At 43.2% G+C, this 72,089-nt stretch overlaps 1 protein-coding gene and 1 long non-coding RNA gene across 2 annotated transcripts in view; both read right to left on the reverse strand.

Moving 5' to 3' along the window:
- Positions 1-32,319: 32,319 nt before the first annotated feature.
- LOC125534663 lies at positions 32,320-47,892 on the reverse strand. Its single transcript, XR_007294533.1, has 2 exons — positions 47,832-47,892; positions 32,320-32,589 (listed from the first exon to the last, which is right to left on the reverse strand). It is a non-coding gene; the product is annotated as an uncharacterized LOC125534663 (long non-coding RNA).
- Positions 47,893-61,066: 13,174 nt separating this feature from the next.
- The window catches only part of LOC125538620 (cytochrome P450 87A3-like), a 25,709-nt gene continuing 14,686 nt past the window's right edge, over positions 61,067-72,089 (reverse strand). Inside the window, exons 2-5 of the mRNA XM_048701879.1 lie at positions 62,231-62,320; positions 62,006-62,084; positions 61,712-61,818; positions 61,067-61,147 (exon numbers count right to left, since the gene is read on the reverse strand). Coding sequence (XP_048557836.1) covers positions 61,067-61,147; positions 61,712-61,818; positions 62,006-62,084; positions 62,231-62,320 — 357 coding nt within the window. The remainder of the gene's footprint in view (positions 61,148-61,711; positions 61,819-62,005; positions 62,085-62,230; positions 62,321-72,089) is intronic.

Consider the following 72,089-nt stretch of genomic DNA (forward strand, 5'->3'; position numbering starts at 1 on the left):
ACTCCGAACAACTTTCGGTTAACCGCATACTAATATCTCTACATCTCTAGCATCACCGAACCTTAAGTGTGTAGACCCTACGGGTTTGGGAGACACGTAGACATGAACGAGACAACTCTTCGGTCAATAACCAACAGCGGGATCTGGATACCCATGTTGGCTCCCACATGCTCCACGATAATCTCATCGGATGAACCACGATGTCGAGGATTCAATCAATCCCATATACAATTCCCTTTGTCCATCGGTACGATACTTGCCCAAGATTCGATCGTCGGTATACCGATACCTTGTTCAATCTCGTTACGGCAAGTCTCTTTACTCATTCCCGTAACACATCATCCCGTGAACAACTCCTTGATCACATTGAGCTCATTATGATGATGTCCTACCGAGTGGGCCCAGAGATACCTCTCCGTCATACGGAGTGGCAAATCCCAGTCTCGATTCGTGCCAACCCAACAGATACTTTCGGGGATACCCGTAGTGTACCTTTATAGCCACCCAGTTACGTTGTGACTTTTGGCACACCCAAAGTACCCTTACGGTATCCAGGAGTTGCACAATCTCATGGTCTAAGGAAAGGATACTTGACATTAGAAAAGCTTTAGCAGACGAACTACACGATCTTGTGCTATGCTTAGGATTGGGTCTTGTCCATCACATCATTATCCTAACGATGTGATCCCATTATCAATGACATCGTATGTCCATGGTTAGGAAACCGTAACCATCTATTGATCAACGAGCTAGTCAACTAGAGGCTCACTAGGGACATGTTGTGGTCTATGTATTCACACATGTATTACGATTTCCGGATAACACAATTATAGCATGAAAATAGACAATTATCATGAACAAGGAAATATAATAATAACCATTTTATTATTGCCTCTAGGGCATATTTCCAACATGTTGGACGGTGATGGGTTGGATGGGATCTATCATGTAACTGAGATAGTTTTGTTAGGGTTTGATCCCTAGTATCCACTATGTTCTGAGATTGATGTTGCTATGACTTTGCTATGCTTAATGCTTGTCACTAGGGCCCGAGTGCCATGATTTCAGATCTGAACCTATTATGTTTTCATAAATATATGAGTGTTCTTGATCCTATCTTGCAATTCTATATTCACCTATTATGTGTTATGATCTGTTAACCCCGAAGTGACAATAATCAGGATACTTACCGGTGATGACCGTAGTTTGAGGAGTTCATGTATTCACTGTGTGTTAATGCTTTGTTCCGGTACTCTATTAAAAGGAGGCCTTAATATCCCTTAGTTTCCATAAGGACCCCGCTACCACGGGAGGGTAGGACAAAAGATGTCATGCAAGTTCTTTTCCATAAGCACGTATGACTATATTCGGAATACATGCCTACATTACATTGATGAACTGGAGCTAGTTCTGTGTCACCCTAGGTTATGACTGTTACATGATGAACCGCATCCGGCATAATTCTCCATCACTGATCCATTGCCTACGAGCTTTCCATATATTGTTCTTCGCTTATTTACTTTCCCGTTGCTATTGCTATCATCACTACAAAATACGAAAACATCACTTTTACTACTGTTACCTTTTGCTACCGCTACCACTACTATCATATTACTTTGCTACTAAATACTTTGCTGCAGATATTAAGTTTCCAGGTGTGGTTGAATTGACAACTCAGCTGCTAATACTTGAGAGTATTCTTTGGCTCCCCTTGTGTCGAATCAATAAATTTGTGTTGAATACTTTACCCTCGAAAACTGTTGCGATCCCCCATACTTGTGGGTTATTGAGGGAGTCCTGGATTAGGGGTTGTTCGGGTAGCTGGACTATACCTTCAGCCGGACTCCTGGACTATGAAGATACAAGATTGAAGACTTCGTCCCGTGTCTGGATGGGACTTTCCTTGGCGTGGAAGGCAAGCTTGGTGATGCGGGTATTCAAGATCTCCTACCATTGTAACCGACTCTATGTAACCCTAACCCTATCCAGTGTCTATATAAACCGGAGGGTTGTAGTCCATAGGCAATCAACTCCATATACAACAATCATACCATAGGCTAGCTTCTAGGGTTTAGCCTCCTTGATCTCGTGGTAGATCTACTCTTGTACTACCCATATCATCAATATTAATCAAGCAGGACGTAGGGTTTTACCTCCATCAAGAGGGCCCGAACCTGGGTAAAACATCGTGTTCCCTACCTCCTGTTACCATCCGGCCTAGACGCACAGTTCGGGACCTACTACCCGAGATCCGCCGGTTTTGACACCGACATTGGTGCTTTCATTGAGAGTTCCTCTTTGTCGTCGCCTTTAGGCCCGATGGCTCCTTTGATCATCAATAATGATACGGTCCAGGGTGAGACTTTTCTCCCCGGATAGATCTTCGTCTTCAGCGGCTTCGCTTTGCGGGCCAATTCGCTCGGCCACCTGGAGCTGATCGAAAGCTACGCCCCTGGCCATCAAGTCAGGTTTGGAAGCTTAAACTACACGGCTGACATCTGCGGAGACTTGATCTCGACGGGCTCGAGCCACGGCCAAGCGCGCCGCACTATCTCGAGTAGCATGATCTAGCTCTGCCCCCGGACAGTGTCCTGGAGGCCGCACGCGCATTGGTTCCGACCCCTAACTCGGAGCCTATTGCGCCAATCGAGGATGAGCGGTTGGACGTCACCTCGGGGGCTGCGATCCCGAAAGAGATCGAGCCGAACGCTAGCCCCGCGCTCTGCACGACCCGTGACTCCGAGGATCCGGACTCCTCCCCGGACTCTGAACCCCCCGCGCCCCTGCCAATCGAATCCGATTGGGCGCCGATAATGGAGTTCACCGCCGCAGACATCTTTCAGCATTCGCCTTTTGGCGACATCCTGAGTTCTCTTAAGTCTCTCTCTTTATCAGGAGAGCCCTGGCCGGACTACGGTCAGCGAGGGTGGGATACGGACGATGAGGAAATTCAAAGCCCACCCACCACCCACTTTGTAGCCACTATCGACGATCTAACCGACATGCTTGACTTCAGCTACGAAGACATCGACGGCATGGACGATGATGTAGCAGACGAACAGGAACCAGCACCTGTAGGGCGCTGGAAGGCCACCTCGTCATAAGACATATATATGGTGGATACTCCAAAAGATGGAGATGGCGATGGAACAGTGGGGGATGACGCCCCCAAGAAACAGCCAAAGCGTCGGCGTCAGCGGCGCCGCTCTAAATCCCGCCAAAGCAAAAACGGTGATTTCGGCACGGGAGATAATACTACCCCGGATAGCGCCGAAGAACACCCACCTCAGCAAGATTCGGCACAGGAAGATGGAGAAGCCAGCCCTCATGAGAGAGTGACAGACCGAGAGGTCGAGGATGAGAACTATACGCCTCCCTCCGAAGACGAGGCAAGCCTCGATGACGACGAATTCGTCATACCATCAGACCCCGCTGAACAAGAGCGTTTTAAACGCAGGCTTTTAGCCACGGCAAGCAGCCTCAAGAAAAAGCAGCAATAGCTTAGAGCTGCCCAAGATTTGCTAGCTGACAGATGGACTGAAGTCCTTGCGGCCGAAGAGTATGAACTCGAACGCCCCTCCAAGAGTTACCCGAAGCGTAGGCCGCTACCCCGATCAGAGGAGGAAGCACCTACATCACCAGCGCATGACATGGCAGACCGGCCACCTCGCTGCCGCGACAGAGAGGCCTCTCGGCCCTCCACCCAAGCCATGCCCCGACGCCGCTCAACTAAGGCATGGGAAAATGCGCCCAACCTGCGAGACATACTGGAGGATAAGGCAAGACAAACAAGATCGATCTACGGATCACGGAGGCGCCCTACGGCATGTGACAATGATCTTCACTCCGGATACAACAAATCCGGCCGGGCCGAACACAACAGACATAGCTCTTCCGAGCTGCGTCGTGATATAGCCCAGTACAGAGGCGCCGCACACCCGCTATGCTTCACGAATGAAGTAATGGATCATAAAATCCCAGAGGGTTTCAAACCCGTCAACATCGAATCATACGATGGCACAACAGATCCGGCGGTATGGATCGAGGATTATCTCCTTCACATCCACATGGCATGCAGCGATGATCTACACGACTTCAAATACCTCCCGCTCAAACTTAAAGGACCGGCCCGGCATTGGCTTAACAGCTTGCCAGCAGACTCAATCGGTTCTTGGGAGGACCTGGAAGCCGCATTCCTCGACAACTTCCAGGGCACTTACTTGCGACCACCGGATGCCGACGACTTAAGCCACATAATTCAGCAGCCAGAGGAATCGGCCAGACAATTCTGGACACAGTTCCTAACAAAGAAAAACTAGATAGTCGACTGTCTGGACGCAGAGGCCCTAGCAGCCTTCAAGCATAACATCCGCGACGAGTGGCTTGCCCGGCACCTGGGACAGGAAAAGCCGAAATCCATGGCAGCCCTCACGACACTCATGACCCGCTTTTGCGCGGGAGAAGACAGCTGGCTAGCTCGCAGTAACAACTTATTAAAGAACCCTGGTAATTCGGATACCAAGGACAAAAGTGGCAGGACACGTCGGAATAAGCAAAAACGCCGCGTTAGCAACGACAGCAATGAAGACACGGCAGTTAATGCTGGATTCAAAGGCTATAAATCCGGTCAGCGGAAAAAGCCATTCAAAAAGAATACTCAAGGCCCGTCCAGTTTGGACCGAATACTCGATCGCTTGTGCCAGATACATGGCACCCCCGAAAGGCCAGCCAATCACACTAACAGGGATTGTTGGGTGTTCAAGCAGGCAGGCAAGTTAAGGGCCGAAAACATAGACAAGGGGCTGCACAGCGACAACGAGGAGCCCAAGCCGCCGAACAACAATGGACAGAAGGGCTTTCCCCCACAAGTGCGGACGGTGTACATGATATACGCAACCCACATTCCCAAGCGGGAGCGGAAGCGTGCACTACGGGACGTATACGCGATGGAGCCAGTTGCCCCAAAGTTCAACCCATGGTCCTCCTGCCCGATCACTTTTGATCGAAGGGACCATCCCACTAGCATCCGTCATGGCGGCTTCGCCGCATTGGTTCTCGACCCAATCATCGACGGATTTCATCTCACAAGAGTCCTCATGGACGGCGGCAGTAACCTGAACCTGCTTTATCAGGATACAGTGCGGAAAATGGGCATAGATCCCCCAAGGATTAAGCCCACAAGAACGACCTTTAAAGGCGTTATACCAGGTGTAGAAGCCAACTGTACAGGCTCAGTAACACTTGACGTGGTCTTCGGATCCCCAGACAATTTCTGAAGCGAAGAGTTAATCTTCGATATAGTCCCATTTCGCAGTGGCTATCACGCCCTGCTCGGTCAAACCGCATTCGCAAAGTTCAATGTGGTGCCGCACTACGCATATCTCAAGCTCAAGATGCCAAGCCCTCGAGGAGTAATTACGGTCAACGGAAACACCGAACGCTCCCTCCGTACGGAGGAGCATACGGCGGCTCTCGCAGCGGAGGTACAAAGTAGCCTTCTTAGGCAATTCTCCAGTCCGGTCATTCAAAAGCCAGACACTGCCAAGCGCGCCCGGAGTAACCCACAGCAGGACCGCCTGGCACACTCTGAGCAAGCGTAGTAATGCGGCCCCAACCCCAGCTTTCGCGACATAGCGAAACCAGTACCTCGCGTACATAACTACGCCCTTGAAATACCATGGGCACAGGGGAAGGGGCACAATAACGGCACGCCCAAAATACGGCTTAAAACGTACTAGGGGCTGCCGGATTCTTTTTTTAATTTTTTCTTACTTTCAGGACTCCATACTTCGGATGACCTGTTCGGCAATTCGACTGCCGCACAAAATGATGCAAGATCCAAGGAGGCAGACAAGCCATTCCGCATTATGGAACTCCCAGGTGGTCTCTGTTACGAGCGGTATACCTGTTTTAAATACAATTCCGCGGCCTGCCCCTGGTCAGGACATACTGAATAGTCCAATATCTTTTGCTTACCGCACTATTTGTATCGTTCGGCTTTGATAAATAGCCTCTCTATAAACAATAGCTTCTTGTCTATTTTTTGCATTATCTTCTTTTCACATTTATGTTTATTAAATGACATGATTGCACCCGTACACCATGGTACGGCAAACACGCCAGGGGCTTCAGTACCCCTCATAATGGTGTGAGAAGTCCGTACACTTTCACAAGTGCGGCACCCCGAACTTATAGCACTATATGCATCGGCTCCGAATCATGATTTGGGTCAATAGTTGGGTTTGCCCGGCTCCTATGTTTTGGTGCATTACGTTCCACTCTATCGGCTAAGGTAGCACTAGGAGAACCACTGCGATTGTGCCCCGGTTCAGCTGGGTTAAGCACCTCAGTGGAGAAAGCTAAAACTGACTGTCATGATGTGGCGAGAGACCGGTCGCTGTTCGAGAGGTTTTTCGAGTCCCTAAAGGCTTACGCTGCTTCGAGCGAGGAGCTGGCTTTGTCCGGCCAAGGCGTGGATAGCGCCCCAAACTCGGTCTTCCGAACTAGGGGCTTCGCCGAAATTTAAAATTATAGAGTTCTATGGCTAAGTGAGAGTGTTCAAGAATTATAGTCCGATTGCCTGGTTCATTGTGCTGAGCGCCTCCCTCGAAGGACCCAACTATGAGAAAAAGAGCGCTCAGGTTTATCCCGAACACCCCAGCACTAGTGGCACGGGGGCAGAAGCCGACGACTGATCATCTCTCAATTTTTGATAAACGGTCGCACAGAAAGTAATATTTTAAATTCAATAAGCATTGCTTAGCGCATATGAACAATTTTTTAGCGCACAGGATAAACACGAGCGAGTTCATTCAAATATCACATCCTTGGTACATTCATCCGCCACAAGGCGGGCACCTGCAAGAACATCCTTGTAGTAGTTCTCGGGCTTGCGATGCTCCTTCCCCGGCGGCGGCCCGTCCTTCAGAAGCTTCTCACCGTCCAGCTTACCCCAGTGCACCTTTGCACGGGCAAGGGCCCGACGGGCACCTTCGATGCAGATGGAGCGCTTGATGACCTCAAGCCTCGGACAGGCCTCCACCAGCCGCCGCACCAGCCCAAAATAGCTCCCAGGCAGGGCCTCTCCGGGCCACAGCCAAACTATGAAGCCCTTCATGGCCTGCTCGGCCGCCTTGTGGAGCTCGACCAGCTGTTTCAGCTGGTCGCTCAAGGGCACAGGGTGTCCGGCCTCAGGATACTGAGACCAGAACACCTTCTCCGTCGAGCTACCCTCTTCAACTCGGTAGAATGCGGCGGTGTCGGATACGCTGCGGGGAAGATCTGCAAATGCCCCTGGAGAGCTCCAGATTCGGGTAAGTAACAGGTAGTTCACTTTTATATTTCTGCTTTGCATAAAGAATGCCTTACCCGCTGCTATCTTCCTCATCTCCTCCAACTCTTGGAGGGCCTTTTGGGCTTCGGCCTTGGCAGACTTGGTAGCCTCTAGGGCCGTTGCAAGCTCGGATGCTTGCGCCTTCGACTCCAGCTCCAAACTCTCATGTTTTTTCACGAGAGCCTGAAGCTCTTGCTGCACCTCGCCGACCTGAGCCCCAAGTCTGTCTCGCTCGGTGCGCTCCGCAACCGTTTTCTTTTCGGCCCCAGACAGCGCCTGCTTAAGGGTCGCCACCTCAGTCGTGGCCCCTACAATAAGCAGTACAATCCTATTACTCTTTTTGCAATCAAGCCTTTTTCTAGGCACTTTTTCTGTAAGGTATTTCTTACCTTCTTCCTCCTCGAGCCGCCGCTTGGCAAGGCCGAGCTCTTGCTCGGTCCGCTCGAGGTCCTGCTTCAGGACACCCACCTCCACAGTCAGTGCAGTGGTGGATAGCAGGAAAGCCTGCATACGCATATTGACTCTTTTTTGTTAGACTCCTGCGATATTTAATAGATCCTCTATTCGGCTTTTCTTTCCGAACGCCAAACAGAGCATCAGGGGCTACTGTCTATGCGGTAATATTTTTCCATATTTTTACTTACCTCGAAGCCTGTTAGAAGGCTAGCGCAAGCTTCAGTCAGTCCGCTCTTGGCGGACTGAACCTTCTGGATCACCGTACTCATAATAGTACGGTGCCCCTCGTCGATGGAGGCATCGTCAAGCACCTCCAGCAGATTTTCCAGCACCTCCAGTTGGACGGAGCCCGCCGGCTCAGAAGGCTTGCTCCTCTTGGAAGGAGTTCGCCTACCGCGGTCCGGAACTGTGGAAGATTCCGGCGCGGTGTCCGGCACAAAGCCGGACTGAGAGCCCTGGGGAGCCTTATCCCCTTCACTCCTGGAGTCCGGGAGGTTGCCTTGCGGCTCCTCCGGGACCACCTCCTCCTGCCCCGGAGCTTGTCGCGACGCCACTTCGGTGTCATCTGCAGTGCGGGGGGAGACAGCGGGCGGAACTGAGTTCACGTCCGATGAGTGCAGGGAGCCACCCGACGATTCGTCGAATTCGGCCCGGGGCGGACTGCATAATTACATTCGACATTAGGGAAAGCTGTGCAACAAAGGAACATCATGAGTTACTCTGATATCCGAACTTACGATTTCGCCGGACGCTTGGCTCTGTTTGGCCACTCCTCTTTGCCCTCTTCAGCGTTGGGGGCGTAGTCCGGCGGAGGGGTCTTCCTTTTCCTAGACCCCTCGGCCTCCCCCGTTGGGGCGGCCTTCCTCTTCTCTCCTCCCTCCGCTGGGGGGAGAGTTTTCTTCTTCCTCCTCGTTTTCGCGGGAGGAGGGCGTCTCGGACTCGTCAGATGATGAGTCCGACAACACCACCACGTTGCGGGCACTCTTTCGAGTCCCCGTGGTCTTCTTCTTCTTGGCCTTCTTCTCCGGCACCACATAAGGCGCCGGAACCAGCAGCTTCGCCAGTAGAGCTGGGGCTGGGTCTTCGGGCAGCGGAGCCGGACAGTTAATCAGTCCGGATATCGCCCGCCAAGCCTGTCAAAGGTAAGGGAGTTTAGATCCCGCATAGAGTCAAACTATGAAAAAAGCTTAACATCCTGTAAAAGGTGTAGATGGCATACCTCGCTAGCGTGACGCTGCGAGCTGTATCCGCGATCCTCGGAAGCGGATGCGGGAGCCTCGGCGCCCTTGAATAGCATCTTCCAGGCATCTTCGTACGTCGTGTCGAAGAGCCTGCTGAGGGTTTGATGCTGCGCCGGGTCGAACTCCCACAGATTAAAATCCCGTTGTTGGCACGGGAGGATCCGGCGGATGAGCATAACCTGGATTACATTAACAAGCCGGACTGGCTTGTTCACCAGGGACTGGATGCATGTTTGCAATCCGGTCACCTCTTTTTCGTCACCCCACGACAGGCCCGTCTCTTTCCAGGACATAAGCCGCGTGGGGGGTCCGGATCGGAACTCGGGGGCTGCGGTCCATTTCGGATCGCGTGGCTCGGTGATATAAAACCACCCGGATTGTCATCCCTTTAGGGTCTCCACGAAAGAGCCCTCGAACCATAGGACGTTGGCCATCTTGCCCGCCATGGCGCCTCCGCACTCCCCTGGCTGCCACGCACCACCTTGGGCTTGACGTTGAAGGTCTTGAGCCAGAGGCGAAAATGAGGGCGGACGCGGAGAAAAGCCTCGCACACGATGATAAATGCCAAGATGTTGAGGATGAAGTTCGGAGCCAGATCGTGGAAATCCAGGCCGTAGTAGAACATGAGTCCCCGGACAAATGGGTGGAGTGGAAAACCCAGTCCGCGGAGGAAGTGGGGGAGAAATACTACCCTCTCATGGGGCCTTGGGGTGGGGAGAAGCTTCCCCTCTTCGGGAAGCCGGTGCGCGATGTCCTTGGACAGGTATCCGGCCTTCCTTAGCTTCTTGACTTTACCCTCCGTGGCGGAGGAGACCATCCACTTGCCTCCCGCTCCGGACATTGCTGGAGAAGGTTGAGGTGGGAAGTGCGGGCTTGGGCGCTGGAGCTCGGGTGCGTAGGAGATGGATAGGCAAAGGAGGAAGAAGGCGTAGGTAAAAAGGTGGATCCTAGTCCCCTTATATGGGCGGATGCGGTTGTGCGTCCCCACCTGCCTAGTAAAACTCGCTTGCCTCCCAAGCGTCGTGATAAGTGGAGCGGTTGGTTTACCCACGTCCGTATTGATGAGAATCCCGTAAAAGGGGGGTACACGATCTCTGCTTTGACAAGACATGCCAAGGAAACCTCCTCGCAAAACACGCTGAGGTGGAAAAGTGAAACGATTCGAGTGAAGGACTTGGCTGTAGTGTGATGACGCACTGCGGAATACGTCAGCAGATTTGATTTGTGTTAATATTATTCTCTCTATGGCAATATGTGGAAGCTTATTTTGCAGAGCCGGACACTACTCTTGGTGTTTACAATCTGCTATGAAGGACTTGGAGGAGGAACCCGCCTTGCAATGCCGAAGACAATTTGTGCGCCGGACTCGTCGTCATTGAAGCCTGGTTCAGGGGCTACTGAGGGAGTCCTGGATTAGGGGGTGTTCGGGTAGCCGGACTATACCTTCAGCCGGACTCCTAAACTATGAAGATACAACATTGAAGACTTCGTCCCGTGTCCGGATGGGACTTTCCTTGGCGTGGAAGGCAAGCTTGGCGATGCGGATATTCAAGATCTCCTACCATTGTAACCGACTCTATGTAACCCTAACCCTATCCGGTGTCTATATAAACCGGAGGGTTGTAGTCCGTAGGCAATCAACTCCATATACAACAATCATACCATAGGCTAGCTTCTAGGGTTTAGCCTCCTTGATCTCGTGGTAGATCTACTCTTGTACTACCCATATCATCAATATTAATCAAGCAGGACATAGGGTTTTACCTCCATCAAGAGGGCCCGAACCTGGGTAAAACATCGTGTTCCCTGCCTCCTGTTACCATCCGGCCTAGACGCACAGTTCGGGACCTACTACCCGAGATCCGCCGGTTTTGACACCGACAGTTATCAAGACTATTTTCTGGCGTCGTTGCCGGGGAGCATAGCTCTATTCCTTGAGTCACTTGGGATTTATATCTGCTTATCATTATGAAGAACTTAAAAGATCCGAGAACCAAGATTTATCCCTCAACTACAAGGGGAGGTAAGGAACTGCCATCTAGCTCCGCACTTGATTCACCTTCTGTTTTGAGTAAGCTTGCGACACCTAAACCTGCTTCTGCTATTCGTTCTAATATGTCGCATGTTATTGATGATGCCACTTCTGCTATACATGATAGAAACTACTTCTATGCTTGATACTACTGTGCCACTTGGTGAATTTCTTGATGAACAACTTGCTAGGGCTAGTGAGATTGAAAATATTGAATCTGATAATACTGATGAAATTGATGATGAAGACTTGCCTATTATTCCTGAGGGTTATGTTTTTGATAAAGAAGCTTCTTTAGCTATTTTAGCTCGCAAAGATAGATACAAACTCAAGAGGTTATTAGCTAAATGGAATAAGCAATCTCTAAATGCTAGGATGAAACCTGACCCTTCTTTTGCTACTTCACCTATCTGTGTTACTGATAAGAATTATGAATTCTCTGTTGATCCTGATATAATTACTTTGGTTGAATCTGATCCTTTTCATGGCTATGAATCTGAAACTGTTGTGGCACATCTTACTAAATTAAATGATATAGCCACCCTGTTCACTACTGATGAGGGAACTCATTACTTTTATATCCTTAAAATATTTCCGTTCTCATTAAAGGGCGATGCTAAGATATGGTTTAATTCTCTTGATCCTGGTTGTGTGCGTATTCCCCATGATATGATTTATTACTTGTCTGCTAAATATTTCCCTGCTCATAAGAAACAAGCTGCTTTAAGGGATATATATATATATAATTTTGTGCAAATTGAAGAAGAGAGTCTCCCACAAGATTGGGGGAGGCTTCTCCAATTACATAATGCTTTGCCTGATCATCATCTTAAGAAAAATGAAATACTTGATATCTTTTATAATGGACTAACCGATGCCTCCAGAGATTACCTGGATAGTTGTGCTGATTCTGTTTTCAGGGAAAGAACACCGGATGAAGCTAAAATTCTATTGAATAATATGTTGACAAATGAAAATAATTGGACACCTCCGGAGCCAATTCCTGAGCCTATTCCTAAACCAACTCCGAAGAACAGGGGTATTCTATTTCTCAGTCCTGAAGATATGCAAGAGGCAAAGAAATCTATGAAAGAAAAAGGTATTAAAGCTGAAGATGTTAAGAATTTACCTCCTATTGAAGAAATACATGGTCTTAATTTACCGTCTATTGAAGAAACATATGATCTTAAGCCATTACCTATTGAGGAAACTCATGGTCTTGATAACCCAACATAGGTAGTAAAGGTAAATTCTCTCTATAGATATGACAAAGCCGAAATCCCGTTTACTAAATTTGCTAGCCCATGCTTAGATGAGTTTGATAAATTTATGGCTAAGCAAGAAGACTTTAATGCTTATTTTGGTAGACAATTGAAATACAATTCAAATATGCTTGAACACTTGGGTGATTATATGGCTAATGTCAAAGGTGAACTTAAACTTATTAGTAAACATGCTTCTATGGTTACCACTCAAGTAGAACAAGTACTTAAAGCTCAAAATGATTTGCTCAATGAATTGAATAGTAAGAATAATGATAATGATGTTAGAGTTATGACTAGAGGTGGTAAAATGACTCAGGAACCTTTGTATCCTGAAGGCCACCCTAGGAGAATTGAGCAAGACTCTCAGAGAAATAATATAGATGCACCTAGTCCTTCTAAAAGGAAGAAAAAGAAAAATGATAGGAATTTGCATGCTTCTAGTGAACCTGTTATTGAACCACCTGAGAATCCAAATGATATCTCTATTTCTGATGCTGAAACACAATCTGGTAATGAACCTGAAACTAGTGATAATGCTAATATAATGTTCATGATGATGCTCAACCTAGTAATGATAATGATATAGAAATTGAACCTGCTATTGATCTTGATTATCCACAATCAAAGAATCAACGTTATGATAAGAAAGACTTTGTTGCTACGAAACATGGTAAAGAAAGAGAACCATAGGTTCATAAACCCATGCCTTTTCCTCCCAAACCATCCAAGAAAAAGGATGATGAGGATTTTGAGTGCTTTGCTAAAATGATTAGATCTATCTTTTTGCGTATGCGATTAACTGATATGCTCAGAATGAATCCTTATGCTAAGTATATGAAAGATATTGTTACAAATAAGAGAAAGATACCAAAAGCTGAAATTTCCACCATGCTTGATAATTATACTTTTAAGGGTGGAATACCAAAGAAACTTGGAGATCCAGGAGTACCCACTATACCATCCTCTATTAAAAGAAACTATGTTAAAACTGCTTTATGTGATCTTGGAGCCGGTGTTAGTGCTATGCCTCTCTCTTTATATAGTAGACTTGATTTGAATAAGTTGACACCTACTGAAATATCTTTGCAAATGGCTGATAAATCAACTGCTATACCTGTCGGTTTTTGTGAGGATGTTCCTGTTGTAGTTGCAAACGTTACTATTTTAACAGACTTTGTTATTCTTGATATTCCCGAGGACGATAGTATGTCTATTATTCTTGGAAGAACCTTTTTGAATACTGCAGGGGTTGTTATTGATTTCACTAAAGGCAATGTCAGTTTTCATGTTAATGGTAATAAGCATATGGTACACTTTCTGAGGAAACAACCTCAAGTTCATAGTATCAACTCTATTGGAAAAATTCCATCGATTATATTTGGAGGTTTTTAATTTCCTCTTCCTGCTGTCAAGAAGAAATATGATATTCTTATTATTGGGGATGTGCATATCCCCGTTGAGGTAACATAGTGTTATTCGAAATTTCTCCGGTTCCATGTTATTCGAAATGAGTTCGTTAACAAGACTTGATCAACCTTGTTAGTGGATTCCTTTTGATGATCATGAGATGGATGAAACTAGAAGGCACAACCTGCTGTACCCTCCTTTTACTTTCTGTTATTTATATTAAATAAAATAAAAATAGTATTTTTCTGTCTGTTATCTGATTATTTATGCAATATAAAAATACCCCAAAAATAAAAGTTCTCCAAATGCCCTGAAATTTAAATATGATTTTTTCTAGAATATTTGAGAATATTTGGCACTGAGAACACGGCAGAGGGGTCAACCACCTGCTCACGAGGGTGGAGGGCGCGCCCTACCCCCTGGGCGCACCCCCTGCCTCGTGGGCCCATGGTGGCCCTCCTCCACTTATCCTTTCACCCACACACTCCTTCTTCCTCCCCCAAACACGAATAACCAGCTCAAACCCGAGTCCAAGCTCGTTTTGCTGCCATTTTTGATCTCCTTGCTCAAAGCACCTCTCACAAAACTGCTTGGGGAGATTGTTCCTTGGTATGTGACTCCTCCATTGGTCCAATTAGTTTTTGTTCTAGTGCTTTATTCATTGCAAATTTTTGCTTCTTATGTGACCCTGTTCTTGAACTTGCATGTCAAATTTATATGGTCAAAAGTAGTTTTGATGCATGATATAGGCCCTAGGCACTCGTAGGAGTAGTTGCTATCAATATTATTGAGTTTGGTTTACTTTTGTTTTGAAGTTACTAAAAATTCCAGAATTTTTTATAAAATGATGATGAGACTCTTAAGGGGCTCATCGAGCCGAAGCTCGAAGGAAAAGGCACTGAAGCCTAAGTATAATCTGCCTCGCACCACGGAGGTTCGGTCGTGTGAATGGCCTTCCGATGATTTCTTGAGAGCAGCCGGGATTTATGAAGATTTTCATGAATTGGCTAAGAATGCAGGCCTCACCGCTTTCCTCCATGACCAACGCGATCAGTATCTCTTAATCACAAATATCTTTGTGCAAAACTTTCATTTCCATTCTAGGAGCTCACCACCTACGGTGGAGTTTCATTTATATGATGAGCATAAGGAGATGTCACTTTATGGTTTTTGTTGGGTTTGTTTAGTCCCTTTCGAGGGCAAGACAGAGGAACCACATCGTGAGGATGTGGATGGGTTTATTGATACTATCACTGTAGGGGAAACAAGGAAGGTTTCCGATGCACGAATCACTAGCATACATTTTCCTGTTTTACGCTATTTTGCATTATTTGCTAGTCGTTGTTTAATTGGTCACGAAAACTGTGGAAACCTTAGTGTCCATGATATTATTATTTTGCTCCACGGATTATACGGTGATAACTCTGTTAGTATGGGCGGCATTATTGCTAAACGGTTAAGTCTGAACCGTACCAAGGGCCCCATCTTTGGAGGCATCTATGCTTCACGCCTAGCTGCACATTTTAACATACCTATTAGGCATTATGAGAAGGAAGAAAATGTGCTGCCTCATGCTTATTTAGATTATAAAAGTATGGTGGCACATGATTTTATTGTTAAGAATACGGAAGGAGACCTTAAATACAAATTGTTCTTTGATAAACATCATCCTGAGACTATTACCCTGCCTTCTCCTTCTTTGTTTGATTTATCTGCAGGCCAGTCCTTGTTCCGTTAGAGGCTATTCATGCCAACCGGAACCCTGCACCAGCCATGGAGTCAAAGCCGAAACCACAAGTTGATCCTTCACGACAGTCTAATTACTAGTGGGATCCGGAGATGATTGCCAGCCAGTGGCAATCGGAGTCTTCTTCTTCTTCTCAGTACGACCCCAACTATTACTATGGATATCCGCCAAGCTGTTGGGTTTCGTAGTAATTTCAAAAAAATTCCTACGCACATGCAAGATCATGTGATGCATAGCAACGAGGGGAGAGTGTGATCTACATACCTAGTAGATCGACAACGGAAGCGTTTGGTTGATGTAGTCGTACGTCTTCACGATCCGACCGATCAAGCACCGAAAACTACGGCACCTCCGAGTTTCGAGCACACGTTCAGCTCGATGACGATCCTCGGACTCCGATACAGCAAAGTGTCGGGGAAGAGATCCGTCAGCACGACGGTGTGGTGACGATCTTGATGTACTACAGCAGCAGGGCTTCGCCTAAACCGCTACAATATTATCGAGGACTATGATGGCTGGGGGCGCCGCACACGGCTAAGGAATAGATCACGTGGATCAACTTATGTGTCTCTGGGGTGCCTCTGCCTCAGTATATAAAGGACTAAAGGGGGGAGGCTGGCCGGCCAAGGGTGGCGCGCCAGGAGAGTCCTACTCCCTCTGGGAGTAGGATTCCCCCCCCCCCCAATCCTAGTTGGAATAGGATTCGTGGAGGGGGAAAAGAGAGAGGGGGGGCCGGCCACCTCTCCTTGTCCTAATAGGACTAGGGGAGGGAGGGAGGCGCGCAGCCCATCTTGGGCAGCCCCTTCTCTTTTCCACTAAGGCCCACTAAGGCCCATATAGCTCCCGGGGGGTTCCGGTAACCTCCCGGTACTCCGGTAAAATCCCGATTTCACCCGGAACACTTCCGATATCCAAACATAGGCTTCCAATATATCAATCTTTATGTCTCGACCATTTCGAGACTCCTCGTCATGTCCGTGATCACATCCAGGACTCCGAACAACCTTCGGTACATCAAAATGCATAAACTCATAATATAACTATCATCGTAACCTTAAGCTTGCGGAGCCTACGGGTTCGAGAACAATGTAGACATGACCGAGACACGTCTCCGGTCAATAACCAATAGCGGGACCTGGATGCCCATATTGGCTCCTACATATTCTACGAAGATCTTTATCGGTCAGACCGCATAACAACATACGTTGTTCCCTTTGTCATCGGTATGTTACTTGCCCGAGATTCGATCGTCGGTATTCCAATACCTAGTTCAATCTCGTTACCGGCAAGTCTCTTTACTCGTTCTGTAATACATCATCCCACAACTAACTGATTTAGTTGCAATGCTTGCAAGGCTTAAGTGATGTGCATTACCAAGAGGGCCCAGAGATACCTCTCCGACAATCGGAGTGACAAAACCTAATCTCGAAATACGCCAACCCAACATGTAACTTTGGAGACACCTATAGTACTCCTTTATAATCACCCAGTTACGTTGTGACGTTTGGTAGTACCCAAAGTGTTCCTCCGGTAAACGGGAGTTGCATAATCGCATAGTTATAGGAACATGTATAAGTCATGAAGAAAGCAATAGCAACATACTAAACGATCGGGTGCTAAGCTAATGGAATGGGTCATGTTAATCAGATCATTCTCTTAATGATGTGATCCCGTTAATCATATAACAACTCATTGTTCATGGTTAGGAAACATAACCATCTTTGATTAACGAGCTAGTCAAGTACAGGCATACTAGTGACACTTTGTTTGTCTATGTATTCACACATGTATTATGTTTCCGGTTAATACAATTCTAGCATGAATAATAAACATTTATCATGATTATAAGGAAATAAATAATAACTTTATTATTGCCTCTAGGGCATATTTCCTTCAGTCTCCCACTTGCACTAGAGTCAATAATCTAGATTACACCGTAATGATTCTAACACCCATGGAGCCTTGGTGCTGATCATGTTTTGCTCGTGGAAGAGGCTTAGTCAATGGGTCTGCTACATTCAGATTCGTACGTATCTTGCAAATCTCTATGTCTCCCACCTGGACTAGATCCCGTATGGAATTGAAGCGTCTCTTGATGTGCTTGGTTCTCTTGTGAAATCTGGATTCCTTTGCCAAGGCAATTGCACCAGTATTGTCACAAAAGATTTTCATTGGACCCGATGCACTAGGTATGACACCTAGATCAGATATGAACTCCTTCATCCAGACTCCTTCATTTGCTGCTTCCGAAGCAGCTATGTACTCCGCTTCACATGTAGATCCCGCTACAATGCTTTGTTTAGAACTGCACCAACTGACAGCTCCACCGTTTAAAGTAAACACGTATCCGGTTTGCGATTTAGAATCGTCCAGATCAGTGTCAAAGCTTGCATCAACGTAACCATTTACGACGAGCTCTTTGTCACCTCCATATACGAGAAGCATATCCTTAGTCCTTTTCAGGTATTTCAGGATGTTCTTGACCGTTGTCCAGTGATCCACTCCTGGATTACTTTGGAACCTCCCTGCTAGACTTATAGCAAGGCACACATCCGGTCTGGTACACAGCATTGCATACATGATAGATCCTATCGCTGATGCATAGGGAACATCTTTCATATTCTCTCTATCTTCTGCAGTGGTTGGGCATTGAGTCTTACTCAATTTCACACCTTGTAACACAGGCAAGAATCCTTTCTTTACTTGATCCATTTTGAACTTCTTCAAAATTTTGTCAAGGTATGTTGTTTGTGAAAGTCCAATTAAGCGTTTTGATCTATCTCTATAGATCTTAATGCCTAATATGTAAGCAGCTTCACCGAGGTCTTTCATTGAAAAACTCTTATTCAAGTATCCCTTTATGCTATCCAGAAATTCTATATCATTTCCAATTAATAATATGTCATCCACATATAATATCAGAAATGCTACAGAGCTCCCACTCACTTTCTTGTAAATACAGGCTTCTCCAAAAGTCTGTATAAAACCAAATGCTTTGATCACACTATCAAAATGTTTATTCCAACTCCGAGAGGCTTGCACCAGTCCATAAATGGATCGCAGGAGCTTGCACACTTTGTTAGCTCCCTTTGGATCGACAAAACCTTCTGGTTGCATCATATACAACTCTTCTTCCAGAAATCCATTCAGGAATGCAGTTTTGACATCCATCTGCCAAATTTCATAATCATAAAATGCGGCAATTGCTAACATGATTCGGATAGACTTAAGCATCGCTACGGGTGAGAAGGTCTCATCGTAGTCAATCCCTTGAACTTGCCGAAAACCTTTTGCGACAAGTCGAGCTTTGTAGACAGTAATATTACCGTCAGCGTCAGTCTTCTTCTTGAAGATCCATTTATTCTCAATTGCTTGCCGATCATCGGGCAAGTCAACCAAAGTCCATACTTTGTTCTCATACATGGATCCCATCTCAGATTTCATGGCTTCAAGCCACTTTGCGGAATCTGGGCTCACCATTGCTTCTTCATAGTTCGTAGGTTCATCATGATCTAGCATCATGACTTCCAGAATGGGATTACCGTACCACTCTGGCGCGGATCTTACTCTAGTTGATCTACGAGGTTCAGTAGTATCTTGTTCTGAAGTTTCATGATCATTATCATTGACTTCCTCACTAACTGGTGTAGGTGTCACAGAAACAGTTTTCTGTGATGTACTACTTTCCAATAAGGGAGCAGGTACAGTTACCTCGTCAAGTTCTACTTTCCTCCCACTCACTTCTTTCGAGAGAAACTCCTTCTCCAGAAAGTTTCCGAATTTAGCAACAAAAGTCTTGCCTTTGGATCTGTGATAGAAGGTGTATCCAATAGTTTCCTTTGGATATCCTATGAAGACACATTTCTCCGATTTGGGTTTGAGCTTATCAGGTTGAAGCTTTTTCACATAAGCATCGCAGCCCCAAACTTTCAGAAACAACAACTTTGGTTTCTTGCCAAACCATAGTTCATAAGGCGTCGTCTCAACGGATTTTGATGGTGCCCTATTTAACGTGAATGCAGCTGTCTCTAGAGCGTATCCCCAAAACGATAGCGGCAAATCAGTAAGAGACATCATAGATCGCACCATATCCAGTAAAGTACGATTACAACGTTCGGACACACCATTACGCTGAGGTGTTCCGGGTGGCGTGAGTTGCGAAACTATTCCACAATTTTTCAAATGTACACCAAACTCGTAACTCAAATATTCTCCTCCACGATCAGATCGTAGAAACTTTATTTTCTTGTTACGATGAACTTCACTCTGAAATTCCTTGAACTTTTCAAATGTTTCAGACTTATGTTTCATTAAGTAGATATACCCATATCTGCTTAAATCATCTGTGAAGGTGAGAAAATAACGATATCCGCCACGAGCCTCAATATTCATCGGACCACATACATCTGTATGTATGATTTCCAACAAATCTGTTGCTCTCTCCATAGTACCGGAGAACGGTGTTTTGGTCATCTTGCCCATGAGGCACGGTTCGCAAGTACCAAGTGATTCATAATCAAGTGGTTCCAAAAGTCCATCAGTATGGAGTTTCTTCATGCGCTTTACACCGATATGACCTAAACGGCAGTGCCACAAATAAGTTGCACTCTCATTATCAACTCTGCATCTTTTGGCTTCAACATTATGAATATGTGTGTTACTACTATCGAGATTCAACAAGAATAGACCACTCTTCAAGGGTGCATGACCATAAAAGATATTACTCATATAAATAGAACAACCATTATTCTCTGATTTAAATGAATAACCGTCTCGCATCAAACAAGATCCAGATATAATGTTCATGCTTAACGCTGGCACCAAATAACAATTATTTAGGTCTAATACTAATCCCGAAGGTAGATGTAGAGGTAGCGTGCCGACTGCGATCACATCGACTTTGGAACCGTTTCCCACGCGCATCGTCACCTCGTCCTTAACCAATCTTCGCTTGATCCGTAGTCCCTGTTTCGAGTTGCAAATATTAGCAACAGAACCAGTATCAAATACCCAGGTGCTACTGCGAGCATTAGTAAGGTACACATCAATAACATGTATATCACATATACCTTTGTTCACCTTGCCATCCTTCTTATTAGCCAAATACTTGGGGCAGTTCCGCTTCCAGTGACCAGTCTGCTTGCAATAGAAGCACTCAGTTTCAGGCTTAGGTCCAGGTTTGGGTTTCTTTTCTTGAGTAGCAACTTGCTTGCCGTTCTTTTTGAAGTTCCCCTTCTTCTTCCCTTTGCCCTTTTTCTTGAAACTAGTGGTCTTGTTGACCATCAACACTTGATGCTCCTTCTTGATTTCTACCTCCGCAGCCTTCAGCATCGCGAAGAGCTCGGGAATAGTCTTGTTCATCCCTTGCATATTATAGTTCATCACGAAGCTCTTGTAGCTTGGTGGCAGTGATTGAAGAATTCTGTCAATGACGCAATCATCTGGAAGATTAACTCCCAATTGAATCAAGTGATTATTATACCCAGACATTTTGAGTATATGCTCACTGACAGAACTGTTCTCCTCCATCTTGCAGCTATAGAACTTATTGGAGACTTCATATCTCTCAATCCGGGCATTTGCTAGAAATATTAAATTCAACTCCTGGAACATATCATATGCTCCATGACGTTCAAAACGTCGTTGAAGTCCCGATTCTAAGCCGTAAAGCATGGCACACTGAACTATCGAGTAGTCATCAGCTTTGCTCTGCCAGACATTCATAACATCCGGCGTTGCTCCTGCAGCAGGCCTGGCACCCAGCGGTGCTTCCAGGACGTAATTCTTCTGTGCAGCAATGAGGATAATCCTCAAGTTACGGACCCAGTCCGTGTAATTGCTACCATCATCTTTCAACTTTGCTTTCTCAAGGAACGCATTAAAATTCAACGGAACAACAGCACGAGCCATCTATCTACAATCAAACATAAACAAGCAAGATACTAATCAGGTACTAAGTTTCATGATAAATTTAAGTTCAGTTAATCAAATTAATTAAAGAACTCCCACTTAGATAGACATCCCTCTAATCCTCTAAGTGATTACGTGATCCAAATCAACTAAACCATAACCGATCATCACGTGAGATGGAGAAGTTTCCAATGGTGAACATCGTTATGTTGATCATATCTACTATATGATTCACGCTCGACCTTTCGGTCTCCGTGTTCCGAGGCCATACATGTATATGCTTGGCTCGTCAAGTATAACCTGAGTATTCCGCGTGTGCAACTGTTTTGCACCCGTTGTATTTGAACGTAGAACCTATCACACCCGATCATCACGTGGTGTCTCAGCACGAAGAACTTTCGCAACGGTGCATACTCAGGGAGAACACTTCTTGATAATTTAGTGAGAGATCATCTTATAATGCTACCGTCAATCAAAGCAAGATAAGATGCATAAAAGGATAAACATCACATGCAATCAATATAAGTGATATGATATGGCCATCATCATCTTGTGCTTGTGATCTCCATCTCCGAAGCACCGTCGTGATCACCATCGTCACCGGCGTGACACCTTGATCTCCATCGTAGCATCGTTGTCGTCTCGCCAAGCTTGTGCTTCTATGACTATCGCTACCGCTTAGTGATAAAAGTAAAGCATTACATCGCGATTGCATTGCATACAATAAAACGACAACCATAAGGCTCCTGCCAGTTGCCGATAATTCGGTTACAAAACATGATCATCTCATACAATAAAATTCAGCATCATGTCTTGACCATATCACATCACAACATGCCCTGCAAAAACAAGTTAGACGTCCTCTACTTTGTTGTTGCAAGTTTTACATGGCTGCTACGGGCTTAAGCAAGAATCAATCTTACCTACGCATCAAAACCACAACGATAGTTTGTCAATTTGACTCCGTTTTAACCTTCGCAAGGACCGGGCGTAGCCATACTCGGTTCAACTAAAGTTGGAGAGACAGTCGCCCGCAAGCCACCTATGTGCAAAGCACGTCGGGGGAACCGGTCTCGCGTAAGCGTACGCGTAATGTTGGTCCGGGTCGTCTCGTCCAACAATGCCGCCGAACCAAAGTATGACATGCTGGTAGGCAGTATGACTTATATCGCCCACAACTCACTTGTGTTGTTCTACTCGTGCATATAACATCAACATAAATAACCTAGGCTCGGATGCCACTGTTGGGTTTCGTAGTAATTTCAAAAAAATTCCTACGCACACGCAAGATCATGTGATGCATAGCAACAAGGGGAGAGTGTGATCTACATACCTAGTAGATCGACAATGGAAGCGTTTGGTTGATGTAGTCGTACGTCTTCACGATCCAACCGATCAAGTATCGAAACTACGACACCTCCGAGTTCGAGCACACGTTCAGCTCGATGACGATCCCCGGACTCCGATCCAGCAAAGTGTCGGGGAAGAGATCCATCAGCATGACGGCGTGGTTATGATCTTGATGTACTACAGTAGCAGGGCTTCGCCTAAACTCCGCTATAGTATTATCGAGGAATATGGTGGCTGGGGGCACCGCACACGGCTAAGGAATAGATCACGTGGATCAACTTGTGTGTTTCTGGGGTGCCCCTGCCTCCTATATAAAGGACTAGAGGGGGAGGCTGGCCGGCCAAGGGTGGCGCGCCAGGAGAGTCCTACTCCCTCTGGGAGTAGGATTCCCCCCCCCAATCCTAGTTGGAATAGGATTCGCGGAGGGGGAAAAGAGAGAGGGGGGCCGGCCACCTCTCCTTGTCCTAATAGGACTAGGGGAGGGAGGGAGGCGCGCAACCCATCTTGGGCAGCCCCTTCTCTTTTCCACTAAGGCCCACTAAGGCCCATATAGCTCCCGGGGGGTTCCGTAACCTCCCGGTACTCCGGTAAAATCCCGATTTCACCCGGAACACTTACGATATCCAAACATAGGCTTCCAATATATCAATCTTTATGTCTCGACCATTTTGAGACTCCTCGTCATGTCCGTGATCACATCCGGGACTCCGAACAACCTTCGGTACATCAAAATGCATAAACTCATAATATAACTGTCATCGTAACCTTAAGCGTGCGGACCCTACGGGTTCGAGAACAATGTAGACATGACCGAGAAACGTCTCCGGTCAATAACCAATAGCGGGACCTGGATGCCCATATTGGCTCCTACATATTCTACGAAGATCTTTATCGGTCAGACCGCATAACAACATACGTTGTTCCCTTTGTCATCGGTATGTTACTTGCCCGAGATTCGATCGTCAGTATTCCAATACCTAGTTCAATCTCGTTACCGGCAAGTCTCTTTACTCGTTCTGTAATACATCATCCCGCAACTAACTCATTTAGTTGCAATGCTTGCAAAGCTTAAGTGATGTGCATTACCGAGAGGGCCCAGAGATACCTCTCCGACAATCGGAGTGACAAAACCTAATCTCGAAATACGCCAACCCAACATGTACCTTTGGAGACACCTGTAGTACTCCTTTATAATCACCCAGTTACGTTGTGACGTTTGGTAGTACCCAAAGTGTTCCTCCGGTAAACGGGAGTTGCATAATCTCATAGTTATAGGAACATGTATAAGTCATGAAGAAAGCAATAGCAACATACTAAACGATCGGGTGCTAAGCTAATGGAATGGGTCATGTCAATCAGATCATTCTCTTAATGATGTGGTCCGTTAATCAAATAACAACTCATTGTTCATGGTTAGGAAACATAACCATCTTTGATTAACGAGCTAGTCAAGTAGAGGCATACTAGTGACACTTTGTTTGTCTATGTATTCACACATGTATTATGTTTCCGGTTAATACAATTCTAGCATTAATAATAAACATTTATCATGATTCTAAGGAAATAAATAATAACTTTATTATTGCCTCTAGGGCATATTTCCTTCACAAGCCAGCTGTGGCCATAGACCAACTTAGGCCAAAAGCCTAAGCTTGGGGAGTACGTATTTCCCACCGACATTACATTTATGATTCACACACTCATTGCTAGATGTCGGTGCTCATACTTTTTCATTTGTATCATCCATGCTAGTTTATTTCCTTTTTATGCTTTCTTCTTGTGTGTTTAATAAACCTTAAGAAAAACCAAAAAATTAGTTGTAGATTTTAATTAGTTTACTTTCCATGCTTGTAGTAGTAATTAAAAAGAAAACCCAAAAAGATTTCTTGTTCTTCGTTTACTTGTTGGGAGCTCTCCCGTGTAAATAGTTTTATTTCTTTTCTTTTCCTTGGGGGTCGATAGGAGAAGACCTTAATTAAATTGTTGAAGTGGCTCTTGTATGCATAATTGTTGGTCTGACTAAAGAGCCCATATTGCCTTGTCTTCTCCTGTTTATTGAATGCTTGCAGATTCCAGCTTAGTCCAATGCACGTGCACTATTATTAATATTTACATCGTTCGGTCGTGCAAGTGAAAGGCAATTATGACGATATATGATGGACTGGCTGAGATGAGAAAAGCTGGTATGAACTTGACCTCTTTTGTTTTTTGTAAATATGATTAGCTCATCGTTCCTGATTGAGCCTATTATGAATAAACATGTTTGCAATGACAACTAGAGATCATAGTTTCTTGTCATGCTTGATTAGCTATGAGTTATAATGGTTTACCTTGCGTGCCAACATGCTATTAAAATGGTTGTGATGTGGTATGATAGGGTGGTATCCTCCTCTGAATGATTTAAGTGACTTGACTTGGCGCATGTTCACGCATGTAGTTGAAACAAAATAAACATAGCCTTCACGATATTTATGTTCATGGTGGATTATATCCTACTCATGCTTGCATTCGGTGTTGATTAATTTTAATGCATCTTCATGACTGTTGTCGCTCTCTAGCTGGTTGCTTCCCAGTCTTTTGCTAGCCTTCACCTGTACTAAGCGGGAATATTGCTTGTGCATCTAATCCCTTAAACCCCAAAGTTATTCCACATGAGTCCACTATACCTACCTATATACGGTATCTACCTGCCGTTCCAAGTAAATTTGTATGTGCCAAACTCTAAACCTTCAAATAAATATCCTGTTTTGTATGCTCGAATAGCTCATGTATCAACTAGGGTTGTCTGTATCTTCCATGTTAGGCGGGTTATTCTCAAGAGGAGTGGACTCCGCTCCTCACTCACGAGAAAGTGGCTGGTCACCGGGATGCCCAGTCCCATGCTTTATGCAAACTAAATCAAAATAATTGCAAACAAAACTCCCCCTGGGACTCTTGTTAGTTGGAGGCACTCGTTGTTTCGAGCAAGCCATGGATTGATGCTTGTTGGTGGAAGGGGGAGTATAAACTTTACCATTCTGTTTGGGAACCGCCTATAATGTGTGTAGCATGGAAGATACCGCCATCTCTTGGTTGTTATGTTGACAATTAAAGTATACCGCTCAAAATATTTTTCATCTCTATTTCAAAACCGAGCTCTGGCACCTCTACAAATCCCTGCTTCCCTCTGTGAAGGGCCTATCTATTTACTTTCATGTTGAGTCATCATCCTCTTATTAAAAAGCACCAGTTGGAGAGCACCATTGTCATTTGCATTCATTATTGTTAGTTTACATTGAGTATGACTTGACTGGATCTCTTTTACCATGAATTACAATGTCTAGTCAGTCCTTGGTCTTTAAAGGTGCTCTGCATTTATGTTTTGCGGTCTCAGAAAGGGCTAGCGAGATACCATCTTGTTATATCATATTATGATTGTTTTGAGAAAGTGTTGTCATCCGAGATTTATTATTATTGCTCGCTAGTTGATTATGCTATTGATATGAGTAAACTTGAGACCTAAGAGTTATTACGAATGTGGTTAGTTATAATCTTTGCTAAAAACTTGAATGCTGGCTTTACATATTTACAACAACAAGAGCAAACAGAGTTTGTAAAAGTTTTTATTTATCACTTTTAGTTTGTCAACTGAATTGCTTGAGGACAAGCAAAGGTTTAAGCTTGGGGGAGTTGATACGTCTCCGTCGTATCTACTTTTCCAAACACTTTTGCCCTTGTTTTGGACTCTAGCTTGCATGATTTGAATGGAACTAACCCGGACTGACGTTGTTTTCAGCAGAATTACCATGGTGTTATTTATGTGCAGAAACAAACGTTCTCAGAATGACCTGAAACTTCACGGAGCACCTTTTTGGAAAATATCAAAAATACCTGCAAAAGATGAAGGCCAGGGGGCCCACCACCTGTCCACGAGGGTGGGGGCGCGCCTGCCCCCCTAGGGCGCGCCCCCCTACCTCGTGGGCCCCCTGGAGCTCCTCCGACTCCAACTCAAACTCTATATATTGTGTTTCGGGGAGAAAAAAATCAGAGAGAAGAATTCATCGCATTTTACGATACGGAGCCGCCGCCAAGCCCTAAAACCTCTCGGGAGGGTTGATCTGGAGTCCGTTCGGGGCTCCGGAGAGGGGAATCCGTCGCCATCGTCATCATCAACCATCCTCCATCACCAATTTCATGATGCTCATCATCGTGCGTGAGTAATTCCATCGAAGGCTTGCTGGACGGTGATGGGTTGGATGGGATCTATCATGTAATCGAGTTAGTTTTGTTAGGGTTTGATCCCTACTATCCACTATGTTCTAAGATTGATGTTGCTATGACTTTGCTATGCTTAATGCTTGTCACTAGGGCCCGAGTGCCATGATTTCAGATCTGAACCTATTATGTTTTCATCAATATATGAGTGTTCTTGATCCTATCTTGCAAGTCTATAGTTACCTATTATGTGTTATGATCCGTTAACCCCGAAGTGACAATAATCGGGATACTTACCGGTGATGACCGTAGTTTGAGGAGTTCATGTATTCACTATGTGTTAATGCTTTGTTCCGGTACTCTATTAAAAGGAGGCCTTAATATCCCTTAGTTTCCATAAGGACCCCACTACCACGGGAGGGTAGGACAAAAGATGTCATGCAAGTTCTTTTCCATAAGCACGTATGACTATATTCAGAATACATGCCTACATTATATTGATGAACTGGAGCTAGTTTTGTGTCGCCCTAGGTTATGACTGTTACATGATGAACCGCATCCGGCATAATTCTCCATAACTGATCCATTGCCTACGAGCTTTCCATATATTGTTCTTCGCTTATTTACTTTCATGTTGCTATTGCTATCATCACTACAAAATACCAAAACATCACTTTTACTACTGTTACCTTTTGCTACCGCTACCACTACTATCATATTACTTTGCTACTAAATACTTTGCTACAGATATTAAGTTTCTAGGTGTGGTTGAATTGACAACTCAGCTGCTAATACTTGAGAGTATTATTTGGCTACCCTTGTGTCGAATCAATAAATTTGGGTTGAATACTTTACCCTCGAAAATTGTTGTGATCCCCTATACTTGTGGGTTATCATGGTATCAACCGAAGCCTTCTTGACGTCAGCGACTGAGCGGCGCGCGCTGGATTGTACTGGAACGCCCGCTCTTGTATGGGAGTCTAGGTCTGCTTCCGGCCGCCCACGCAACATGCAGGTGTGCAATGGGCGATGGGCCCAGACCCCTGCACGCATAGGATTTAGACCGGCGTACTAACCTCTCTGTTGTGCCTAGGTGGGGCTGCGACGTGTTGATCTTCCGAGGCCGAACATGACCCAGGAAAGTGTGCCCGGCCAGAGGGATCGAGCGTGCCGGGTAATGTGGTGCACCCCTGCAGGGAAGTTTATCTATTCGAATAGTCGTGTCCCTCGGTAAAAGGACGACCCGGAGTTGTACCTTGACCTTATGACAACTAGAACTGGATACTTAATAAAACACACCCTTCCAAGTGCCAGATATAACCCGGTGATCGCTCTCTCACAGGGCGACGAGGGGAGGATCGCCGGGTAGGATTTATGATATATGATGCTACTTGGTGAACTTACCATCTACTCTCTTCTATATGCTTCAAGATGGAGGCTGCCAGAAGCGTAGTCTTCGATAGGACTAGCTATCCCCCTCTTATTCTGGCATTCTGCAGCTCGGTCAACAGATACTACCCATTTCATTGATACCAATGCATATGTAGTGTAGATTCTTGCTTGCGAGTACTTTGGATGAGTACTCACGGTTGCTTTGCTACTTCTTTTTCCCCTTTTCCGGTTTTTGTGATCATTTGATGGATTCCAGGAGCCAAAGGATCCCGAGGGTGATTCTACATGGAGTTCGACTTCGGGGAGTAGTTAGGAGGTCCCAGGCAGGAGGCCTTGCCTTTTCGATCATTGCTATTTTGTGCTAGCCTTCTTAATGCAAACTTGTTTAACTTATGTATGTACTCAGATATTATTGCTTCCGCTAACTCTTGTGTCTTCGAGCATTTGTATTAGAGCCTTCGAGGCCACTGGCTTGTAATATAAAGCTTGTATTATTTTAATTTGTATCTAGAGTTGTGTTGTGATATCTTCCTGTGAGTCCTTGAATTTGATCGTACACATTTGCGTGTATGATTAGCGTACGGTCAAATGGAGGGCGTCACACATGCGTGCACGCCTACTCAAGTTGCGTGCTCGGTGGGTTTGTTCAAGCTCAAGACAATGTTTGTTCCTCTTCTTTGAAATGATTTTCATGAATCTCGAGATGATACTGATTGGTCTGAAATCCTCGAAGGTGTTGGCATTTTTTCTTTTTGGGAGAAGAGTGATGGATGCCTCAGTTAGCGTCCAAACATAAAGACCATTGCTATGAAAGGGCTGCAAGAGAGAAAGCAGTCGCGGGTGGATGATGTCCCAGAAGGCTTGGATTGAGCAGTGCATCACCCACCTCGCTCAAATTTCTTTTCTTTTCTTAAGACATCCTCGCTCAAATTTGTGAGCAACAAGGCCAGGCCACCTACGGCCTCTTCCCTTAGGGTGTGGCCAGCCTGCCCGTGCTTAATAACGGTAGCGTCGTCGGATGTTCGGCCGTGCCGGATATGGGTACCTCCACACCATTGGCTTCGACGTCCTCCCGAGGTTAGTCCCGCATCTCTAATAATATTTATATTTCATGAACATTTAAAACATGTCATGTAACATATTTTTAAACGCATGACTATTTTTTCAATGACATGAACAATTTTTGTATGGCACTTCCCCGCAAATCTACAATACTTAAATAGTTGATCCCCCACTGCTTCTAATTCTCTCAACATGCAAGCCATCCACCTTATCAAGTGTGCCACGTCAGCATTCACTTACAATATTTTTCAACCCATGTAGTACTTCTAATTCTCTCAACATGCATGTCATCCACCTCACCAAGTGTGCCACATCAGCATCCACTAACAATATTTTCAGCTCATGCAAACCATATTTCATTATCATTAATTCTCTCAACATGCAAGCATCCCACTCCACCATACTCTAATATATTTTTCAGCCCACGCAAACCATACCAATGTGTTTATTTTTGTCACTGGCCATACGTAGATAATTATTTAATTTATTTACTTCCAAAAGGTTGTGAAATGCCTTGATTTACACATAATGCAAGTATGGAATATTTATATAATAAAATTAGTAGCTTTTTATTTAGATCTTTTCCTTCATATGTAAGTCATCTGTAATTAATCTTTATGTTTTTGCAGCAACGCGTGGGGTAATTACCTAGTTTAAAAAAAAACTAATGACAGTTACTGGATTGCCCGCTACATACGATTGTTGGGGCGAGGCGAATGTCCGTCTCGCAGTAAGCGAGGCGTAGCTGATTGGGGCAGCGCTTTTTCTCGCGTCGGTGGTTCGCTCCCCTCGCTACTATTGGGCCGGCACAGTACTGGCCTCAGGTGTCTGTTCGTTCTTTATTCTCTTTTCCTTCTATATGTTCGTTCATTTTCCTCTTTTATTCTTTGGTTTGTATTTTCGAAATATTCGAAATATATATATATATACTTAATTATTTAAGTTTTCTAAAAGTGTTCACTGTACATTCGAAAAATGTTAATAAAAATGTTTGTACCATTCAAAAACATGTTTCACACGAATTCAAAAAATTCTCAGCATATATTTGAAAAATGTTTAACATATATCCAAAAAAGTTCAAACATGTATTTTGTAAATGTTCATCATGCATTGAAAAATGTTCAGCCTGTATAAAAAATGTACAGCATGCGACGTGTATTTGAACAATGTTATTTTCTAAATGTTTCACATTTATTAGAAAATGTTCAGTGTATATTAAAAAACCACGTGTTGCAAAAATATGTTTTTTGAAATTTTAAAACAAATATTAATACAATATAAAAAATGCTCATGTAATTTTGAAAAAAAACATACCATAGAATAAAATGTTCTCGGCATTTCAAAAAAAAGTGCATGTGTTTCAGAAATATGTTCATGTCATTGTTTGTAAAATGTTTATATAATATACCAAATGTTTCAGGATTTTTTTTAAAAGATTAGTTCATTCACAATGATTGTGAGATTTAACAATCTATTCATGCATTTAAAATATTATGCTCGTCCCATTTAAAAAAAGTTCATACAGTGTAAAATAAAGGTGTATGCCAAGACAAAAATCTTGAGAGGGCCGGCCAAGGCACCCATGGTAGGTGTGCCTGGACCGGCTGTCCCGCGGCATGCGAAAAAACCACATGTTGCAAAAATATGTTTTTTGACATTTTAAAACAAATATTAATATAATATAAAAAATGCTCATGTAATTTTGAAAAAAAACATAGCATAGAATAAAATGTTCTCGACATTTCAAAAAAAAGTGTTCATCTGTTTCAAAAATATGTTCATGTCATTGTTTGTAAAATGTTTATATTATATACCAAATGTTCAGGATTTTTCTTTAAAAGAATTAGTTCATTCACAATGATTGTGATATTTAACAATCTATTCATGCATTTAAAATATTATGCTCGTCCCATTCTAAAAAAAAGTGCATACGGTGTAAAATAAAGTTGTAGGCCAAGACAAAAATCATGAGGGGGCCGGTCAAGGCACCCATGGCAGGGGTGCCTGGACTGGCTGTCCCACGGCATGCAAAGCACTAGTGGCCTTGGAGGGTTTATTGTCAATATGTATCATGTGATTTAGGGCCAGTTCTTTTGGCGGCTTAAAAAAATAAGCCGCCTCCTCCCAAGCTTTTTCCATAAGTCGTCTTCCTCTTTTATTGGGGCTTCTGAACTATTAATGGGATAACTAATATAGAAGCTTCAACAAATTTTAGGAGCGGCTTATTTTTTAAGCTGGGGAGAGGCAGCTTATTTTTTAAGCCGACCAAAAGAACTGACTCTTAGTACATGAGGGGGAGCGCCCGGTAGTCATGTCCCGGGGATGTAGCCATGTTGGTGAACCTTGTTATCACTCAGTGTTGCCCTTGGAGTTTCTATGTATACAAATGTTGGTTCATCATGGTACCAACTCAGAAAGTGCAGGGGTATTTATTTATTTAGGTGTACAAATTGGAGGGCCATGTAAAAACAATTAGTCTGTGCGAGCAGTGTGTTGGATTGTAAACTAGGCATCTGTTTTCCTTTCTTTCTTTCTCATGGCATGCTCCAAAGTAACACATTGACATACTGCAAATTAATCATTGGAAAAGGTGGCATATTTTCTTGCATTATTTACCAAGTAGAAAATGCTGCTGTACTTTTTTGGTGTATTGTTTACCCAATCGTTTTGACTTAATGATAAGCTCTCTTGGTCAATCAAAAACCACACGTTGGCATTCTCTTTGGTGACATTCAACATGTTCTACAAAGCCTTAGCTCACAACGAGTTGAATATACAGAGATAGCGAGGGCACTGTTGGAACTAAATAGGAGAACCTCAGTTCACTAGCATTGTTATCGCCGTCACCGGCATTGCGACCACACTCACCGCTTACACTTGGGAGTATCCCAACGCTTCTACGGAAGAGCAAGCAGAAACCGCACATGCACTTCACTATAAACAAGCTTTTGAAACAAATAATGGTTTGACCAATGTTTATACATTATTATTCTAATCCATAGCCACACATGGACATGATACCATACTAGAGATCTGTATAAACGACTATATTGTGAATCCTCCAGAGGCTAAGAGGTCTTGAACGTATTGAAGCAGTAACATCCACGCATCAAGCTTTTGGGACAAGTTGTATGTGAAAACCACCAGGAAACTGTAGTCCAGGACAAAGCACCATGGTTCCTCCCTTGACCGCTTTCCAACTATATAAAGTTTAAAATTTAGAGAGTCAAGATCTATGTACAATATTCTACTTTTGTACTATATTCTAATTTTTGTACTGAACACATTTAAGACGATCCATGTTAATTACATCCATGGATGTAGCAGTAATCTTAAAAACTAGTTATCCGCTAATAAACTTGCATGTATAACAGTTCGTGCTTAGGATTCTATTGGCGCTAGCAACTTTGATAGTTGATTTTTTACGAACATGCATTTAAATGATTATAAAATTATATTGTTAAACTATGTTATATGAATACTTATCATATGTGTAAGTGCATCTAGTGCCACCCCTAGTTGGTTTTGGAGTATTGACGACAAACCTAGTTGAGGGACTAATGTGTTTGTGAGAACAGGATAACACATGTAGAAGTCCCTCATTGATTCGGTTTTACTACCAGAGATGACCCCTAAAAATGTATGAAGACATTGAAGTCAAAGGTGGTGTATGAAGATATTCACATTGAAGACTATGACAAAAGAAGACACGATATGAAGCCTATGGAGCTCGAAGACTTAGATCTTTCGTAGTTCTTTTTCTTTTGTGTTGGGTCATAGGAACCACCGTACTGTTAAGTGGGGTCCAGGAGAACCAGTCAGAATGACTGAAGTGATGCCTAAACCAAAAACCTATGTCTTCGAGTGAAGACAATGAGAGCGAATCTTGTCCAGAGCTGGACAAGTCAGCTTTGCTTGTAGCCCAAGTAAAGTTGCCATGATAGTTTGAAATCTGACCGTTGAGACACGTGTCAGTTCCTTAGCGACCCAGGGTCATTTCGGACAAATCAGGTCGGGTTGCCAAGTGGCTATAAATAGCCCACCCCCTACAACCATAAACGGTTGGCTGCTCAGATTGAGAGTACGGCTTTTGTCATTTGAGAGCAACCCACCTCGAAGCCTTTGAGAGAGAATTCCTTGCGAGGATAAAGCCCTAACCACCAGAGCCAGAGAGAATTGGGCATCACTTAAGTCTTCTTGTCTGTGTGATCTGAAGACTTATTACACTTGAGGACTGTGCATCCTCCAAACGGTTAGGCGTCACGTTCAGAGCATCCAAGAGACATTGTGGATTGCCAGTGAACGAAGTCTGTGAAGGTTTGGGAGTCTACCTTGAAGACTTACCAGAGTGATTGGGCGAGGACTATGTGACCTTAGCTCAAGGAGAATACGGTGAGGACTTGGTGTCCTGAGCTGCGTGTTCAGGACTGGGTGTCCGGGACTGTGTGTCCTAAGGTTTAAATACCTAACCGCTCCAACCAGACGTACAGTTGTCACAGCAACTGGAACTGGTCCAACACATCATTGTCTTCAATGAGTCACTGGTTTCATCTTCACTTCCTTTTACTTACTGATTACTCATTGTGAAGTCATTGCATGTCTGTTCTATCTTTTGTCTTCACAACGTGAGTGAATGATCTGTTTGGCTTCATAACATCTTCCTACCTGATCCTCATTACACTACAGCTATTTGTCACCGTGCTTTCACTCTGTTGATACTTGACCATGGCTTGCCTAGTGTAGTCTACCTTCTGCTGCATAGTAATAGGCATATCTCTACTGTTTGTCTTCATAACTTCCACGTTTTGAAGACTTTCATAAAAATCGCCTATTCACCCCCCCTCTAGTCGATATAACGCACTTTCAATTGGTATCAGAGCAAGGTGCTCCCTTGTTCTGTGTGATTCGGTTTAACCACCTGGAGTTTTAGCTATGTCGACTGCAGGGATAATTAAAGTCTCCGCTGCGTGCCCCGTCTTTGATGGAACTGAATATCCCTACTGGAAGAATAAGATGCGTATGCATCTTGAAGCCATTGACATCGACCTATGGTATGTCGTCGAGAACAGCGTTCCCAAGGCTGGAGAAGGTGTCACTGCTGCTGATGTCAAGAAATTCGTTCAACTGGACTCTACTGCCAAGAACATCATCTGTGGTCATCTGAGCAAAGGACAGTATGGCCGTGTGAGTGCTTTGAAGACATCCAAGCTGGTCTGGGACTGGCTCCTCAAGGTCAATGAAGGCATCTCAACCCAGAGAGATCAAAGAATCAGTGTCCTTCGCAATCTCTTCAACCACTTCAAGCGAAATGACAATGAGAATGTCCAGCACACATTTGACTGACTCACTGACATCACAAATGAGCTTCAAGCCCTCGGCGCCACTGAGATTACCAAACATGATGTCGTCAAGATGCTGCTGAGATCACTTGATAGTTCGTTTGACATCCTGGCCCTGATGATCCAAGAACGTCCTGATTTCAAGACACTCGATCCGTCTGACATACTTGAGAGGCTCAATACACATGAGTTTTAGCTTTCGGAGAAAAGAGATATCTACGGTCCAAACTATGGGCGAACTCGTGCCTTGAAGGAAAAAGCTGTCTCCTCATCTGAAGAAGAATCTGATAGAAGTTCTGATGATCCTGAAGACATTGGAAGGGAACTTGCTATGCTTGTCAAGAAGTTCCAAAAATTCACGAAGAAGAAAGGTTTCAGAAAGTCTTCCCGATCAAGTTCAAGGAATGATGAAGCTCCTGCTCATGACTACAAGAAGAAAACATGTCACAAGTGCAAGAAACTTGGCCACTTCATCTCTGAGTGTCCACAGTGGGACAATGAGAACAAAAAGAAGAAGAAGAGCAAGGAATATGACTCTGACGACAAGAAGAAGAAGAAGAAATACTCAAAGTCTTCTTCCAAGTCTTCCTCAAAGTCTTCACCACACAAGAAGAGCTCATCTGGCAAGGCACGTGCATTTGTTGGCAAGGAAATGGATTCAGAGGAGGAGTCTGCTTCTGAGGAGGCGGAGGTGGAGTCTGAAGAGGAATCCGACTCAGGCGTCGCAAGTCTGGCTACAGCATACGTTGCCAAGTCCATCTTCAACACTGAAGACAATGACTTCATCACCGACACCGATGCAAATAACAAGGACTGCTCCGCTTCTACCTACTGCTTCATGGCACGCGGTGCCAAGGTAAACACACGCACTACTCACTATCAAACATCTAGTGACGATGACTCTGACTGTGTTTCAAAACCTAGCTACAAAACACTTGCTAAAATTGCAACTGAACAACAGAAAGCTATGGAACATATTCAAAAACTGTTAGACAGAAGCGATGATCTGTTGGGTGCTGAAATGACTCGATCTGAATCCTTAATTGAAGACATAAAAAATCTTCACGTTAAATATCAGGAACTTGAAAATCGTCATGAAACTCTCTCAACAACTCATGAAAAGCTTTCCTATGATTATCTTCAAAGGAAGCAAGATCTTGAGAAATTGAGAGCAGTTCATGAAGATCTTCAAACGGAAAACGAGTCACTTCGCGCCAAACAGATCGGTCCCGCTCAGGAAGGATTTGAACCACCATGTCTTAAATGCATTGAGCGTGATAATGCTACTTCTGTTGCTGAATGTTCTACTGCTACTGTTGTTGCAATATCTTCAACTATTGATGCGGTAACTAACCCCTCTGTTGAGGATACCACCACTATTGCTGATGAGAATGCTAGGTTGAAGACATTGCTTGAAACAGGGATGTACAAAAGTCTTCAAGGGCATCAGACCCTATGTGATGTCCTCAAAAAGCAGATTCTAAACCGAAACCCTAGGAAAGAGGGTGTTGGGTTCGTAAGGAAAATGAATGCAGATGGCTCTTACTGGAAACCTGAGCAATACCCCAAAACCATGTGGGTTGCTGCAAAGGAACCTTCAGCAGATCCATCCAATCTAACTGGCTTCACTTGTGCTAACCCCATTATCATTGATGAATCCTTTGATGCAAACTATATACTGTTTAAGAATCAGAATGGGGAAGTGTTTGCCAGGTACGTTGGTACTAACTGCAGGAATGGACCGCCTATGAAGAAGATCTGGGTTCCGAAAAAGTGTCTGGAAAATCTTCCTGTGAATGTCTTCATGACACCTCCCTTGAAGAAGACAAACCTCAGACCAAAGGCTTCATACGGTCCAAAGGCTTCATACAAACAGAGGACTCACCTGAGTCGCACTAACGCAAATGCTTTGCAGGGAGACCATACTCCGTCATATGAATATGAGAGCAGTTCATCAAACCGCTATGTTCATAAGACCAAGAACTATTCTTCTTATTCTTATGAGTACTATTGTCCACCTGCAAGACTGTTTGCTAAGGCTTCAAAGCCAAAATTCTCAGATGCTGCACTTAGACTTATTGCTTCTAAGCCACCCTTGAAGATGTGGGTGGTTAAGAAGGCTTAACTCTCTTTTGCAGGGAATGGTCTCCAGCAGAAAACCAAAATCGTCTGACGCTATTGCTGGGGACCTTAAACATCTTGTAGGGCGCAAGATCAAATGCCCAAATGGTCTTACTATGTACTTCGTACCTGAATCGCTTGCTACTCTCCCTATTAGTCCTAACCTGGATCTAAGCTTTCATAACCCACTGGTTCGTCAAATGTTTTTGCTTCACAATGCTCTTGGTGAAGCCTATCCCCCTAACTGCACTGTAGGGTACGACACCAGCGTCTTCAGAATGGATTATTGACAGTGGGTGTACAAATCACATGACTGGAAAAAGAAGTCTTCTTATGGACTCAACCTTACGTCCATCCGACAAGAGTCACATCACATTTGCTGACATTGGTAAGAGTAAGGTATTGGGTCTAGGTAGAGTTGCAATCTCAAGGGATCAACACATGGATAAAGTCATGCTTGTTGAATCCCTTGGCTTCAACTTAATGTCTGTCTCAATGCTTTGCGATTTGAACATGATCGTAACGTTTGGAAAATATCGTTGCCTTGTACTAATGGAATCTGACAAGTCTCTAGTGTTTGAAGGGTATCGAAAAGATGATCTGTACGTGGTAGATTTCTCAGCAGGGCCACAGCTTGCAGTATGTCTTCTAGCAAAGGCTTCAGAATGCTGGCTATGGCATCGAAGGCTTGGACATGCTGGCATGAGGAACCTCCACACCCTCGCGAAGAAGAAGCATGTCATAGGCATCGAGGGTATCAAGTTCAAGAAGGACCATTTATGCGGTGCCTGTGAAGCAAGGGAAATGACGAGGGCCAAACATCCCTCGAAGACAATCATGACTACTACTCAACCCTTCGAAATGCTCCACATGGATCTTTTCGTTCCCACTCATTACTCAACTCTAACTACTACTGCTTGCCTCTATGGCTTCGTTATTGTTGATGATTATTCTAGATATACTTGGGTGCACATAATCCTTTACAAGACTGAAGTGCAGGATGTGTTCAGACGCTTCGCCAATCGTGCTATGAACAATTTTAGCGCCAAGATAAAGCACATCAGAAGTGACAATGGCACTGAATTCAAGAACACTGGCCTTGATACATATCTTGATACCTTGGGCATCACACATGAATTCTCAGCCCCGTACACACCACAGCAGAATGGCGTCATCGAACGCAAGAACAGAACACTAATTGAGATGGCCAGAACGATGCTAGATGAATACAAGACTCCAAGAAAATTCTGGCCCGAAGCCATTGATACTGCATGTCATACAATCAATCGTGTTTATCTTCACAAGCTACTGAACAAGACATCTTATGAGCTCCTTACTGGCAAAAAGCCAAATGTGAGTTACTTCAGAGTATTTGGCGCAAGGTGCTGGATCAAGGACCCACATCACACCTCAAAATTTGCACCAAAGGCACATGAGGGTTTTATGCTTGGATATGGAAAGGATTCGCACTCCTACAGAGTCTTCAATCTCTTTCATTACAAAGTGGTTGAAACAGTGGATGTGCGGTTCGATGAGACCAACGGATCACAAAGAGAGCAGCTGCCAAGTGTGCTAGATGAAGTTCCATCCAGTGAATCAATCAAGCTAATGGGAACTGGACAGATTATACCTTCTGAAGCTCATCCTGAAGAAGAACTTATCATTTCAGCACCTAATCAACATGAAGACATTGCTCAGCCTGAAGACATTCCTTCCAACAACGACGGTGAACAGCAAGAGCAAAGTCTTTGCCCTGTACATCCTCGCGTTGCCAATGAAGTGCAGATTGAAAGAATAATTGATAGCATAAATGCACCTGGTCCACTCACTCGTTCAAGGGCAAATCAGCTAGCAAATTTTTGTGGGCACTTCGCATTCGTCTCAATATCAGAACCCAAGAAAGTTGAAGAAGCCTTCATGGAACCTGAATGGATTCAAGCTATGCAAGAAGAGCTTCAACAGTTTGAGCTGAATAATGTATGGGAACTGGTTAAGCGTCCTGATCCACGGAAGCACAACATAATAGGCACCAAATGGATATACCGCAACAAGCAAGATGAGCATGGTCAAGTTGTCAGAAACAAAGCTCGTCTCGTTTCTCAAGGATATACTCAAGTGGAAGGCATTGACTTCGATGAAACATTTGCTCCTGTGGCTAGGCTTGAAGCCATACGCATACTGCTGGCCTATGCAAATCATCATAACATACTTCTATATCAAATGGATGTGAAGAGTGCCTTTCTCAATGGCAAGATTGAAGAAGAAGTGTATGTTGCACAACCGCCTGGCTTTGAAAATCCAAAACATCCTGACATGGTATACAAGCTCAACAAGGCACTGTATGGCCTCAAACAAGCCCCTAGGGCCTGGTATGACACACTCAAATACTTCCTGAAGAGCAAAGGCTTCATACCTGGTTCCCTAGATCCCACTCTTTTCATGAAGACATATGATGGTGAACTGTTTGTGTGCCAAATATATGTGGATGACATTATCTTCGGCTGCACCAATCAGAAGTACAGTGAAGAGTTTGGATATATGATGCAAGAGCAATATCAGATGTCCATGATGGGGGAGATGAAGTTCTTCCTTGGTCTTCAAATACGACAACAATGCAATGGCATCTTCATATCTCAAGAGAAGTATCTCAAAGATTTCCTGAAGAAGTTCGGTATGCAAGACTGCAAAGGCTTCACAACACCAATGCCAGCCAAACATCATCTGGGTCCTGACGACAATGGTAAAGAATTCGATCAAAAGGTATACCGCTCCATGATTGGTTCTTTACTTTATCTATGTGCATCTAGGCCAGATATTATGCTTAGTGTTTGCATGTGTGCTCGATTTCAAGCGGCACCAAAGGAGTCGCATCACTTAGCTGTGAAGCGAATTCTTCGATATTTGGCTCACACCCCAACTCTAGGATTATGGTATCCAAAGGGCTCGGAGTTTGATTTGGTTGGATTCTCGGATGCTGATTATGCTGGTGACAAAGTTGATCGCAAGTCTACATCAGGCACATGTCACTTTCTGGGACGATCACTTGTATGTTGGTCTTCAAAGAAGCAGAACTGTGTATCTCTCTCCACTGCTGAATCTGAATACATTGCTGCTGGATCTTGCTGCGCTCAGCTTCTGTGGATGAAGCAAACACTCAAGGACTATGGCATTCATCTGAAGCAAGTGCCACTTTACTGCGACAATGAAAGCGCCATCAAGATTGCCAACAACCCAGTTCAGCACTCGAAGACAAAGCACATTGAAATTCATCATCACTTTCTCAGAGATCATGTTGTGAAGGAAGACATTGATATCATACACGTCAACACTGAAGAGCAATTGGCAGATATCTTCACCAAGCCCTTGGATGAGAAGAGGTTTTGCAAGTTATGGTGTGAGCTAAATATCCTGGAATCCTCAAATGTCCTGTGATCAGGCACACATCCTAACCCTTATGCATATTGATGACTTAGATGTGCAACACACGAAGTGAAGTATATCTTCAATCAATGAAGACATACATTCTAAGTGTGAATAAATTAATGTGGAAATTGACTTCGGAGCGCCACGATAATTGTGCGCCGTGTCTGGGTCTAATACTTCCTATACGGTGGGTAACGCCACCACCAAATGTTCTATTTTGAAGTGTTTCTCTCATGGCGTTACCTTGCAATGTCTTCACATTTGGTTTGGCTTCGAACTCAACATATTTTCATGATTATCTTCACTATGTTGACTATAGATATATATATATATATATGTGCTAGTGTTCTGTCCTCTACAACATTCACTTATAGCTATGTCTTCGTGTTGAATCTTTTGAACTAAGTGAATGTGATCGGACCCCAAACTTCTCTATGCTTTCTATCTCAAACTCTATCTCTCTAAGTCATATGCATTCTATTGAAACTGTCGAATGTCTTCTCTGCGTCCTTGTCAGCAGAAGACACAGAGACAACATTTAAGTCCGTTTTCAATGCTCATTTATCCACATGAAATCCGGAGAAGTAGGAACGACCACCCGACAATCCAGGCGTGCGTGGGACGTGGAACTGCCCCCAAAATACCGCATGATGGCCACGTATTACTCAAATGCGAATCGCCAGGGGCACCTGTGTAATAGCGCAGTGCCGCCCTTGTGCCTATAAATACACACTCACAGCGGTAACTATCTCTTCTTCCACCCTCGCACGAACCCTAGCGCTACCGCTAGCTCACGACGACGCCGGCGACGAAGCGCTTCGCTGCCGCAACCTCTCCGACGCCGTCTTCACGCCGACCGCGGACATCGTCCTCTCTGCCGTCGCCGTAGGTCTCCTCCGTTGCCAAGTTAGGGCACGGACGAGTGAACTGCTCGGCCTCATCTCCCACTCCGTCTAGCAGTTCTCAGTGTGGTAAATAAAACTCCCTTTTTTACAACACCGTTGATCCTATTGATCTGTCACTTTCTACCACAAGCAGTTTCTATTCACACAAGCTAGATCTCTCTCAAGCTGCAACTCATAACATGCCTAGTATATTCACTTGTGCTTCACAAAGTAGTTAGATTCCTCACTTGTACTGATCTATGGATTCGTACAAATCTGGAACCAACTTCTTATCTATGAGTGAATGTCTTCGCACAATGAGGTCAATGTCTTCTAAACTGATTTATCTTCAAAATCTTCTGAGAATGCATATGACCTCTTCCCCTTCCCTCGGACCTTAATGCTGTCACAGGTACATGTCTGTGGGAGAATCCTTTGGTTCTCATAGTCTGCATTCATTTGCAGAATTCTTACAGCATCACATAAATTCTCCTGAAGCCAGTTCCTGTTGGTCCAGCAAAAGAAAGCCTTTGAAGCCTTTGAACGTCTTGAAGCCTTCCAAGTTAAGGTTTATGGCTTCAGAAACAGCAGCAAGGAAGGGGGGCAGACAGCGACGTGGAGGAACATCCAAAGATCTGCCTGATGAACTGGCAGAAATGTATAAAACAGATCCTGAAGAGAATTATGGTCAGCGCAAGACCCGAATCCAATGGATTCGACGCTATTGGGCAGAACAATGGTTCAAATACCGCTTCACAACCCAAGAGTATGCTGAGAAAAGTGCCATAAAAAGACCATGGGGAGACATCTTATACAAGAATCTTGTACCCAGGTCCAGAGATGAAGCTATTGCCCAAAGCTTCTATCCATGCATGGTCCGTGGGCCACAGCATGATGATGCACATCCGTCGTCACTACTCTAGTGTCGTGACGACAATCTGTTCAAGCGCAACTTCCAGTTTGCCCAAAACTCAGCGAAGCAAAACAAGAAGAAATTTGGGTTAGACTTCAACCCTGGTCCCTCAGCACCAAGGGCAGATGGCACACGAGAAGCAGAACCCAATGTCATCGGTCCGTATGCCAACCTTGAAGGCCTCATCACCTACCTCTTGGTTCAAGGGACTGCAGTGAATGAGCCTACAGCTGACACTGAGTCTGATGAAGCGCCTGCAGTGCCTGCAGTGCAGAAGCCGAAGCAGTTGAAGAAGCCAAAAGCTTCAAAGCCAGCCCCTTCACCAAAAATCTCAAAGGCGAAGCCATTGGCGACTGCACCTCCTGAAGACAGTGTGTAGTCTGAAGACTTATCACGCGTCTCAAGGCACCAGAAGGCCAAGATGCCTCTGTCTCACACTGGCAAAGAGCTCACAACTGCTGCCATCCTGCGCAGTGAAGCCATTGATCTGTCAAGTGATGAAGATATTGGAGATGACTCTCTTGAGCAACTCATCAAGAGCAAAGAAGAAGCAGAAATCTTCAACAATCTGCCTCTCTTTGATGTCGCCATCATCCACAACTTCATTGACGAGTGGTTTGCCACACCAAACATCAGCTTTGAAGATCTACAGCTGCCCGTTGGCCTCAGCGTCGCCTTCCAAGGCGCTATTGCTTCAGAACTTGCTATTGCCCAGCGCATTGTTGAACTGAAGCAGAAAATTGATCATGAAAAGGCTCAGTTCAAGAAGCATATGGCCAAGCTCAGCGTGCAAGAAGTGAAGAGCTTCAAGATCATGTCGCATGAGCTAAAGGAAAACTTTCTGAAGAAGCGTGCAGAAGCTCAGGGTTCACGTGAGCGGATGAAGACTCTGGCTGACAGATGTGTGCAAGCCTACAATGAGGCTGAGAAGCGCAAGGCACTTGGGCGTCCTAGCATCGACCCCAAGATGGCCGCAAAGAAAAAGAAGAAGACTGTTCCAACTGAACCAGAGGCACCAAGGTAGGAAGCAGTTCCGCTTGTCTTCCCAACTGCAACGACTGGCTCGAAGCCAAAGAGCCAGTCAACCGCTTCAGAGCTCAAGAAGACGAGAACTGCAGAGGCTGAAGCCAGGAAGAGGAAACACTTTGAAGCCTCTCCTTCTGCCCCCACTCAGAAAAAGCGAAAGATCAAGAAAGCTCGGGCTGCTCCCACAGAGCCCTTGATAGTTGAACCTATTTCTATGGTTCACCCTGACGCAAAACGTCAACTGACGGTTCATGAGCCTGCTTCCACAGAGGCTCCTGAAGCTGAAGACATTCCAGCAGCTGATCCCATCGCTGCTGAAGACATTGGTCATCGTGAAAATGTAGAAGATGATGCAGCCCTTCCTCAGTTAGAACACAGCGAACTCATCAGCATTGGTCGTCCACTGACGCCAATTGCACATGATGCTTCATGGGCGGATCGCCCTCAAGAGGAAGAAGACTATGAGGCCCAGCCCACTCCAACCCCACAGGCGTCGTCTGTGTTCCGCAGGCTTCGCAAAGGTCCAAAGCCTCAAGTCTATGCTGAAGACATTCCGGCTGCATCAGCCGCAGAAGAAGCACCACAAGAGCCCACTCCTCTGCTCCACCAAGAAGCAGTTCTCCAGGAGAACGTGCTTGTGACCGACCCTCCAGCTAGTCAAGCGGAGGATGAAAATCTTGAGGCTGCCACAACCAACAACAAAGCTAATGTGGAGCCCTCCCCAGCAAAAGCTTCAGAAGACAGCGAAGCCACTGAACCCACAACTTCTGTTCCTGAGTCTGCTGCAGGTCCCCAATTCAACTATCATGTTGAGCACAGGCCTCAGGTCCAGAAGCCAATCCCCAGACTGCCAAGGTTTCCAGGTCCTGCATCAGCACCTGGATCCTTCAACATCAATGGCTTCAGGGCAGATAATACTTTCTTCAATAGCTTCAAGAACCCCTATTCAAGGGAAAGGATTTCATCAGATAGGTTCTGGAGCTATCCTCAGCGCAGCTACTACTCTTGCATACTATACAACCAAGGTCGCATTTTCCCGCACAAGCGCCTTGATGTTGAAGCTATTGCTGGTCTTCCCTGTCTAGAGGAAGCGTTGGATTGCTTCAAACAAGTGGGTCTGCTACAGTTTGTTACTGATGAAGAACATTGGAACGAAGAGCTCCTGCTACAATTCTATGCCACTCTGCACATCAAAGGATACAACAGAGTTCCAAAGACTTGGGTACTGGAGTGGATGACCGGCAACGTTCATCACAAAGCCAATGCATTTGATATCATTGAGCTCACTGGCCTGCCCACTCCAGGCGAATTCTTCGAGCAAGGCTGTCGGCTACACACTGAAGCTATTGAGAGCATATTTCAGAGGCCTGAACCGAATATGAGTCAGATGCTCTCCATGATGAAGCCATTGCCCCACGATGCTCCTTATCCCACAGAGTTCTTCGTTGAAGACCTTGAGTACCTACCCAGGACCATCTATCACATCATCCGGCGGACTCTCTGGTCCATTAAAGGACACTCTCCAAATGCCAAGATCGAGGGTGCAATGAAGACTCTGATATTCTGTATCCTTCATGGCAAATGCTTCAACGCACAGGATTTCTTCATACGCCAACTAGCTGCATCCGGCTCAGATCTGTTTGGTTTAAAGTTCTATGCTCCTTGGGTAATGAGGCTGATCAAACTTCACTCTGCCATCTCGTATCAGCCCTCAGCCTGCAACCATCGGATCTTCTTGCCTAATGTGGATACCTCTACTGAAGCCATCTATCCTGAACCTGCCAAGAAACCTCTGAGTCTTCAAAATGCAAAACACCAGAGCTTCACTCAAAACGTTGAAGGTGTTGAAGCCATCTCCAGGGTGTATCCTTTGGCTGGCACTACACGTGCACCACACCCTGCTTCAACTGAAGCCACTGACAGTGCCACTGCTTCAAGACCCAAGAAGCGCACTCGTGTTCTCAACGACCGAGAGCTTCTTGTGGCCCTTCATCAAAAGCAGGATAGGCATCATGACTGGTTGAAGAGACAGATGAAAAGCCTCTTGGTGGATGTAAATCGCATCCGTAATCTTGCCACCAAGAACGCTTTCATTGCCCATGAAACCTGTCGCCGCACATGGAAAGGGCTAACGATGATGCTTTCTGAAGCTGATCTTCAAGAGGATGGCTTCACTGAGAGATTCAAATTTGACTCCACACCTCCTTGAAGAGCTGTGCTGCTGGGGACTCCATCTCTTGAAGACTCTGAGTTTTCTTCCTCTGCTGCCATAGTCACTGCCAGAATCATTGAGGAAGAAGACGATGCTACTTCACCACCATCTGCTTCAGCACCCCCAAGCTCTTCTGCACCGCCAAACAACATCAACAACACTGCTACTTCATCTACTCCTCATGGGAACGAGTAGAGGCTCTATGTCTTCAAACCTTTTTGGTCATTACTGACAAAAGGGGGCGAAGCATATGAGATTGATAGTCTTCAAGCGGGTTCATATGGGCGGGTGCCTTATATTTTGCTTCGTGCTTACAACTCTCATTTTTGCTACATTTGGTTCTTATGAGTTGTAACACTTAAACTAGATGGTCGTCTGCTACTTGTTTGCCACCCTGTTTTGCGAAGATAAATTCCGCATGTGCGACGATAAATTCCGCACTTATCTCATTCTGCAGACGTCCATTTTCCATTATGCATGTCATTATCTTCATATACTTTCACATGCATAGTGGATTGTCATCATAAGCTGAAGAGGATCTCCACAAGTACAACCTGCCATGTGCATTTGCATTCCAAAAGCAAATTAACTTATATGCACATCTTCAGGGGGAGCCCTTGCAACTTATGAAGACAATTCCTTATCCTTATATTCCCCGTTGAAAACTTCAACTAGTTTGTCATCAATCACCAAAAAGGGGGAGATTGTAAGTGCATCTAGTGCCACCCCTAGTTGGTTTTGGAGTATTGATGACAAACCTAGTTGAGGGACTAATGTGTTTGTGAGAATTGCAGGATAACACAGGTAGAAGTCCCTCATTGATTCGGTTTTACTACCAGAGATGACCCCTAAAAATGTATGAAGACATTGAAGTCAAAGGTGGTGTATGAAGATATTCACATTGAAGACTATGACAAAAGAAGACACGATATGAAGCCTATGGAGCTCGAAGACTTAGATCTTTCGTAGTTCTTTTTCTTTTGTGTTGAGTCATAGGAACCACCGTACTGTTAAGTGGGGTCCAGGAGAACCAGTCAGAATGACTGAAGTGATGCCTAAACCAAAAACCTATGTCTTCGAGTGAAGACAATGAGAGCGAATCTTGTCCAGAGCCGGACAAGTCAACTTTGCTTGTAGCCCAAGTAAAGTTGCCATGAGAGTTTGAAATCTGACCGTTGAGACACGTGTCAGTTCCTTAGTGACCCAGGGTCATTTCGGACAAATCAGGTCGGGTTGCCAAGTGGCTATAAATAGCCCACCCCCTACAACCATAAACGGTTGGCTGCTCAGATTGAGAGTACGGCTTTTGTCGTTTGAGAGCAACCCACCTCGAAGCCTTTGAGAGAGAATTCCTTGCGAGGATAAAGCCCTAACCACCAGAGCTAGAGAGAATTGGGCATCACTTAAGTCTTCTTGTCTGTGTGATCTGAAGACTTATTACACTTGAGGACTGTGCATCCTCCAGACGGTTAGGCGTCACGTTCAGAGCATCCAAGAGACATTGTGGATTGCTAGTGAACAAAGTCTGTGAAGGTTTGGGAGTCTACCTTGAAGACTTACCAGAGTGATTGGGCAAGGACTATGTGACCTTAGCTCAAGGAGAATACGTTGAGGACTTGGTGTCCTGAGATGCGTGTTCAGGACTGGGTGTCCGGGACTGTGTGTCCTAAGGTTTAAATACCTAGCCGCTCTAACCAGACGTACAGTTGTCACAGCAACTGGAACTGGTCCAACACATCATTGTCTTCAACGAGTCACTGGTTTCATCTTCACTTCCTTTTACTTACTGATTACTCATTGTGAAGTCATTGCATGTTTGTTCTATCTTTTGTCTTCACAACGTGAGTGAATGATCTGTTTGGCTTCATAACACCTTCCTACCTGATCCTCATTACACTACAGCTATTTGTCACTGTGCTTTCACTCTGTTGATACTTGACCATGGCTGGCCTAGTGTAGTCTACCTTCCGCTGCATAGTAATAGGCATATCTCTACTGTTTGTCTTCATAACTTCCACGTTTTGAAGACTTTCATTAAAATCGCCTATTCACCCCCCTCTAGTCGATATAACGCACTTTCAATATGTTTTATTTAATAAAATACAAATAATTTTTACTAATTAGTGTTCAATGATAGAATTCGACTACACAATTATGACCAAGCCATAAATTTTGGAGCAAGTAGTGGTAGAAAATGCATTTTACAGAAATAGAAATTTCCATGTAGGATATAATGACAACAAACAAGATCCATCTTCTATTCTGCAATTGTCAGTCATAAAAAAATATGAGCCTATTAAGGAAATATATAAAAATGGGTTTATACAACATAATTGTGCCATTGAAGTTAAATTCATTCTCCTACTTCTCATGTTACCCGCTAAGAACTACATTGCAAGCAAAAATCTAGAACTACATGAGTAAGCACTCACATGTATATTATTAAATAAGAAGCAATCAATACTTATTATTATTGGTAGATTTATACTAATTAATAGTTTGAGTACATGAAAAAGCAATTCACCTATATTTGGTAACTAAGCAATGCAGGAAGATGGCCATTTGTAGCTTAGCAAAGTCGGCACTGATGTCTACTACACAACCTTCTTCTTGTAGACGTTGTTGGGCCTCCAAGTGCAGAGGTTTGTAGGACAGTAGCAAATTTCCCTCAAGTGGATGACCTAAGGTTTATCAATCCGTAGGAGGCGTAGGATGAAGATGGTCTCTCTCAAGCAAACCTGCAACCAAATAACAAAGAGTCTCTTGTGTCCCCAACACACCCAATACAATGGTAAATTGTATAGGTGCACTAGTTCGGAGAAGAGATGGTGATACAAGTGGTATATGGATGGTAGATAAAGGTTTTTGTAATCTGAAAATATAAAAACAGCAAGGTAACTAATGATAAAAGTGAGCGCAAACGGTATTGCAATGCATTGAAACAAGGCCTAGGGTTCATACTTTCACTAGTGCAAGTCCTCTCAACAATAATGACATAGTTTGATCATATAACAATCCCCCAACATGCAACAAAGAGTCACTCCAAAGTCACTAATAGAGGAGAACAAACAAAGAGATTATGGTAGGGTACGAAACCACCTTAAAGTTATTCTTTCCAATCAATCCGTTGGGCTATTCCTATAAGTGTCACAAACAACCCTAGAGTTCATACTAGAATAACACCTTAAGACACAAATCAACCAAAACCCTAATGTCACCTAGATACTCCAATGTCACCTCAAGTATCCATGGGTATGATTATACGATATGCATCACACAATCTTAGATTCATCTATTCAACCAACACATAGAACCTCAAAGAGTGCCCCAAAGTTTCTACCGGAGAGTCAAGACGAAAACGTGTGCCAACCCCTATGCATAGGTTCATGGGCAGAACCCGCAAGTTGATCACCAAAACATACATCTAGTGAATCACGTGATATCCCATTGTCACCACAGATACGCACATGCAAGACATACATCAAGTGTTCTCAAATCCTTAAAGACTCAATCCGATAAGATAACTTCAAAGGGAAAACTCAATCCATTACAAGAGAGTAGAGGGGGGAGAAAACATCATAAGATCCAACTATAATAGCAAAGCTCGCGATACATCAAGATCGTACCACCTCAAGAACACGAGAGAGAGAGAGAGAGATCAAACACATAGCTACCGGTACATACCCTCAGCCCCGAGGGAGAACTACTCCCTCCTCGTCATGGAGAGCACCGGGATGTTGAAGATGGCCACCGGAGAGGGATTCCCCCTCCACTACAAGAAATATGTCAACTTATGACCTTCTGTCAGTGACCCTCGAAGAATTGGTCATAAATTTATGACCATTTTAGACCAATTGGTCAAAAGCTCTTCAGGGGGCTCCAAACCCTAAACCATTGCGACCATTTTGGTCAGAAAGGTCGTAATTTCCTTACACGAAATGGTCACAAAGCAAACAGTGCTAGTCCGCTGCCTTATTTCTAGTTGTTAATGACCAATATAGATGGTCATAGCCTTGTAGATTGTGGTGGGTTGTGATGACTAGGCGCCATCTCATCAGTTTTGCCTATGTGTCATGTCCATGTGGCAGTTTTTGCCCTAGGTTGTGAAGCAACCTATATTTCTATCATTCCCAAAATTCCCAAAAAAATCTCATAAATTATTTGGGGCATATCTTCATCAAATATGTAAAAATCCTTCCTTTCCTAGTTCAAAACTAATTCAACAATATTCATTTTCCAATTCTGTTCACAACAACACTTTATGAAGGAAGTGATATTTTTATATTCTTGATTTCCCTCGGAATTTTTGGGCACTCTTTCCTATCCAAATCATTACCGCATGACAAAATTCAGCTCCATTTGCCTAGCAAATCTTCCTCGGCAAATTTCCAAAGTTTTTGTCCACCTAGAAGCATTGTGAAGGAAGTACCTTTTTTGTATCTCTAAATGACATGAAATTTATACAGTTCCTTCATATGCCCAAATTATCACCCTCCTCCAAATTGTAGCTCAGTCAAATCATCTATGTGAGCCCAGGTTCAATTTATATTTTATGGCCAAATTGGCACGTTGCAAAGCAAGTGTTATATAGACCCCTCCTATTACCCTCAAACTTTTCGGACACTCTTCCATACCCAAATAATTGCCACATGATAATATTCAGCTCAATTTTCCTAGTAAATCTTTTTCAGGAAATTTCCAAAGTTTCTACCTCGAGAGAAGCTTTGTTAAGTACGTACTAGCTAGGCTTACCCAAATGATCTGAAAATTTACCAGCGCATGACCATACCTATGTAACTTACCTACACCAATTTTTAGCTTATTTCATTCATCCAATCTCTCTCACTAGTTTTCCCAAGTTTTTGTCCATAGAAGAGCATTGTGAAGGAAGTACTACTTTGGCATGTCAAAATGATATCAATTTTCTACAATGCTTTCCTATGCCCAAATAACCATCCTCCACCAAATTTCAGCTCAATCCATTCATTATTTTGAGCCCAGCTTCAACATTCATATTTTTGTCCAGTGTGGTACTTTGCAAAGCAAGTACCACCTAGGATCCTCCTTTTGAGCTGAAAATTTGTGAATACATTCTCCTTAGTAGATGATCATCCTCGGCCAAAACTCACGCCCATTGTCCATGTGCATTTCCCGTACCGCTAATCAAACACTTGGCTGCTTATTCATGTTTGAGCATCGATCGGTCTCCTCGTGAGGATATTATGTTGTAATTTTCTTCCTAGCACCTACCTGGGGAGTGCCCAACCCACTAGACATGCCTATGCCACCCAAAACACATGGCAATGCCAGGGTCATGCGGTGACCACGCGGCGGGCATGCGAGTTTACGCGCTCTAGAGTTGGGGCCCTCAGCCACCGCCCAAACCTCAACGTATCGCCACCAAACCATGTATTTATGATTAAATAGGTACTTATGTACCTATAAATGATTTTTGGAAAAAATAAATAGCAAACTATGAGGCAGCTGCAGTTCAAATTTGACCCGCTTCCAGCTGAATCGACGGAAATTTGTCTTTTTCACGAGAGGTGGATCAAAAAATTTTACACCCAACCATTTTGTCAATTGTGCATTAAATATGGCCTAGTATTTTATAAAAATAATTTGGTCCAATTTTGCAACAATTATTTGGTAGTTCCTTCACAAAAAAACCTCCTTTCGGGCACTCGAAAAATGGAAAATGGTTTTTTCGTCCAACGAAAATGAAAACTTCCTTAGGAAACATTGTTTGCCATTCCAATATGCACCCTTGTGCACAATATGAGATCATTTGAACAAACTATGCCATGAATGTGGCCATAAGATTGATCATTTGGCTTGAAAGCCATTGATCTCCACACGTGATAGCTCGTTTCTGAGAACACTTTTTTAAAATAATTGCCATATTACAAGTTTGTTATTTTTCCTGGGAACTTGGCCACAAATAATGACACAATGCGAAGGTTTCCCAATTTTTTGATTTTTTTTTGAATTTTTTATGCAAGTTTCAAAATGCGGTCAAAACGGCGAGAATGACCGTTCCTAGCTAGTGGTTGAATCTTGGGATTTTTTTGATGTTTCTCTAATTAAATAGGTACTTATGTAACTAGAAATGATTTTTGGAAAAATAAATAGCAAACTATGAGGCAGCTGCAGTTCAAATTTGACCCGCTTCCAGCTGAATCGACGAAAATTTGTCTTTTTCACGAGAGGAGGATCAAAACTTTTTACACCCAACCATTTTGTCAATTGTGCATTAAATATGTCCTAATATTTTATAAAAATGATTTGGTCCAATTTTGCAACAAATATATGGTAGGTCCTTCCCAAAAAAACCTCATTTCGGGCACTCGGAAAATGGAAAATGTATTTTCCGTGCAAAGAAAATGAAAACTCCCTTAGGCAACATTGTTTGGAATTCCAAGATGCACGATTGTGCACAATATGAGATCATTTGAACAAATTATGCCATGAATGTGACCATGAGATTGAGCGTTTGGGTTGAAATCCATGAATCTTCACACATGATAGCTCATTTATGAGAACACTTTTCTAAAATAATTACCGTATTACAAGTTTATTATTTTTCCTGGTAACTTGGTCACATATAATGACGCAATGCGAAGGTTTTCCAATTTTTTGATTTTTTTTGAATTTTTTATGCCCGTTTCAAAATGCGGTCAAAACGGCGGGCTTGACCGTTCCTAGCTAGTGGCTGAATCTTGAATTTTTTTGATGTTTCTCTGATTAAATATATAGTTATGTACCTAGAAATGATTTTTGGAAAAAATAAAGAGCAAACTACGAGGCAGCTACAGTTCAAATTTGACCCGCTTCCAACTGAATCGGCGGAAATTTGTCTTTTTCACGAGAGGTGGATCAAAACTTTTTACACACAACCATTTTGTCAATTGTGCATTAAATATGGCCTAGTATTTTAGGAAATTGAGTTGGTCCAATTTTACAACAAATATTTGGTAGGTTCTTCACAAAAAAACCATTTTTACCACAAGAAAATGATTAAAAATATTAGAAAGATAAAAAATGCATGCAAATCGGTGATCATCCATAAAAATGGGGTCTAACTTGAGTGAAAATTTTAGTTGTGCCGTTTTGCAAAATATTTTGATAGTTGCTTCACAAAATTCCCCTATTTTTAGTATTTAGAAACTATTTTAAATCACTATCTTCCGAACCAATCAGGGCTCTTCCCACGGATCGATGACATGGCGTCCATCCATCCATCCATCCATCTCTCCATCCCACATCCATCCATCCATCCATCTACAGAAAAAAAAGAAACAAAAAAGAAAAAGAGACACCCCACGCACCCCCAACCCTAGATCAAACCCCTCCCCCCATCGCACCCCCCCTCCCTCCTCCCAATCTCCTCGTCGCCGCCGCCACCTCCTCCTCCCCGTCCCCGTCCCCGGCCCCTCCCGATCGACCTCCTCCCCGTCGTCTCCCACCCACCGCCGACCTCGTCCTCCTCCTCACCAACGCCGACCTCGTCCCTCCCTCCCCTACCCTAGCGCCACGCCCTCCCCGCCAGCCCCTCTGCAATCACACCAACCCCATAGGCACAGATCTGGCGTCTCCGACCTTGATTTCACTTCCCATCCCCCTTCCCCACGCTCCCCTCGAGCTCCAGATCCCCGGCCGCGACGACCCCTTCCTCAGATTCCTCCGGGAACCCTATCCCCTCAGATCCGCCCGCCGCCACGTCATGGTCGAGTTCTACGCGCCCTGGTGCGGCCACTGCCGCGCGCTCGCGCCTCACTACAGGGGATCGCGACCTGGCCGGATCCGCACCCACCGGAGCGTCCTTCCTGATGCGGTGGCCTTCTCTCTCTCGACGCCACCGACCAATTAAGGCCGGTTCTTCCTCGACCTCCACGACGCGCATCTCCTCTCTGGCTGGCCATGGTGGGTGAGCGTGAATCCCTCCCTTGTCTTTTTCTGTTTCTTCATCTGATTCCTCCTGCCTGCCTGCATGTGTGTGATTTGTTTTGTGTCTGATCTGATCTGTAGAAGCTGCTCTGCTCAAGGTGGTGCACAAGGAAGCCCTCATGGCGGCTGCTGTAGCTAGACGTCCTCCTCCAACCCACCCCCTATCTGACGAACTTGGTGAGCTCTACCCAGCCCCCCTGATTGATTTGATTTGATTTGCACATGAACGCTAGCGATTCTTCTTCTTCCGGACACAAATTGGTCATGTTATGCTGTTGCAGGAGGACGCCGGGCCATGGAGCAGCCCTTCCTTGTGTCAACTTGCTGTTTGCATATTTCCCTTCTCTTTTTCTGAATGATTGATTCATTGATGCATAAAATTATCCATCTTCTCACCGTGTGTGTTGATTCACACTAGTCATGTAAACTGCACATTTACACTGTAACTCCGCTGTAGAACTGTAAATATACTAGTGCATTCAACCGATTCACTACTGTAAATTACAAATGAGGTTCACAAACTTACACTCATTTATAGTGGTATAATCTACAATTCTTACAGTGGTTATATGCAGCAGTTTTTTTTCATAATTTTCAAGATGTACTCATGTTAATCACATTGCAATTTTTGTTCTACTGTTCATCTACTTTGTTCTCATGTATACATACTACTGCCTGCCATCATGTGCCACCATATGTTCTAAGTAAGACTAGCAGACTATTGGTGGCGTGTGTACCAATTTTCTCGTGCCCATGGTTGGCGTGCGCTAGGGTAAACACAGGACCACGCACTAGTAACTGCACAACTCTGAAATGCTTCCTAATGATTACTCATCTTTGTTACACCATGCATGCGGTCTAGCTATGCTTGGATCTGCGGTTGTTGTAGGGGTTGTCAGCTAGATTTGGGCCGCTGTTGCTTGTTTGAATCTTTTGCTATATAGTTTGGTTGCACGTAGTTGCCTACATGACCAGTAATTGTGTAGTGCTGGGAAGCTAGGTACTACTACCACTTGGGATCAACTAGGGGGCATGTTTTTTCGCGTAATGAGAATCCTCCTAGTTTCAAGCAAGCAGTTATGCATGAATTTGTGCTGTTAAGAGTGGTTCAAGCGCATCTCAGTACAAGTGGGTATACAATTACCAGATGCGGTTCTGTGTTTTGACATTTGAACTCCTTTGGCACACTGTAGAGTTCGGGCAAATCTTCAGTGCTGGAGAGCGTTGTTGGAAAGGATTTCCTGCCCAGGGTTCAGGTATGGTTATTCAAGCAGCAAGAGCTTGTCCATTTTGACGTCCTGTTTTGTTTTTGTGACGCATTGATTTGTTTTGTTTGGTTTGATTCTGCAGGCATTGTCACCCGTCGCCCGCTGGTTCTGCAACTCCATAGGATTGATGAAGACAGGGAGTATGCAGAGTTCATGCATGTCCCCAGGAAGAGATTCATCGATTTCGGTAATTCCTCTATTCTTTGTCTTATTTCCAAGTGCTATGCTGATGATGATATTAAGATTGATGCATGATTGAGGGGCTCTCGTGATGATAGTGAACCATATTAGTATATATGGAATGTAATTTGAGTTCGTGAGGCTCACAAAAAATTCCAATTTGATGTCAGAACCCACTGTTATTCAAACTATTGCTCTAAGTCGTAGTTTGTTATTTCCTGAAACATAACTGAAGCACTGCAATTGTTGGCAAAATTCTCTATCAGGTGCTTCTTTTAATATCTTTAAATTTGTCTGTTAGAGATAGCAATTCCGATTGTACCCGTTAAACAAGCATCTATTCTTCCTGGAATGTTTGTCTATCAGCTAGTATGATGGCATATTAACATCTTCCTCAGGGTGCTAGAGTCACATACTCTTGGGTTCCATGTTAAAATGAACTAATGGCTATATATCTTAGTAATATTAAACAAAGCTATATGGCTTATCTTTCGCTGCTACCGCCCATCTCTCTCACCATCATATCAGGCAGGCATGCGGGCAGCCTACAGACTCATCTCTTTCCACTACTGTTCTAGACAGCGTGCGGCATGCAACAAGCATTTCGTTTCCCTGTCTAATTTTGGGAATTTTAGGCCTACCACTCTTGTACACTTAACTCGTCCATTTATATAAATAGGCATATTAATTGGCCTATGCATTTGGCAGATATAGTAGTGTTTGTACTAACAGACTGAGCACAAACATTATTTGTTAAGAGGGCCCTGCAGTTATATTTTGGCTGCCTTTTGCTCCTTCATTTTTGTGTGTTTGAAAATCAATACAACTGACATGCTTTACTTCTTTTACGTGCAGTGATTGCTAAAAATGACAGGGATGAGATCCAAAACCAAGAATGATGCATAGCTTAACTGCTGTCGTAGTCGATTTCCAACAGGGAATACCTTTCTAGACTCCAACCTTCACAGTTCTCGTTGATTCATCTTGCTAGCAACTAAGTAGCTTTTTTGCATACTTCTGTCAACATCTCAATGCCACCAAATGTTTTCTTGCCATTCTTCTCTATTATACAACATCTGTTATACATGATACAATGACGAGCTCCGCATACACCAACCATTGTACAAACATATCATTATTGGTAGGAAATTTTTGAACCTGCAGTATGTCACCTTGTTTTCTAGATGGGCAATAGACGCCGTCGTACTGTACTGTAATAGTGTCTTATTGGGTGTTTTGCTTTGTACAATGCTTGCACTGGAAATGTTGAACGATCAAGGCAATAGACGCCGTCGTACTGTACTATAATAGTGTCTTATTGGGTCTTAATTTGTTTTTCTTTGTACAATGCTTGCACTGGAAATGTTGAACGATCGAGCCTCCTGTACTCTGTTCTGTCGTATGATTACAATTGCATTAGTATTATTGGATCTGTTAATCAGTGCCTACATGTTAGATCGGCTTGATTTTGAGATGCAGCGAGACTCTGATGTTTCTGAATTTTGATGTGAAAGCATGTCTACATCAGTACAACTTTGCATGCATATTTTATTGACTAGATATATACGTGTTGACTGTCTGTTCCTCTAGTTTTCTGATGTGCATGTTTATTTGGATCCACTGAACCTTTGCATGGCTTATCTTTCAAGTTTGTATATAGATAGAAAGGTTTTCTGAAAGTGTGACCCCACAGTATTGAGAAGTAATTAAGTTTCCTGTAGTTTTTACAGGAACCACGACCACTGGCTCAATGACGACCCGACCATCCTCATCGCCTTGCAGGACGACGAGGACGCCGTAGGCGCGGTCGGCCTCGGCGGCGGCTTCCACCACTACCATGTCATCGTCACCTACCAGGTCCACGACGGTGTCTGGGCCGTCGAGTCCTTCTGCAGCTGCTGCCGCTGCTCCTTCCACAGCTTGGGTGGGACTCGTTGGATTGGCCTCCTAGTTTCCCATTTCAGGTAGTACATCCTTCTTGCTCAAATCTACTATTTGATCTTCCTGCACATCTCCCGCTCCGGCGCATAATTGATGGGTCTTCCTGGATTCTTGTGTAATGAGCTCTTGTTTTTTAGTACTTCTGTAATGGTATTCAGAAATAAAATTCATATGTTTCTATATATGTTCTTTTAGATTAGTATGTCAATACATAACTAGTAATGCAAATGGTGTGACCCAGTTCTAAATATAAATGCAAATAGCTTGTGAATGTCAATCTCATGTATCAGGGTCCTGTTCTTGTAAACCTTATGTAAAGCTAAAATTGTTGTTGTGCAGGGTGACTAGTGATGCAGCACACCAAGCAGTAGCAGGCAACCAAGCAGCAGCAGGGGGAGGGGCTCTCTTGAACGTCGCCGCTGCCACTCATTGCTACTGTCACTGATTGATGATGGATGATCGCTGTTAGTTTAGCTCGGTCGCTATCCGTTTAGCTCCTTGGTAGTCCCTACTGCTGCTGGTAGAAATAGAAATGGTAGCTGTAGTCCCATGTAGTTGTAGTACCATGTAGTTCCTCTACTCGGGCTGCCCTTTGTTGCTTCATTCCTATGTTAATTTAGTCTGTTGAATGTATCTACTATCTACTTTGTGGCTGTGGCTGTTGAAAGAAATAAAATGGTTTGGATACATGCGTACATGCTGATATGTCAAGCTGGAATAGCTACCCTTGTGATGTCAAGCTTCTAAATGTATGTTGTGGAGGCCCAAAATAAATTGGGCTGTAAAAGGGCTGAGGCCCAAAAAAGAAATGAATTATAGAAGGCCACGTCCCAGAAAATAAAATGGGCTAGGCCCATGTAGCTAGCAAAAATTAACAGAAAAGTATATATTGAAAAGGCCAAATTGTTGGGCTAGGCCCATGTAGAAAACTGAATTGGACCGGGCTGAATCTTGTGCCACATCAGCTTGCCACGCTGGATGCCTACGTGGCCTGGAGAGGTTGCTAGTGACCAAAATGCCACAGTGGACATATTTTGGTCATAAACGTTTGCGACCATTCCAGAAGAAAGGTCGCTATAGTCAGTTTACGACACCCAGCTTTTGACCTTATGTTTTTGGTCACAAAAAGGTCATAAATGGAAATTTGTGACCATTCAGTGACCAATAGTGGTGGTCATAAGTTGACATATTTCTTGTAGTGCTCCGGCAGGGTGCCGGAATGGGTCTAGATTGGCTTTTGGTGGCTACGGAGGCTTCTGGCGGCGGAACTCCCGATCTATTGTGCTCCCCGGTCGTTTTAGGGTATATGGGTATATATAGGAGGAAGAAGTACGTCAGGGGAGCCATGAGGGGCCCATGAGGGTGGAGGGTGCGCCCCTTGCCCCGTGGCTTCCTCGTTGCTTCCCTTACATGGAGTCCAAGTCTCCCGGGTTGCTTTCCTTCCAAAAATAAGTTCCGTGAAGTTTCAGGTCAATTGGACTCCGTTTGATTTTCCTTTTCTGCGATACTCTAAAACAAGGAAAAAACAGAAACTGGCACTGGGCTCTGGGTTAATAGGTTAGTACCAAAAATAATATAAAAGTGCATAATAAAGCCCATAAACATACAAAACACATAATATAATAGCATGGAACAATAAAAAATTATAGATACTTTGGAGACGTATCAGCATCCCCAAGCTTAATTCATGCTCGTCCTCGAGTAGGTAAATGATAAAAACTGAATTTTTGATGTGGAATGCTACTTGGCATAATTTAAATGTAATTCTTCTTAATTGTGGTATGAATATTTAGATCCATAAGATTCAAGACAAAAGTTTAATATTGACATGAAAACAATAATACTTCAAACATACTAAGAAAGCAATCATGTCTTCTCAAAATAACATGGCCAAAGTAAGCTATCCCTACAAAATCATATAGTCTGGCTATGATCTATCTTCACCACACAAAATATTTAAATCATGCACAACCCCGATGACAAGCCAAGCAATTGTTTCATACTTTTGATGTTCTCAAACTTTTTCAATCTTCATGCAATACATGAGCGTGAGCCATGACATAGCACTATAGGTGGAATAGAATGGTGGTTGTGGAGAAGACAAAAAAGGAGAAGATAGTCTCACATCAACTAGGCGTATCAACGGGCTATGGAGATGCCCATCAATAGATATCAATGTGAGTGAGTAGGGATTGCCATGCAACGGTTGCACTAGAGCTATAATGTATGAAAGCTCAACAAAAGAAACTAGTGGGTGTGCATCCAACTCGCTTGCTCACGAAGACCTAGGGCATTTTGAGGAAGCCCATCATTGGAATATACAAGCCAAGTTCTATAATGAAAGATTCCCACTAGTATATAAAAGTGACAACATAGGAGACTCTCTATCATGAAGATCATGGTGCTACTTTGAAGCACAAGTGTGGTAAAAGGATAGTAGCATTGCCCCTTCTATCTTTTTCTCTCATTTTTTTATTTGGGCCTTCTCTTTTTTTATGGCCTCTTTTCTCTTTTTTTTTATTTGGGCTTCGTTGGCCTCTTTTGTTTATTTATTTTTGTCCGAAGTCTCATCCCGACTTGTGGGGGAATCATAGTCTCCATCATTCTTTCCTCACTGGGACAATGCTCTAATAATGATGATCATCACACTTTTATTTACTTACAACTCAAGAATTACAACTCGATACTTAGAACAAGATATGACTCTATATGAATGCCTCTGGCGGTGTACCGGGATATGCAATGACTCATGAGTGACATGTATGGAAGAATTATGAACGGTGGCTTTGACACAAATACGATGTCAACTACATGATCATGCAAAGCAATATGACAATGATGGAGCGTGTCATAATAAACGGAACGGTGGAGAGTTGCATGGCAATATATCTCGGAATGGCTATGGAAATGCCATAATAGGTAGGTATGGTGGTTGTTTTGAGGAAGGTATATGGTGGGTGTATGATACCGACGAAAGGTGCGCGGTATTAGAGAGGCTAGCAATGGTGGAAGGGTGAGAGTGCGTATAATCCATGGACTCAACATTAGTCATAAAGAACTCGCATACTTATTGCAAAAATCTATTAGTTATCAAAACAAAGTACTACGCGCATGCTCCTAGGGGGATAGATTGGTAGGAAAGACCATCGCTCGTCCCCGACCGCCACTCATAAGGAGGAGAATCAATAAATACATCATGCTCCGACTTCTTAACATAACGGTTCACCATACGTGCATGCAACGGGAATCACAAACTTCAACACAAGCATTTCTCAAATTCACAACTACTAACTAGCATGACTCTAATATTACCATCTCCATATCTCAAAACAATCATCAAGCATCAAACTTCTCTTAGTATTCAAAACACTCATAAGAATTTTTTTATTAATCTTGAATACCTAGCATATTAGGATTATTTAAGCAAATTACCATGCTATTTAAGACTCTCAACATGATATAAGTGAAGCACGAGAGTTCATCTATTTCTACAAAATAAAACCACCACCGTGCTCTAAAGAGATATAAGTGAAGCACTAGAGCAAAATACAAACTACTCTGAAAGATATAAGTGAAGGTCAATGAGTAGTCGAATAATTATGCAACTATGTGAAGACTCTCTAACATTTAATAATTTCAGATCTTGGTATTTTATTCAAACATCAAGAAAAACTAAATAAAATAAATCCAATAAGTGTTCTCAAATCCTTAAGGACTCAATATCGTACCACCTCAAGAACATCATAAGATCCAACTATAATAGCAAAGCTCGCGATACATCAAGATCGTACCACCTCAAGAACACAAGAGAGAGAGAGAGAGAGAGAGAGATCAAACACATAGCTACCAGTACATACCCTCAGCCCTGAGGGAGGACTACTCCCTCCTCGTCATGGAGAGCACCGGGATGATGAAGATGGCCACCGGAGAGGGGTTCCCCCTCCGGCAGGGTGCCGGAACGGGTCTAGATTGGCTTTTGGTGGCTACGGAGGCTTCTGGCGGAGGAACTCCCAATCTATTGTGCTCCCCGATCGTTTTAGGATATATGGGTATATATAGGAGGAAGAAGTATGTCAAGGGAGCCACGAGGGGCCCACGAGGGTGGAGGGTGCGTCCAGGGGGGTGGGTGCGCTCCCCTACCTCGTGGCTTCCTCGTTGCTTCCCTTACGTGGACTCCAAGTCTCCCGGGTTGCTTTCCTTCCAAAAATAAGTTCCATGAAGTTTCAGGTCAATTGGACTCCGTTTGATTTTCCTTTTCTGTGATACTCTAAAACAAGGAAAAAACAGAAACTGCCACTGGGCTCTGGGTTAATAGGTTAGTCCCAAAAATAATATAAAAGTGCATAATAAAGCTCATAAACATCCAAAACACATAATATAATAGCATGGAACAATCAAAAATTATAGATACGTTGGAGACGTATCAGGCACCAACACATAATCGTAGCCCGCCTCCAAAGGCCATGAACTCCTTTGAGGAGCCACCAGCTGGTTCAGTAGTATCCTGTGTACAAAGTTGTCACAAGTTTTAGCGAGAGAGAGAGTTTTTTTTATTACAATAAATACTCCCCCTTTGTTTGAAATTTTCCTAGAACTCTCCTTTTTAACGCTTTGTCAAGAAAAAAATTTGGGATAAAAGAACCAAACATTATAACTAGCCATGTATTCTGCATTCTGCAATATTTTAGTTCCTTGTCGAAACATTGTTTTTAATATTGTAATTCCTTCCTGAAAAATATTTCCAGTACCCTCCATGCCTAAGTATTTTTCTTCAAAAAAACTTTACTTAGTCTGAAGGCTATAGGTCATGAGCTGCTTTTTCTTTATTAGAAAGGTTTTGAGCTACTATTTTCTCATAATATATAGATTTCCAGCTATGTTGTGGATGCACGTTAACTAAAAAATTAAAATCACATTAATATCTATTACACATTATGATAAAATATCATATACATTAGAAAAGGCGTATATCATTCAACTAGATTGTGTTGCTTTATAATAAAAACATATGCACTGGTTTATTAGAATAACAAGGAATAGCCCTTCGAAATTGATAAATTTGACAAACCTTCCACCTCCAGGGATTGAACTCACCAGGACCCTTGTAAACCGTAGGATCCAGATGAATGCTAGAAGGATTAACCATGATCTTTGATCCTTTTGGAAGAGTGTAACCTGCACAAATCATGAGCATATATAGAAGACATATTAAGACATCATTAGTTAAAGTGTTATAGCTACAATATATAGTCTCTCTCCCCCAATTTCTGATTACAAGGAGGGTGCACACACTCCCTATACACGCACAAACATATATATCCTACTGTCCTACATGTCTCATGTCTTTGAACAATCTTCTCACCTTTAATATGAACTTCCTCTGTTGCTTTTCTAAACATTAAGGGAGCAATGTTAGCCAGCCTTAATGCTTCATGTATGACCTACAAATAATAACAAAGCTGATGAAATAAAACAACTTATACACGTGCTGATGTCACTAATTACACAATAAAATGGACAAGTTTACATCATGTGTGTATGGTTGATGTGATGAAAAAGAAAGGCTAAAGAGAGACAAACTATATACATGAGATGTAAATTTCATGGACTTGTATTCCTCCCATGTGATTTCAGAGTCAGGATCAATCCTTCTTTTCCGAATGTTGTTGTGCTCCTCCTAGAAAATATAAATCTAGCTTAATTAGTCATTTGTGTACATAAGTTACCTAATTTCATATATAACAGTTTTCTTGAATTGTGCCCGACTTAATTAATTGTCTATATATATGGACAAGAAGTCCTATTGGTATTATTAGATGTAGTTATATCCACATATATTTCACATGACCTAAGGAGTTTGTGACATAACTGGGTATCTAGTGGTAGATTGGTAGTAATAGGAATATACAATACCACTTAGTTGTGACTACTTTTTTTGATGGCATATGAGACTGAGGTATAGCTACAACCAAGCGTAAGATGGATATTTCCTATACGGATAATCATGTATATCTGTTTAATAACTATGTATGAAGTATAAACGCTAACTTAGTGTATTGTGTGTTAGAGAATGCACATATGTAGGTGTGTGTCTACTAGCGTGGTCGAAGAATTCTAGTGTGTATGTCAAAGGATTCAAGTTGCATGCTTGGTGGGTTCGTTCAAGCTGAAGACAATGTTTGTTCCTCTTCTTTGAAATGATTTTCATGAATCTCGAGATGATACTGATTGGTCTGAAATCCTAGAAGGTGTTGGCATTTTTTCTTTTTGGGAGAAGAGTGATGGATGCCTCAGTTAGCGTCCAAACATAAAGACCATTGCTATGAAAGGGCTGCAAGAGAGAAAGCAGTCGCGGGTGGATGATGTCCCAGAAGGCTTGGATTGAGCAGTGCATCACCCACCTCGCTCAAATTTCTTTTCTTTTCTTAAGACATCCTCGCTCAAATTTGTGAGCAACAAGGCCAGGCCACCTACGGCCTCTTCCCTTAGGGTGTGGCCAGCCTGCCCGTGCTTAATAACGGTAGCATCGTCGGATGTTCGGCCGTGCCGGATATGGGTACCTCCACACCATTGGTTCGACGTCCTCCCGAGGTTAGTCCCGCATCTCTAATAATATTTATATTTCATGAACATTTAAAACATGTCATGTAACATATTTTTAAACACATGACTATTTTTTCAATGACATGAACAATTTTTGTATGGCACAAACATTATTTACAAATACTCAAACGAAGTTGTACATTTACATGAGCATTTTAAAAATATGTCATGAACATATTTTTGAACATGTGAACATTTTCAGAGTATAAGTAAAATTTGTTTTCAAAGGTAGTATGAACAGTTTTTAAAATTAAGTGAAAAAATTATTACGTTCCATGAATTATTTTAATGCATGGTTAATTTTCTCGAACATTTAACTAAGCAAATTTTGAAATGATTTTTTTTCTGAGGGGATAAAGGGAAAAATAAAAGATAAAAAATGGCACTTCCCCGCAAATCTACAATACTTAAATAGTTGATCCCCCACTGCTTCTAATTCTCTCAACATGCAAGCCATCCACCTTATCAAGTGTGCCACGTCAGCATTCACTTACAATATTTTTCAACCCATGTAGTACTTCTAATTCTCTCAACATGCATGTCATCCACCTCACCAAGTGTGCCACATCAGCATCCACTAACAATATTTTCAGCTCATGCAAACCATATTTCATTATCATTAATTCTCTCAACATGCAAGCATCCCACTCCACCATACTCTAATATATTTTTCAGCCCACGCAAACCATACCAATATGTTTATTTTTGTCACTGGCCATACGTAGATAATTATTTAATTTATTTACTTCCAAAAGGTTGTGAAATGCCTTGATTTACACATAATGCAAGTACGGAATATTTATATAATAAAATTAGTAGCTTTTTATTTAGATCTTTTCCTTCATATGTAAGTCATCTGTAATTAATCTTTATGTTTTTGCAGCAACGCGTGGGGTAATTACCTAGTTTAAAAAAAAACTAATGACAGTTACTGGATTGCCCGCTACATACGATTGTTGGGGCGAGGCGAATGTCCGTCTCGCAGTAAGCGAGGCGTAGCTGATTGGGGCAGCGCTTTTTCTCGCGTCGGTGGTTCGCTCCCCTCGCTACTATTGGGCCGGCACAGTACTGGCCTCAGGTGTCTGTTCGTTCTTTATTCTCTTTTCCTTCTATATGTTCGTTCATTTTCCTCTTTTATTCTTTGGTTTGTATTTTCGAAATATTCGAAATATATATATATATACTTAATTATTTAAGTTTTCTAAAAGTGTTCACTGTACATTCGAAAAATGTTAATAAAAATGTTTGTACCATTCAAAAACATGTTTCACACGAATTCAAAAAATTCTCAGCATATATTTGAAAAATGTTTAACATATATCCAAAAAAGTTCAAACATGTATTTTGTAAATGTTCATCATGCATTGAAAAATGTTCAGCCTGTATAAAAAATGTACAGCATGCGACGTGTATTTGAACAATGTTATTTTCTAAATGTTTCACATTTATTAGAAAATGTTCAGTGTATATTAAAAAACCACGTGTTGCAAAAATATGTTTTTTGACATTTTAAAACAAATATTAATACAATATAAAAAATGCTCATGTAATTTTGAAAAAAAACATACCATAGAATAAAATGTTCTCGGCATTTCAAAAAAAAGTGCATGTGTTTCAGAAATATGTTCATGTCATTGTTTGTAAAATGTTTATATAATATACCAAATGTTTCAGGATTTTTTTTAAAAGATTAGTTCATTCACAATGATTGTGAGATTTAACAATCTATTCATGCATTTAAAATATTATGCTCGTCCCATTTAAAAAAAGTTCATACAGTGTAAAATAAAGGTGTATGCCAAGACAAAAATCTTGAGAGGGCCGGCCAAGGCACCCATGGTAGGTGTGCCTGGACCGGCTGTCCCGCGGCATGCGAAAAAACCACGTGTTGCAAAAATACATTTTTTGACATTTTAAAACAAATATTAATACAATATAAAAAATGCTCATGTAATTTTGAAAAAAAAGACAAACCATAGAATAAAATGTTCTCGACATTTCAAAAAAAAAAGTTCATGTGTTTCAAAAATATGTTCATGTCATTGTTTGTAAAATGTTTATACAATATACCAAATGTTCAGGATTTTTTTAAAAGATTAGTTCATTCACAATGATTGTGAGATTTAACAATCTATTCATGCATTTAAAATATTATGCTCGTCCCATTTAAAAAAAAGTCCATACAGTGTAAAATAAAGTTGTATGCCAAGACAAAAATCATGAGAGGGCCGGTCAAGGCACCTATGGTAGGTGTGCCTGGACCGGCTGTCCCGCGGCATGCGGAGCATTGTCTAGTGGCCTTGGAGTGCTTATTATCAATATGTATCATGTGATTTAGTACATGAGGGGGAGCGTCCGGTAGTCATGTCCCGGGGATGTAGCCATGTTGGTGAACCTTATTATCACTCAGTGTTTCCCTTGGAGTTTCTATGTATACAAATGTTGGTTCGTTATGGTACCAACTCAGAAAGTGCAGGAGTATTTATTTATTTAGGTATACAAATTGGAGGGCCATGTAAAAACAGTTAGTCTGTGCGAGCATTATGTTGGATTGTAAACTAGGCATCTGTTTTCCTTTCTTTCTTTCTTTCTCATGGCATGCTCCAAAGCAACACATTGACATACTGCAAATTAATCATTGGAAAAGGTGGCATATTTTCTCGCATTATTTACCAAGTAGAAAATGCTACTGTACTTTTTTGGTGTATTGTTTACCCAATCGTTTTGACTTAATGATAAGCTCTCTTGGCCAATCAAAGACCACACGTTGGCATTCTCTTTGGTGACATTCAACATGTTCTGACTTAGTGATAAGTTCAACACACTGATTGTCCCCACCAGTGGAGTCAACACACTGGTCAGTGCAACAGTTCTACAAAGCCTCAACTCACAACGAGTTGAATATACAGAGATAGCGAGGGCACTATTCGAACTAAATAGGAGAACCTCAGTTCACTAGCATTGTTATTGCCGTCACCAGTGTTGCCACCACACTCACAGCTTACACTTGGGAGTATCCCAACGCTTCTACGGAAGAGCAAGCAGAAACCGCACATGCACTTCAGTTTGACCAATGTTTATACATTATTATTCTAATCCATAGCCACACATGGACATGATACCATACTAGAGATCTGTATAAACGACTATATTGTGAATCCTCCAGAGGCTAAGAGGTCTTGAACGTATTGAAGCAGTAACATCCACGCATCAAGCTTTTGGGACAAGTTGTATGTGAAAACCACTAGGAAACTGTAGTCCAGGACAAAGCACCATGGTTCCTCCCTTGACCGCTTTCCAACTATATAAAGTTTAAAATTTAGAGAGTCAAGATCTATGTACAATATTCTACTTTTGTACTATATTCTAATTTTTGTACTAAACACATTTAAGACGATCCATGTTAATTACATCCATGGATGTAGCAGTAATCTTAAAAACTAGTTATCCGCTAATAAACTTGCATGTATAGCAGTTCGTGCTTAGGACTCTACTGGAACTAGCAACTTTGATAGTTGATTTTTTACGAACATGCATTTAAATGTTTATAAAATTATATTGTTAAACTGTAAGTGCATCTAGTGCCCCTTAGTGATTTTGGTGTATTGAAGACTTATAGGTTAAGGGACTAATGCGTTTGTGAGTGTACACAGGTCTATAAGTCTATGAGGAGTTTGATATTTACAGGAAAAGTCGACCCCTAAAAATGAATATCTTCGACTGAAGATTTTGGTATTTCTGAAGACTTTCATGAAGACTTTGAAAGTGAAGAAATTGGTGTGTCCGTGAAGACTTGATATTCATGCGAGGAATATGAAGCTTGAAGACTTTCGTTTTCATAGTTTTGGTTTTTTTCTTTCTTGAGTCATAGGAAACACCGTACTGTTAAAGGGGGTCGAGGAAATAATAAGGAAAAATTTCCATGTGATGCTCAACTCAAAATCCTACACCTACCAATCACTTCGAGTGAAGCCATTGGAAATCTCATACAGTTCAGTCAATTTCTTCAGTGACAGAGACGAAGTTCTTCTGGTCTCTGAGGAATTTGTCCTGACTGAGGAGTTAGGAATTCGCCAGTGCAGATTGCCTACACAGTGAGGAACATGATAGCCCTGAGGATTTTGCTACTCAAAATTCCGACCGTTGCTGTGCTATGCGCCAGCTGTCCCAAAATATCTATCCACCTAACGGTCATATCATTGAAGGGCATTTATGTATTATCATGTCGGGCTGCTCCCTAGGCTATAAATAGCCGCCCCCTACAACCACTAGCTGGTTGGCTGCTCCGAGAGAAACTGACACTTGTCATTTGAGAGCAACCCATCCTCTAAGGACTTTGAGCGAAAATCATCAAGTGAGGAAAAACCAAAAACCCCAAACCCAAACACCTACAAACCCCAACTGATTGAGCATCACTGAAGAGATTGATCCCGCGTGGATCCGACGCTTGTTACCTTTGAAGACTGTGCTTCTTCCAGATGGTTAGGCATCATGGTCTAGAGCATCCAAGAGGAATTGTGGATCGCCAAGTGACCGAGTTTGTGAAGGTTTGGAAGTCGCCTGAAGACTTACCACGAGTGATTGGACGAGGTCTGTGTGACCTTAGTTCAAGGAGAATACGGCGAGGACTGGGTGTCCTGAGCTGCGTGTTCAGGACTGGCTGTCCGGGACTTTGTGTCCTCGAGTTTAAATACTCATCCGCTCCAACCAGACGTACAACTGAGACAGCAGTTGGAACTAGTCTACCAAATCATTGTCTTCACCAAGCTTACTGGTTCTATTCCCTAAACTCTTTCATTTCCTCATAACTGTGTTGTGTGTTTGTTTATATCTGTATTTGAAGACTTTGACTGAAGACTTTCTCAATTTCCTCAGTTCAATTTCTTTAGTCTGTTTGTCTTCATCCAGTGTTATCCTGTGATTATGCTTCCTGTACTCTGTGCCTGTCTTCATTTCATCATGATGACTATGCTTGTATTCTGTTATGTTTACTTTTGAGTACTAATTCCGCTGCTAGTAGTTCTTCGCTAAGGAATTTCCTCACCGGCAAATTCCTCGGTGAAGAATTTCATAAAAATCGCCTATTCACCCCCCTCTAGTCGATATAACGCACTTTCAATTGGTATCAGAGCAATGTACTCCCTTGTTATGTGTGATTTTGGTTTAACCGCCTGGAGTTTTAGTTATATCGACCACAGGTATGATCAAGGTATCTGCTGGGTGTCCTACCTTCGATGGGACGGACAACCCCTACTGGAAGTATAAGATGCGAATGCATCTTGAAGCAATTGATAACGATCTTTGGTATGTTGTGGAAAATGGTGTTCCCTCAGTCACACCTTCTCTGAATGCTGCTGATGTGAAGAGATTCAAGCAACTCGACTGTCAAGCGAAGAATATCATATGTGGCCATCTGAGCAAAGGATAGTATGTCAGAGTGAGTGCTTTGGAGACAGCGAAGCTTATCTGGGACAGGTTGTCCAAAGTGAATGAAGGAGTCTCAACTCAGCGTGACTCTCGAGTTGATGTTCTTCGCAATCTCTTCAACCGCTTCAAAAGGCTTGACAATGAAAATGTTCAACAAACCTTCGATCGCCTCACTGACATCTCAAATGAGCTTCAAGCACTTGGTGCCACTGACGTCACCGACCATGAGGTGGTGAAGAAATTGCTGAGATCGCTTGATTCCTCATTTGACACTCTGGCATTGATGATACAAGAACGTGTTGATTACACGTCACTTGATCCCGCTGATATTCTCGAGAGGCTAAATACTCATGAGTTCCAACTTGCTGAAAAGAGAGATCTCTATGGTTCAAGCTATGGCAGATCACGTGCACTAAAGGCCAAGGCAGTATCTGAGTCCGAAGATGAAGACTCTGATAGCAGCCTTGGTGATCCTGAAGAACTGAGCCATGATCTGGCTCTGCTCGTGAAGAAGTTCCAAAAGTTCTCAAGACGTGGTCGCCTTCGAAGACCCTCAAGGAGCAATGATTCCTCATCAAGTGACTACAAGAGGAGGCTCTGCCACAAATGCAAGAAGCCTGGACATTACATTCAAGACTGTTCTCAATGGGAAAAGGAATCAAAGAAGAAGAAATACAAGGATTACAGTTCTGATGATGCGAAGAAAAATAAGAAATCCTCAAAATCCTCATCATCAAAATCCTCAAAGCCTTCATATCACAAGAAGAGCAGGTCCAAGAAGGCCAGGGCATTCATTGGCAAGGAAATTGACTCTGAGGCTGAATCTGAAGAAAATGAGGAAGAGGAGTCATCTGAGGAGTCCGAATCCGGAGTGGAGAGCCTAGCTCTCGCTACTGCATTCGTCAGCAAGTCTATCTTCAACACTGAAGAAAATAACCTCACCAACAAAGCTGATGAAGGGGATGATGACTATGCTCCCACCTACTGCTTCATGGCAAAGGGTGCCAAGGTACTCAAATATACCTCATCTGAATCAAGTGAGAATGAATCTGATGAAAATCTTAAGCCCAGCTATTCTAAACTTGCTAAGATTGCTGTAAAACAACAAAGGGCTTTAGAAAAGGTTCAGAACATGCTAGACAAAAGTGATGATATGTTGGGTGAAGAAATGGATCGCACTAAAGCCCTGACTGAAAATCTTCAGAGATTTCAAACTAGGTTTGACAATCTTCAAGATCATCATAACACTCTCTTATCCGATCACGAGAAGCTTTCTTATGAATTTCTTCAAAGAAAGCAAGACCCTGAGAAGCTAAGAGTGAGTTATGAAGATCTTCAGAAGGAGCGTGATTCATTACTTGCTCAACAAATCGGCGCTTCTCAGGAAGAATTTGTTCCTCCATGCTTGAAGTGCATTGAACGTGAATCTACTAATTCTTCACCTGAATGTTCAAATGCTGCTAATGTTTCAAATTCTTCACATGCCTCTGCTATCACTAATTCCTCATCTGAGGACATTGCTAGTATCACTAACGATGCAGGGCTGAAGGAATTGTACACAACAGGCATGTACAAAAGCCTCAAAGGGCATCAGGCTCTTTGTGATGTGCTTAAAAAGCAGATCCTCAACAGGAACCCTAGGAAAGAGGGTATCGCCTTTGAGAGGAAACTCAATGCTGATGGTACATATTGGAAGCCTGAGTAGTACCCCAATACTACATGGGTTGCTGCAAAGGGACCTCCAGTTGATCCATCTAACTTATCTGGATTTGCATGTGATTCTCCTCATTCTGATGATGAGTCAATTGACTCCAACTATAAACTGTTCAAAAATCAGAATGGTGAAGTATTTGCTAGATATGTTGGCACTAACTGCAGGAACGGCTCCCCTATGAAGAAAATCTAGGTTCCCAAAAGATGGCTTGAAAATCTTCAAGTGAATGTCATCATGACGCCACCTATGAAGAATAGGAACCCCAGATCAAATTCTTCATATGGATTCAAGTCCTCATACGGACCAAATTCCTCATATGGATCAAAGTCCTCATATGAACATCATCGTGCTAACCTGTCTGTTTCGCAAGGAAGATCTAAGGATTATGGATATGTGCATTATTCTTCAAATCATTATGTCCATAAGTCCTCGAAGAATTTTTCTACATACTCTTATGCTTACTCTAACCCCTCTTATGTGAAACGAAATGGACTGGCTTCTATGCCATCCTTCTCGTATGGAGCTCGCAGAATGATGAACTCTTTGCCACCCCTTCAGATGTGGGTGGGAAGAAAAAGAACTAATCTCTTCTGCAGGGTCGGGTCTCCAGACGCACGTAATCGTCTGAAGAATTTGCTGGAGACCTGAGCATGCCTGATAGGACGTAGGCTAATCATGAAGAAATGAACTTTCATTTCTCACGTCCTCATATTGCTTTATCAGTTCTTTTACTTGATGAAATTGATCTGATGAATTGATGTCATATTCTTCACTGATGAAGTATATGAGTTTGTAAGCTGCACTAATTCGTCTGCAGGATGATCAACCCAAAGCCACTGAGTGGGTCCTCGATAGTGGATGTACAAACCACATGACTGGTGACAAGAATCTATTGATGGATGCTCCATTATCTCCGTCGCATCTGAAGCATATCATCTTTGCTGATAAAGGCAAAAGTCAGGTATTGGGTCTAGGTAAGGTTGTGATTACAAAGGATCGACACATGGACAAAGTCATGCTTGTTGAGTCCTTAGGATACAACCTTATGTCTGTCTCAATGCTTTGTGATCTTGATATGGTTGTTGTCTTTGGCAAGTATCGTTGTGTTGTGGTTATGGAAGCTGACAATTCCAAAGTCTTCAAAGGCTTTAGGAGAGGAGACCTGTATATTGTTGATTTCTCTACAGGACCACAACTAGCCGTGTGCTTACTTGCAAAAGCTTCAGAAGGCTGGCTCTGGCATCGACGACTTGGTCATGTGGGCATGAGGAATTTGCACATGCTTGCGAAGAAGAAGCATATCATTGGCATCGAGAATGTCAAATTCCTCAGGATCACCTATGCGGAGCCTGTGAAGCTGGGAAGATGACGAAGGCCAAGCATCTAGCAAAGACTATCATGACCACCACTCGCCCGTTTGAATTGCTTCACATGGATCTCTTTGGTCCTAATCATTATTCTACTATTTCAAATGAAGCATCTCAATATGGCTTTGTTATTGTTGATGATTATTCTCGCTACACATGGGTACACCTTGTTACTTACAAACATGAAGTGCAGGAAGTCTTCAAACGATTTTCCTCGAGGGCTTCAACCAACTTTGGTATGAAGATCAAGCACATCAGAAGTGACAATGGCACTGAGTTCAAGAATTCTGGTCTCGATGACTATCTTGATGAGCTTGGTATTACTCATGAGTTAT

The sequence above is a fragment of the Triticum urartu genome, chromosome 2 (assembly GCF_003073215.2).
Source record: "Triticum urartu cultivar G1812 chromosome 2, Tu2.1, whole genome shotgun sequence".
NCBI lineage: Eukaryota > Viridiplantae > Streptophyta > Magnoliopsida > Poales > Poaceae > Triticum > Triticum urartu.